Raw genomic sequence first — 70,377 nt, forward strand, 5'->3', positions numbered from 1 at the left:
CATATTTCTTCAGATTATACTCCTCACACCTATCTGCAAGCATCAAAACATCCTCACTGGCGCCAAGCAATGTAGAAGGAATATAATGCTCTTCTCAGCACAGGTACATGGTCTTTAGTTCCCTCCATATCATCTTATAATATTGTCGGCTGCAAGTGGGTATTCAAAATCAAAAGAAAGCCATATGGGTCTATTGACAGATACAAGGCCCGATTAGTTTCTAAAGGTTTCAATCAACAAAAGGGCTTGGACTATTCTGAGACTTTTAGTCCAGTGGCAAAACCAGTTACCATTTGAATACTTCTCACTCTTGCTTGTCAATTTGATTGGTTTCTTAACCAACTTGATGTTAGCAATGCTTTTCTGCATGGTACACTTACAAAATCTGTGTTTATTCAACAACCTCCTAGTTTTGAGGATTCAACCAAGCCAAATCATGTTTGTCATTGTCACAGGTCTCTATATGGTTTGAAACAAGCTCCTCGAGCTTGGTATGAAAAATTGAATGGTGCTCTGTTTTCTTTGGGGTTTATTGGTTCCTAAAATGATCATTCCTTGTTTATCAAAAAGGATTCACATTTGGTATTCATATTGGTCTATGTGGATAACATTTTAGTCACTGGACCCTCTTCTGCAAAATGTCAAAAGGTGATTACACAATTGAGTAGTTTGTTCCCTGTTAAAGATCTTGGCCCTTTGCATTATTTTCTAAGCATTAAGGTTAAGCGATCATCATCTGGGATCTTTATTAATCAGACCAAATACATTCTTGATCTTCTGCAAAAGTCTCACATGGATGGAGCAAAACCATGTTCAACACCTCTCAGTACAGAAAAGCTTGATCATGAGTCTCCACTTTTTAACAATGTTACTGAATACAGGTCCTTGGTAGGTGCCTTACAATATCTCACCTAGACTCGACCTGATTTGAGTTTTGCTGTTAATCTTGTTTGTCAGTACATGCATAGTCCCCGAGTCTCTCATTTTCAAGCTGTTAAAAGAATCATTCGGTACTTAAAAGGTTCTATTGATATGGGTTTATGGTTCTCTAAAAGCCCTGTTCCTTTGGCACTTCAAGCATTCTCTGATGCTGACTGGGCAAGATGCTCTTTAGACAGGCGATCCACTAGTGGTTTCTGTATTTTCCTTGGCAGTTCCATTATTAGTTGGAGTGCTAAAAAGCAACCAACAGTGGCAAGATCATCCACTGAAGCAGAATACAGGTCCCTTGCTAATACTGTCGCAGAGTTGTCCTGGATTTCCAAGCTTTTAGTTGATATTAACTATTCTCCTCCTTGTTCTCCTCAGTTGTGGTGTGATAATATCTTTGCCATTTCTCTGGCGAAGAATCCTATTTTTCATGCCCGCACGAAGCATGTTGAAATAGATTATCATTACATAAGGGAGAAAGTGTTAGCCAAGCAACTTGCTATCCAATTTGTGTGTACACAAGATCAAGTTGCAGACATTTGTACCAAGTCTCTGTCCAAGTCCAGATTTACCCTTCTCAGACACAAACTCTCTCTTCGGGTACCTCAGTTTAGTTTGAGGGGGGCTATTAAGGATGAAAGTATAAATATCTCCTCAATAAATAAAACTTAGAGACTAAGTAATTGTTACAGTTTTGTTAGAACAGTTAGTCATTGTTGGACTTTGTTAGGACAGTTTGTTAGACTTGACTTACATGTATATTTACTCAAATGTAATCTTATTGTGATTGATGAAATGAATAATACATTTTCTAATGGAAGAAACTTGTCAAATTTCGTATTTGATGTGAAACCATGAAATCAAGGGAGGGAGGAAGATCGGAACTCGAAGACTCGAGGAGCAGCCCCTAAAAGGGGAGCCGTAGAAACGGCGGGAGAGAGGCGGACGTTTTGATGCGAAATTGGTTCTAAGCTGTTTGATGGAAAAAATTGATACTTTTTTTATGTTAAAACTATTAAAAGCAAATTGATTACTAGCCGTAGGATATCATCTAACGGCCACGAAATGATTGGTCTGGAGGCCCCGTTGTGAAGGTTCCGCCGAGGACCCGAGCCCATCATTTTTAATTGCTAAATCTGCAGACAAATATATTCCCACTCGGAAGGTCTAGAATAAAATATTTTGAAAATGAAAGAATATTAGTATATTATAAAATTAGACTAGACAGAGCAATTCTCTCTCTCTCTCTCTCTGTCTCTCTCTCTCTCTCTCATACACTGGCCAACACATAAAGCAAGGGCCATACATACAGAACGACCACAAACAACCCTCACTCCTCTCAAAAACATTCTTTTCTATTTTGTTTTCCAGCTTTTGTAACCAGTTTCAAGAAAAGTGAATTTTTCTCTCTTTTTGAGGAAAACAGTTTTCTTCTTCTTCCTATAGGCTACAGCTCTCCTTCTTTGTGCACTCAAGTTTTCAGCCATGGATACTGCACAGTGGCCACAGGTAGACAGATATTTTATTTTTCATTTTTCATCATCAAACCCTTTTAATTCCCTCCTCCTCCTCTTTACTTCTATATGAATATATACAGTCATCTTTTTGTTCATTAATTGAATGGCCTTGTGGATCCTCTTTTCTTTCTGTAAGGATATTGATGCAAGTCCCCACTCAGTTTTTGGATTTAGTTTTTATCAGTTCTTCAACATGGTGTTTCACTTTACCTTTTGTTTAGGTGATAAAGTAAAAAAGAGCCCAATTATCTTTTGTTGTTTTTGTTCCTCTCCTTTTGTTGCTGGCTCATACAATTTTCAAAAAAGTGTAAATTGAAAAGCAGTTCCTTCAGTTGTTTTGTTTTGCTTGTCTTTCTGCCATTTCTCTAATTTCACAGTATTCCTACTGATCAAATATTATTTCTTTTGTTTGTTCTGAAATTTATCTTGTTCTTTTTTCTGTTGGCTTTTTTAGGGAATTGTGGTGAAACCAATAGAGGAGATAGTGACAAACTCATGCCCTAAGCCTGCAGCAGCTAATAATTTGGAGAGGAAAGCAAGGCCTCAGAAGGAACAAGCCCTAAACTGTCCAAGGTGCAACTCCACCAACACGAAATTCTGCTACTACAACAACTACAGCCTCACACAACCAAGGTACTTCTGCAAGACTTGCAGAAGGTACTGGACTGAAGGTGGGTCCCTCAGAAGCATCCCAGTTGGAGGTGGTTCAAGGAAGAACAAGAGATCTTCATCCTCAAACAATTCTCCATCGACAACTTCTAACAATTCTTCTTCTTCCTCAGCATCCAAAAGGCTTCCTGATCTGATTCACCAAAACCCTAAAATCAACCAAGCCCAAGATCTGAACCTCACTTTCCCATCCACTAATCAAGATTTCAGGAATATTATCTCTGGTCACTTGCTTAATCACCATCATCAACAATTTCCAAACAACAACATCAATGATCAAAGCACCGACAAGCAGCAAAACCACATCTCTACTTCTTCCCCAACTTCTACTACTACAACTACAACAACATCCCACCTTTCTGCCTTAGAGCTTCTCACTGGATTGACTTCTAGGGGTTTGAACTCCTTCATGCCTATGCCAGTCCTATCAGACCCGAACAACAACAACTCTGTATATAATAGTCCCTCTGGACTAATTAATCCGATGCAGGATTTCAAGCCAACTCTTAATTTTTCACTGGATGGGCTTGGAAGTGGATATGGGAGTCTTCAAGGTTATCATGTTCAAGAGAGCAGTGGGAGGCTTTTGTTTCCATTTGAAGATTTGAAACAAGCTCCTTCGGGAGGAGGGATTAATGAGCAGAACAAGCAGCATGGAGATTCAACTGGGTATTGGACAGGAATGCTAGGAGGAGGATCATGGTAATTAGTAACAAGAAGAGACTTGCATCCTGGGTTTTTTCTTTCTCTTATTTCTGATTTTAAACTTTTTATTAATCTTTGGCTTTTTTGGTGGGTGACTTAATGTTTGGATTTCTTCATAACTAACAGATAGGATACATGGGTTTTCTTAATATTTCTTCAATTCTCCTTCTCTTTTTTTTTCTTGGAATTGCCTTTACTCTTTTGAAGTTAGATGGTGGTGGGTTTTTGAAGCTTATTTTAGATATGGCTTCAAAATGGCTTCTTACGAGTAAGGAGCTGGGCAATGTTCATAAAAAAAGGGCGTGGAGGATGGAATCTATGGTATCAATCAAGACCAGCCCAGATTTTTTTTAGGGTAGAAAAAGTAGAAAAGAGGCATATGGCATGCACTGTACAATCATCTGCCCTTTTTAATATTTCATGTAATTTATTCTAGTTCTATCACTACAAGAAAATCAAAGGGCGTCGCGGTCCACGGTAATGTGCTACTAATCGGTTCGCTTGGTACAATAAATAATATGTATAATTTGCAACTTAGTTTGTAAGGATCTGAAGTGAATGCAATGTAATTGTTTATCTCCATGCATCTATTTACACACACACACACATATATATATTGTTGTTTTAGGAGGATTTTAGTTTAAGGTTTTATTCTGAAACAGAGATTCTTCCAGCCATTACACAAAGATCTCCATGAAGCATATGAGCAAGAGGGGAGAGCTTGCTAGCTGAAGAGCCAGATAAGAACTCTGATGCCTTCCACATGACTTCGTAATAAACAACTTTTCAAAAAAGCAGCTTCTGGCTTCTCTCCATGTTTTAATTTAGAACCACTAAACCTTCTTACTTAAACCAAAGGCTCACCTACTGACTACATATCCAAACAGTTCTGAAGACTCCGTCTCTATGTCCCATTTCCTGGAATGCTATCATTGCTTCCATTCCATTCCACACCCCCTTTCTTTTTTTTTTTTTTTCTTTTTTTTTTTCTCCAATGAAAGATTGAGAGAAAGAACTGACAAACCCTACTTTCTTTGGTCTTTGTTGGGACCCACAAACATTCCCCTTGGCAAGTGAGAAAGAATAATACACCCCACTAAGTTGATCCATCTAGATCTGGACTCTCAAATTTTTTAACGTTTTAAATTTCTTTGTTTCTTGCTGTAAGCCACTTGTGGTGCATGATAAAAAAATAGTGATGTTATCTACACATTTATTTTTATTTTTTATATATTATTTTAATTTCTAACCGTCAGATTGAATAAATTAAAGAAGATTAATGAATAAAAGTTAATAGAAATGTGAGGGCAGTAAAAGTGGTGTGAATTATAAGACCACCGTTAAAAAAAATAGAATACGCATAACCTTTTTCTTTCTTTTTTTACATAATTTTTTATTTTTGTCTTTTGATTCTTTTTTAATATTTTCATTCAAAGAGTCGAAAAATAAAAGAAGCGAGAGTAAAAAAGAAAAGATTAAATTGAAGCAAATGTTCCTGATCTATAGCACCAGTTTAGTTTTTGCCTCTGAACTTTATTAATACTTTCCTTCCTCAAATTATGTCATTTGTTGCACTATTAGTCTTTTTCATTAAAGTACCATGAACTATCCACAAAATTTCATGTTTATGATTGGATCTTCTGAATGATTGACTACACGATTTTAGTTTCAATTGATCTCTTTAATACCCCATAAAGTATTTTGAAGAGGAACTCCTCCTTAACCTTAAGGAGCCAAGCTCTTCTCTTTTTTAAATAAATTAAATGGTTTTTGTATGAAGCTTAAATTTGATAGAAAAAGAAGAGAGATTTGATGGAAAGAACACTCATGCAACACAGAGTTAAATTGAAGGACGAGAGAAACTAATATGAGAGCTTAGTCACGAAAAATAAACATAAAAGAAAGTTTAGGGACCCTTGCTACCATGCACTCAAAAGAAAAATAATGTATAAACATCAATTTCATGTAATAACTAGCAAATGTTAGATGTACCGTAATAACCTAACATGGAGGTCATTTTCCAAATTTTGACGGTTTATTTATAACTTGGTAATCCAAATTAGTTCTCCGAGGGCTTTTTGGGTAATCCAAACATGTCTACAGTCATTACAGATCACTTTAGTCCAAGTTGACATATGAATATGACAACCCATTTTCCTATAGTTAATCACCACGAAATGAAATAGGATAATATTAGGGATGTCAAATTTTTAAACAAAATTTACAAACTAAATTATGTGTTTTTAATAGGAAGTAAGTACAGTAATCAACACTTAATAACAATAATCAATATTCACGTCATTTGGTTTGCAAAATTTAGTTTAAAAATTTGATCTCCCCTACTTATCCAATGAAATATATTGGCCATCCCAACTATTATTCTAGAATTTCAAAAAAAAAAAGGATAAAAAAGAGGTAGAAAAGAATATGGAAAGTGGATTTGAGTAATCAAATGTCGTTGGTGGATGTGTTGTGGTTTGGATTCTTGTGTGTTGTATTTTTGTGCTTAGGTTTTTTCAATGAACAAGATGTTTCCCAAACTTATCTCTCACATTTCTTGAGTTAAAACCACATAAGCATCCTTTGTTTTTGGCAATGCGTGAAATATCTGCCTGCCCTCTTTACATTCTTGCAGACCTATAATTCCCATAACCTAACTCATAGGATAAAGATGTATGCATTTCAAGGGGTGAGAGAAATGAGCGGTGTTATTATTGTACATGAAAAAAATTACGTACTTCAAATCTGCTCATCGAATGATGTGTTGGGCATGTCATTTTATAAATTTTATTTGATAAAACAACAAGGGTAAAGCGTGAGTATGACACCTTATTATGCAATTAGTCAAAATTGCTTTCACAAAAGCATGTGACCTCTTGTATTTTGGTCTTAATTATCTAATCCCACCACAACGATCACACTTTGTGTGAGAGTTTCCCTTACGAAACATGTCATACCCAAGTTTCTTTGGCATGGCGAATCATTTACTGAAAATATATGACCAAATATTTGGTGGTGGATGTAGCATTCAAGGGAGAATTTCATAGAACAGATCACTATCACTATGGCGTCCCAAATCACTAATGCAAGGTCATGCACAAGACTTTCTCCTTATGACCTTGTATTTGTGGTTCAAACGACTAAGTGCCAGTGAAACCGCTCCATCCACGTCCTTCTCGTAGCATCGCCCAATTCAAGGTGGCAAGACATTACACATAGATTCTTTGTCTAAAAGTGAAGATGCCTAACATCACGAGGTAGAATAGGAAGACGTTTGCGCTTGAGGAGGGCAAAAATTGAGAGATTATAAGAGTTAAATGTTGTAGTCAAACATACGATGGCTACATTTATAATTAAAATATGAGAACCCAAATTCAAATTCTCTTTTAACAACACACAATAGTCCAGAAATGTCATCTCAATAATCCCAATCTTGCCCAACAAGTAAGTCCGTCCCACCCAATAGGCCCTACAGACTTGGAAGAAAAAAAGAACCAAGATGGAGAGAGGTCCAGGGTCCATCTTCAATTATGTTTCTACAGCATTATCGTCAACAGGGACGGGAACCGGCCACGATTAGAAAAAATACACCCAAGGATTTTGAATCCTTGGGAGAATATAAATACGGGGTAACGAAACGTAAACTTTTCTATCCGGAAACAAATAAGAGCACTGAAACTCAGCAATGATAGCACTTACAAAGAGAAAATCAAATGCAGACATTTTGCCAGTCGCCCGTCTGGTTTGAATGCAACAGAGAGCAGCGGACGGGTAAAAAATTTCACTTCATCCAAAAAACAATACACTGTTTCCAGTTTCAACATTTCAACAGGGATTCTACCATTATGTCCGAATGCCAATATGATTAGACCAAGAAAACTCATATGACTAGACCAAGAAAACTATAGTCAAGCTTGATCGTTTAGAGAGATCAGTGATCAGCGTTGATTCCGAATATACGAACCTTGTGCATGTTTGGGAACTTTGCAACTACCAACACAAAAACTGCTAGCGTGTTAAAGATGAGCATTGGATTTTGATAGTCCGTCGTGTGTGAGGCTATCAAGTACCTGCCAAATGAAGATGATGGATGGGTAAGCAAAAGATGTCTTATTGAGTTAGAATTATTCGATACAGTAGCATCACACGTGAGAAAAAAGTTGTACATCCCATGAGCATTCTGGTCTAACATGTCTGAGTGCATTTCTATAATTCATAAGATCAAATTAAGCTAACCAACAAACGTGTGACATCTGTATAACAGCAATGTTGAATTACATGGTTCACTATATTCAGAAGCGCTCACCGATGGGACTTAAATTGAGGGACACTGTATTTAATGGTTAGACACAAGATGACTATTGTAATCAATGATACATTGAAGTGAATGCAGCCCTATATACATTGTCCCTCCCTTTAAGTCCCTTAAGTGAAATGGTGTCTATGTGCAAGGAGTGAGGATTATTGGCAAAATTCTTTAATTTACGAAGATTTGGGCTATTGGTGCTCCACACTCCCCACTGCCATGGAGTGGTACACGCAGCTATATGGTTGTTATTTGCACTTCCCCACAGGGCAGGGCAACCTTAGAAGAGACCATCAAGGGAGCACCGCTGATCTCCCCCTAATGACTAGAATTCATGCTTGCATTTTCAAAATCCAAAAAGCGATCTGCAAGGCTTATAAAGAAGAATTTCAAGTGCTTACAACACAACAGGCACAACAGTTAGAAACTTTCTGTTTCGAGTGAGTTGGTTGCCATTGTCTATTTGCTCCCACCATGTCAGTGCATTGTAGATACCCTGATCATCTGCAAATGGTGTTCCTTTCTTCCAGTGAAAAAAGTGATAAGTAACCTGAAGACAATCAGAAAACATGGTAATAAAGACATCAAATCCACCATACAGATCATAAGATAGATAACGCATACTCGACAACTGGTTAACCTCCAACAAGACATCAACTTTTTACTTTTCTCAAGACGATGCATAACAGATACTTATTACATAAAATCAGCTGCCCCAAATTTGAAGAGAGCTTCAACTCAACTCAATTAAAGGGTAGTGAGAACTCAATGAATTTTTCATTTATCAGTATGAAGTTTACAATTCCAAATTGCAATAACATTACGTGGAAACACACTGCCTATATTCCTCAGATAAAAGTTGTTCATTCCCCTGTACCCAATGCTCAGCAAAATCTGCGCTTCAGCATCCAGATGCATCCCCGTCTACAAACTAATTCAATACAATATCTCTTCGATTCTCCATCCACACTGGTTACCGATTTTGATTCTTTTGAGAGCATATTATTGAACAGAGACTTGTTTATCAATTCTACCCCATCTCTACTACAGAACTGAACACGAGAGTTTCTTCTCCTCCGCCTCCTTGTGAACTAAAAAGATTATACAACCATAAAGACCTATATAATAAAGTATATAACTTCCTAGATTGTTCACAATTTCATCTAATCAGTTAGAAATTCCCGCATCTTGTCTGGTGTTTAGAAATTTCTACAATTCGATTCAAACTTAACATAAAATTCACATTCAAGTACGATTTATTCAATGCTACTGAGTTCTTCACCAATCACAACAACCCTAAACCATTCGTCGATTCAGATTCACAATCACAATCCAAGTAATTAACCTAATCCACCACCATAATTAACTAAATCGAACTGGAAAAAATAAGCAGATTTTAAATCTTCGAACAAATAAACACAGAAGACTGAAGAGAAAGGAAGAGAGCAAATACGAGGAAGTGGGAGAGGTGGACGACGGTCCAGGCCATGCCGGGAGAGCAAGAGAAGAGGCAGAGAACGGTGAGCCACGAGAAAAACACCATAAGAATGTAGGTGGTCCAGACTCCGGGGTACGTGAACCACTCCGTGTTCCGATTCAGATCCGTCGGTCGCACCGCCGTTACGTACATTTTCCGATCCTTTTTTTTTTCAGGATTTTCTGAATTTTTTGGGATGATGAAACGAAATCAATTAACCGGAAGAGACTACGAGATGAAGATTAAGATTGATGACGACGATGATGGGAGTGTTAATAAGGAGCAGCTGCTCATCATCACCGACGTCAAAAACGAAAAGACAATTTGGGGAAGTTGCGTTGCAGGACGGATTGAGATTCGGGGGATTTTTGGGGTTGGCGACTTGGCGTGTTTTTTTTTTTTTTTTTTTTTGGGTTATTATTTATTTAGGAATTTAGAAAAAAATAAATGGAATTTGGGCGAAGCAGTATGATTGATGATGAATATTTTTAACGGTCGGTGATGGAGTTGGTGCGAAAAGATCCATTAACCTTACGTAACAATGTATACTATATTATATAAGGCTGGTTTGGTGGGCTCAATAAGATTAGACTTTAGGAATATGATTGAATTGACCAAGACATATAAGATAGGATTTATAACTCATATACAATGATAGGTTAGATAACCGATTTTATTATGAATTAATAATTTATCATATCTAGGCATGTTCATATCACATTTTGACATAATAAGCAACAGAGTGTACTCAAGTCTATTTTAATTAGTCACAACCTATCATAACTAACCCACCAAATAAGCTCATGAGAGTCTCATTCTCCTAGGCTTTAAGGTCCAAGAAAATTGTGTTCGCCTATAGTTTGATTTTAATCTAACGATTTACGATCATTTATTTTTAAGATGATGATATTCATACAATCATTTTTACTTCTTACACATATCATTTAGTTTCTGACCGCCAAATTGAATAAATTGTATATCAAGACTACCTAATTTTTATTGTTGTATTTTCTTCTTCCTTGGTAGATTCAGATGAAACAGTAGGCAATTTTGGACCATGAAGTTTAAGAAAAGAGTAAATTACATAGTAGCCCCTCAGGTTTGAGGTCTATTACAATCTCATACAACAACTTTAAAACATTTCACTTTCATACCTCCAATACCATTTTATTTCAAAATAACACCTCCGTTAGATTTTCCATCCATTAGTCTGTTAAATGCTAACGTGGCTGCCACATTTGTGCTGATGTGGCTGCCAAATGTGTGCCACGTGGCAAAAAATAATAATTTTTTAATTTTTTTTATAAAAAACCTAAATCTTCTAAATAAATTATAAAACCAAAAAAAAAAAATCAAAATAAAAAACCAAAGCCCACTTCGTCTTCCCTCCTTCCCTCCTCCCCCACCCCCCAAAACCCAACCTGCAACCTACAACCTAGAAGAAGAAGAGGAGGAAAAAAAAATCATCTTCATCTTCCCCGTGGCACCCATCGTGCACCCACCATTTTCCCTCCTCTACACACCCCACCGCACCCATCTTCTTACCCGTCTTCATCTTCTCCGCAACCCAGAAAACAAAAAAACAAAAAAAAAAACGTCAGAGACACCTCCCTGCAACCCATACCCCGCAAACCAAAACCCAGAAACTCTCCCACCCTTCCCCCCTCCCTTGACCCCAACGAACTCGACCCACCACCACCCTAGCCCAACCGGAAAAAAAATTCACTCTCTTCTTCCCACCCTAAATCACCCACCATGAACTCGAGCTCTCCGACCTCGTGCACTGGAAGCTCGCCCACGCAAATGGCTACCCCCCAAGGCTGCATCTTTTGAATCCCCTTTCCTCTCGATCCGGTCACGGCCTCCGACCCACCGCTCCTAATTGATGGGAGCTCGCATGCCCCGCTCCGAATCGACTGTGTTCCCGACTGGCTTGGGTTTAATTGGCATTTCTGAATTTTTTGTAAAGATGTGAAATTGGTGTTGCTTTTGTTTTGTTTGATGGATTTGGATAAACAAAGCAGGGGGTTTGAGGAGGAAGATGGCGGCGGCGGGACACAGGTGAACTGGAGAAGAAGGGTGAGGGTGACGGTTTGTAAGGGATGGGAGGTGTGGGTCTGGGGAGAGAGAAGGGATGGGAGGGTGAAGAGGGAGGAGATGGAGAAGTGGGTCGGGGGTTCCTGGGTTTGTATGGTTTTTTATTTTGATTTTTTTTTTTTTTGGTTTTATAATTTATTTAGAAGATTTAGGTTTTTTATAAAAAAAATAAAAAAATTATTTTTTTTGCCACGTGGCACACATTTGGCAGCCACATCAACACAAATGTGGCAGCCACGTCAGCATTTAACAGACTAATGGATGGAAAATCTAACGGATGTGTTATTTTGAAATAAAATGGTACTGGAGGTATGAAAGTGAAATGTTTTAAAGTTGTTGTATGAGGTTGTAATAGACCTCAAACCTGAGGGGCTACTATGTAATTTACCCTTAAGAAAACGACACTAATATCATAAGTACATTTTTGTTAGTCCACCCAAAAATTTGTTATGTGGAGAGATTTTCAATGTATTTGATACACAATCTGGTACACCTATTATCATAACACAATTAAAGAAAGACTAAAAAAATGGGAGTTTTAAAACAAAACATTCCCGGTACTGTTCATTTTTAACGAAAAACTACATTTTTACCTTTAACTGTCACTATTCACTATAACTTTAAAAATGACTTTCCATTAAAAGAGAATTTTTTTTTTTTACTTTTCATTAGTTTTCTTAAAAAATTTTGTCCTTACTTATATTATGACACGAATGGTACTCAACTATATTTCGGTAACATGGAAAAATCTTTGTTTTGCGCCCCACCTACATCCTACAATGTTTCTAACAAAAATGAATTATGATTATTAAAAAGATGTGTGTTTTCAAAATATTCTTTGTTTTGTTTTTATGTTTTTTTATCAGCAGACACGTTTTGCAGCCGTATTTATTTGAAAATATGTTTGGAGGAATTGCTTTTTATTTTATACAAATGATAGCTTAATAGTTTAAATTGTTAGTTGTTATAGAAAATAAAGATCGAATCCTGCACCAAGGTACATAAACATTATTTTTTTTAGCATTAATAAAATGAACGAAGAAATAAAAGGAAACAATTGGATGTTCATTATGATTTGCGTCAACATTTTCTTTTTTGTTAGAGGATAGCCTTCACATAACAATTCGTAATTTAATACTTGAAAACTGGACTTATATTTATTAGAGGCAGTTGATTTTCTCTCACTCTCTTTCATTATTATTTTTTGTTAGAGGATCTTTTAAACGTATTTTTCTAACGTTGACACTTGCCGAACGGCTCCATAATCCAAGACGCTAGTTGTTCAACATCACTTACCCATGTACAAACTGAAGCATTCTACAATGTCAAAATACAAGAATAACATCATATCATTTGCTTGTGTTGTGGGGGAGAGTAAATTACTAAATTGTGATGCTTGGAAAATATATTGATATAAAGCTCAATTTTCATCAAAGACCAATTAATGCCCTTCCTATTTGAACAGAATATTAATTTGACAACATATAAGGAGGCCAAAGCAAAAACTTTTCAAAGGCTAACAGTTGCATTGCCAGCCCCATCCAATCCCTCCACTAATCTTCTCTTTGCAGACTTCGTTCTAAAACACCAGACCTCGAAGGCCTCGCTCAAGTCCGGGTACTGGACCTGCTCGGCTCCCATCCAGTCTGCCAGAATGTCCGCTTGATCATTTGACGGCAATGCCAGCACCAAGGTCACCATGGCCCCTTCAATGCTCTGGCACAAGTCTTCACTCATCTTGTATGGAAAGCCCGTCTCCTCGCTGCCCTTTGAGTCCAAGAGCGGTTTCATCTTCCTTATATAAGGCAGCCATGTCTTTAGTAACGAGACGCGGATTGGAGTTGGAAGAATCACATTGCCATAGCCAACTGCTTCCAAGACTTTAGCAGTCACTTCTATGAGCTTGATTTTCAAACCCCACATAAAAGAATCTAGTTTCTTATCCTCGATTACTCCTAAAACGTTACTTGAGCTTTCAGCCCAGTTGGATACGAAATCCTTCGTCAAATCCATCTTCCCAAGTATGTTAAACATCCACTCAAGATCAGACAAACTATGCAATATTTTCTCCTCTGCCCTATCAGATACAAGGTCAGGCTCCAAAAGTAGGGCAGACAACTCCTTTTCAAACGTCGAATAAATCTGCAATAGACCCATTCTCAGCACTGATTTTACTTCATCATCAGCTGTGACCAACGGTGCATCGTCATCTTCTCCTAACATGAATTCAACTTGTTCTTGGGCACAAGTCTTAAGCTCGTTACCAAATGGAGGGCATGGTTCGGAAATGGATGTGGCAACGCGAACCGCTGAGACAAAAACGTTTTTGGTGGCAGCTAAATCAACAGGTTGGATCCTGGCTAATATCGGCATAGCTATTGGACCCAAATTTGAAACTGCTTTTAGGATAAGTTCCTCTTCTTTGTCCTCCCAAGGAACAGCCTCTAAGTACTGGATGCAGCAGCGTGCAATCTCTTCGCACTGGAAGGCAACTGCTACCTGAAGAATACCAAGTGCAGATTTAACAGAATCCAACGAGTCCGAAATTGAGTCTGCTGGAAGATAAAGCAGCTTCAACAGGTTGACATGGTGATCGTGGTTAACCTCTGAGCAATGTATATTGATGCAATCACTACAGCTCGGATGAGAAAGCCGGTTGGCAAAGTACTGGCTCCTATTTATCAGAACAGAGGAGTGGGAATAGAACCGTTTCGGTATCCCTTCTCTATTCTTCAAGCATATAACAACGTCACTAGTTTTCCGATCACCAAAACTGCAGGGCTTGGTCTGTAAAGCTTCGTCCATGTGCGCGAACAACGCTCATGCTTTAAGCAATCGAAACAGCAAAAATTCGGAGTCGTTTCCAGCTGCAAATTAAGATTTTCTTAGATACTCGGCTCACATAACCTAAACAAACATCAACATAATGCATATAAACTTGCATATTGTATACAATTGTATGCAATGATCTATGTCACCAACTGACAACAATCTTCTTAATTTTTCAGTATCCAACATAGTTAACAGATAATCATTACTTAATCAAACCCACGGATAAGAAACAAGATTATTGCAGCTAGAAAGCACCTCAATTAACCAAACAACTCAGGATTTACTTAACATAAACGATTCGATTAAATCAAATTAACAAATCCCTGGTTGGATTCCGTAAGCTAGTAATGATAATAGTGAACTAAACACACACTAAGAACTAAACCCAAATATGGCTCCAATAAAATAGAACAATTCTTGATTTCTCACAGGCCACAGGTAAATATTACTAAATAATTAAAACCCATCAAATTTATCCAATCCCCTTTCAATTATTTGGAGCAAAATATTCAAAGTTCCAATCTTTTTTTATTGCCCTCAAATAAAAATTCCACTTTTGCTTTTCAAATTGGTAATTCTGAAAGAATACATAAACAAATAAAACTCACCTTTAATTTTATCAACCGCAGAAATGGATCTGCAGTGTTCCAGTGCAAAATTGAATCTGAATTTTGCTGCAATTCAGAAGGGTTAAAAAGGCGCAGAAGAAGCCCTCCATTGGAGGCTCTGATTTTTTGAGTTGAGCTTTTTCAGTGGTGAGAGCTCCGAGGAAGACGAAAGCTTTGGAGTGAAGGGCAAAAGTTTACAGACTGACCCAATGGCCCTTGTGTATGAACTGTAATTTAGGATGACGTGCTGCAACAACAAGAAGGTATAGGAGGAAATTAATATGAATTTGAAGGGCAATTTTGTGCAAATAAACATGGGGCATTAGTTCACTACCCTATATTGGGGAACAGTTGTTTGGTGGAGACAACGTTATTTGTATCTGATTGGTTCTTTGCATCAACTTGGCAAATTGGCAGTGCCCACTTGCTCTTTTCTTAAAGGATGAATGATTTCATAGCTACTTTACCTTGAAGTAATCTTGTTCGGTTCTTTATAGGTAAGGAATCACTTGTTTCATCTAACGTACGGATCACAAATATTCAAAAGCAACTCATTAAAATCACGAAAAGAAAAGAAAAATTCATATACAAATATCAAATTCCTTTTTCTTGCAATCTTGTAAGATTTTTTATAGATACCAATTGAAGCGTGAAAGGTCTTGGGAGAGATAGGTATACTGCTATAGCTGACTAACAAGCTCTTTGAATAAGATTTTAAAAACAAGGAAGATGTCAAATGAGTGGCAAAAAAACACTTTGATGCATCTACAAGAATGAGGATGACATACAAAATTGCATGAACTAGAGGGGTATTAAATTAATGAATCGTACAATTAAGCTTTAGGAAAGAGTAATTGGTCATAAACTTAGGCAAGAGGCACCGATCTAGACAATCGATTCGGGTTTATGTCAAGGTGCTCAATTACGAAGGCTTCTCTTATGAAGATCTATAGAACGATATAGAGATATATAAAAGGATTTGCATATGGTTTTTATAGATATGGAAAAAGCGCATGATAAGGTCCCAAGTGAAATTCTTTGAATGATTCTAGAGAAAAAAGGTGTACGAGTAACATATATTCAGACAATAAAGAATATGTACGATGGAGTAAGGACTGTAGTGAGAACTCATGAAGAACAAACTTAAAGCTTTCCCATAACCATAGGGTGACACCAAGGCTCAACATTTTAGTCCTTACCTTTTTGTATTAGTAATGGATGAGATAAGAGGACATTTTCAAGATTATATCTCATGGTGTGTGCTTTTCGCATATGATATAGAGTTGATAGGCAAAATGCAAAGTTTAACCTTAGCAGGAAATGTTGGAATCTAAAAGTCTTTCAATCCAATGGAGGTCCAAATGAGATAGGAGTGAGGATCAGAGATCAAAAGGTACCAAAGATTGAACAATTCCAGTATCTTGGATTTATCTTGCAAAAGAAGGAGAATTGGATGGAGATCTCAACCGTAAAATACAAGCTAAAAGGATGAGTGGAACAATGTATCAGGTGTGTTGTGCGATATGCCACTACAGCTCAAGGGAAAATTTTATACGACGGTAATTAGGCCAACAAAACTTTATGGCAAGGAATATTGGGCGGTAAAGCATCAACACATGTAAAAAATAATGTAGCGGAGATGAGAATGCTTTGTTGGATGTGTGGCCACACGAGAAATGATAGGATTAAGAACAATGATATATAAGGTAAAGTAGGAGTGCCCCAATTGAGATAAGATGAAAGAAAATCGGTTAAGGTGGTTTGGACATGTGAATCGAAGATCTGCAAATGCTTTGGTTAGAAAAATGCGATTATGGAATAGAGGGTCAGAGCAAAAGGGGTAAATGAAGACCTAAGAGGACTTGGAAAGACACTTTAAAAAAAGATATGGAGTACTTAGAGCTAACGGAAAACTTGGTGCAAAACTGAATATAGTAACGTTCTAAAATTCAAACAGTCAACCTAGTGGAATAAGACTTTGTTGTTATTGTTGGTACATTTTAGTATCATAGTGTGGCAGGCTTAATCACATCTACTAGAGGGAGGAATATTTACATTCGAAAGTTATTGACTAGCTATTCTTTACTAAAATTTCTCATCCACAATGTCAAAAGAGGTAAAAGGTTCGACTTCCATGTCCTACACATATCAGAAAAGAAAGTTCATAAAAATTTGTGTGATCTTTCGGTTTTTTTGACCTTCTTAACAAACAAAGCATGTTTTTCGTATTAAAAACAGAAATGGATGGAAAGCCTCGGACAAGAATGAAGCGCATGCCAAATTATTAAATAATACTTTAAGAAAAAGATCGAATTTGTGATAACGATCATCAATGCGTAATCACAATAGACTTCATTTTTACTTATTAATTAATTGTATGTAGCTAGAGAGAAAAGAGAAACTCGCACCTAGCCGCCTACTCATGACTTTAGCTTCATTGGTCGGCCGCAACCATCACCTTCCTCTTCCTTTTCCCTTCCCTTTTTCTTTGTGGTTCTTTTGTCCTAACATTTTTCACCGGTCTTCATTCGGCTTTAGCTGCATGGGCGGTGTTGTTGCGACAAATAACAACGTATGGTTTTGTAATCTAGCTATAGTCAAGTTGACTTACGTATATTTTCATTACATATTTGTCGTGTTATGTTGATTTGTGATCGAGCCTGCATGGTTGCTAATGAAATTTTATGAACTCAATTAGTTCATGATCAAGGGCAAATCTATTAAGGGACTTAGGTGGTCCCGGAACCAACCAGAAGCTCGGATAAGTGGCTATGAGAACCTCCGAGAACTACCCAAGTAGCGACGACTGCACTGCAGATTTTGCAAACCAGAAGCATAAGAAGAGTACTATTTTTTTTTTCAAAAAATAAAATGACTTTACCAAAACGACGTCGTTTTGAGCCAAGCCCCATCTATAATAAAAAAAAAATTAAAAAAAAAAATCAACCTTCTTATTAAGCCACATGAGAGCCTTATCTTTTTTAATTCAAATAAAGAAAGAGAGGTTCGAATGATTGTTTCCTCTACCCCATACCTCCAGACTTCACTTCACCCAATCCCATTTCATTCACTTTCGAAATTCCAATTGGCTAATTGGCTAAATGGCTATCCCCACACAGCCAATCCCAGGCCACCACAGTCTCCTCTCCACGACCACCACCTGGTTCACTTCTCTTCACCACCATTTAATCCCCTTCTAAATTTAAGAAAGTTTTATATTTTAGTCTAAATTAATCAAATAAGATATTAAACTTATAATAGATTATAGTTATTGTTAATTTGTCATAACCTTTTGCAATTGTTTGGATCATTTGTTTTGTTGGTTAGTTCATATACATATTTTTTCGCTTCATCAGTATGATTTTTTGTTTTGATTAATTAATATATGCAAAAATTAGAAGTATGGTATGATATTATAAGCAAAAATCATCACCGATTAGTTTGGACAATTCTATTTCATATAGCTCAACTCCAATTTTGGACAGTTCCAAACCTATTCAGGATAGTTCCACTCCATTTCAAATAGTTCCAATCTGATTCCAGATAGTTCTACTCCACAACAAAACTGGTTAGAAATTTATGTAGATAATCTTGATAGAGACCTTGGAAAGAGAATTCCAATGAAGGATTAGTCTCCAAATATTCGAGATGAGGTTCGAAGAGAATATATATTGATGGGGCCTTATAGAACTAACCATTGTGATTTTCCATTCACATTTTCAAAGTATGAAACCTCTTGTGGACAAATTTAGTCTTTGTAGCTTGTAATGTTGTTTGTACAAATATTTTGAATGAAAAGTTAGTAGTTTATCGTTTAATTTTTCGATGTTATTTTCGTCTAATTTCTTGAGAGCTTTTATATTAGGACAACATCGAATGTGCAAGATGTTCCCAAATTTCATGAAAGACCTTTGCAATTGAATGTCAAAATCTATACTTTTACTATGAGGGGGATTCTGGATGCTTGTTAATGGTCATGGCATCGTCATCTAAGCCTCAGCTAATAAGTCTGCTTGCTCTTCTTCTCATCTTCCTCCACCTCTCCCTTCTTTCCATTGTGCATGCAGACCCTCACGGCACTTCTCTCTCCTCAGCATCTCATACAGTTCGATAATTACGTTTTTGCCCTTGTATTATATTCCGAAATTCTGAATACTGCATTTTTTTCCCCTTCTGATATTGCAGAAAGTGATCTTTGTAATTACGATGACGATTCCGATCTGGATGATGTTGCTCCAAACAAGTACAAGCTCGACGACTGCGTTTGAGTAGCAGGGAATGCAAGGACACATGGGACTGCGGCCCTGTGTGCAGAGACATGGGAATATTGAACCCTAATGCCATCAAATGTGTTGTTCCCAACCAAGCTGGTGGAACTGGAAAACTTTGCTGTTGTCTTCCTCCTACTGAACCCAATCAGATACCTACCTTAATCACCTTTTTACATCAAAACCCTGACTTCAACGTTGTTTTGTAATAAAGATAATTAAGGTGAGGATTTTCATTTCTCCTAGATGCTTAATTTATTTGAATTTGCATGAGTATGTATTAACTTGCAAAAGATTATTGTTTGATAAAACTTTGATTAGAGTCTGACGCAATGCGCCAAGTGAAGTAATAATTGATTAAATTTCGCCGTTAAGGATGCAAATTCATTACAGATGTTGATCGACTTGGGCTTTGGCAGTTTTGGGTCCTTCCGCCCAAGTTACAATCATGTCGAGTGATGCAACTTTGTTACTTTTTTGTGACATATACTACCGGCATCCTACCATAAGCTAATCTAAATTGTGGGAAAGGAGACTCAAACTCCATGCATAAGGGAAGCACATCGACTTTGACCAATGTAGTTACGCTCATGTCTACAAAACATTTTGTTACCTTTACGGCATGCTTAGATAATTGGGTGCCCAAATCACTAAAGAGATATTTTTCAAACCTTTATCCCAAAAAAGCACCTAAAAGCTAATCAGTTTGTCCATGGGCCTAATAATCATGCCCAAAAAAAGTCATGGGCCATTTCAAGCCCATTTCCAATTTACTCGGGAGAAGCATACCATAGGCAGATAAAGAGGATTTCGCACGTGCGAAGCCGAAGTCGGAGGAAATGACAAAACTAGACACCCCTTCTGGCTTCTACTTCTGTTCTGCCCCTTCAGATGGAAAAAAGAGACCTTGATTACGTCAATCCGCATCATCAATACCTGACAGGGTCATCATTCCACCCGGCATGGTACAATGACGTGGCAGACACTGGTCCAGTGTGGCCCCCCACAACCTACGCTGGTCCCCCCCCTTCTCGTCCTCTCTTCTCCCCAGAGAGGAGAGACCACACTGACTAATCAGAGGTTGCAAAAATATGAAGAAAAGCATCTGAACCGTCCAGTTACTTGTTCCCCATATCGCCGGCACTCGCCATCTCAAAATAACTGCCGTCTGATTGACGCGTCCATCAACATCGTCCGGCCGCCACGTGTCCGGCAGTAAGCAAAAGAGAATAATATGTTTTCGATGCACCAGAGTGATGATCCTTAGAATAATTTTAAATTGTGATTGGAATACAAATGGTACATCACGTATTTTAATGGAAGTGATGGAAAATTTTACTTTTTAAGTTATTAACTTTTTAACACATATATCACACAATTTATATAATGACACATAGTGTACCACTTAATGTACATGTCACATCGAAAATTCTCTCATGGTCCATATAGGCTTTTTGTGTGGCCGATTGATGGCAACCACTCGGAGTCGTACCACAACTCAAAACGACAATGGTGAAAACGGCTTGCAAAAGACCTTCACTTTAGCAAATTAGGGTTTGAAAAGCATTAGGAGAGGGTAAACCCTAATTTGTTTGGAGTGTGAAGTTAAACTAAACATTAGGGAAAGCTCTATGAAACTATCCAACCCTAATACTAACGTGGAATATGAATTTTGTTAAGCATAATAGTCATGCGCATGCAGAATACTAAGTAGTATGTTCCTATAAACTTTTTAGTATGAGACTAACTCATCAGGACGAAGTTACGAAACTATGAAGGGTTGTACATATAATGTGTGATGAAAGGGCGGTGATCTTGATGTTGGCTAAGCATGTGTACTTGGGAAAAAAAATAGTTCAGAAGATTACGTTCATTTCAGTAAAGTTTGAAACTCTGGCTTTATTTCTACGATCTGTTAAACCCTTGTGATTAATTAGTAGTTTTTTTTTTGGGAGACTTTGGATGCGGTCCCTAGTTATGAATAGTCTTTGACTGAAACCTTGTTGGTTTTCAATTTTTGATCCAAGTCCCTGAAATTAATTGATAATTTATTTCTATGTACGTTACTATATTTTTTAAATTAAAAATTAAAATTTATAGTTGTTTATAGTAATGAGATTTTAAATAAAAAACCATAATTTGTGGGATTAAAAATATTAAAATATAAATATACTATTGTGTGTGTGTGTGTAAACATGGGTACATTCATAAAAAATAACCAAAAAATTATTGTATCAAAACATGGATACATTCTTCAAAATGGGTACATTTAGCAAAAATAAAAATGGGTACAAATAAATAAAAAAATATGGGTACAATACAAATAAAACTTTAAAAAATATGGGCACAAAAAGAAATTAATATATGGGTACAAATTAAAACTGAAAGGAAAATTGGTACAAATTAAAAAAGGGTTGCAAATTAAAAATGGGTACAAACTAAAAATAAAAATATATGATAAAAAATTTAGCCATAAATATAAATATACTAATTGTAATATTTTTAATATTAAATGAATATATTTAGAAATAAAAAATATTTTATTATTGAAATAATTAATGATATTATTAATACAAAGGACCTTGATCAAAAATTGAAAAGTAATAAGGTTTTAATCAATAGAGTAGTAAAAATAAGGATGAAAACCTAATTACTCCTTTTTTTTTTTTGAACAAACGATATTATCTACACTAAGAATGAGAGAGGTGGAATTAGTCTTATAAGGGGCTAGTGCAATATTTGCATTACATTACTTTCATTAGTATGTACTAATCACTACTGTATATTCTTCTACTAATCATCACAATATTTCACAAATAAATAAATAAATCATCAAAATAATTACACTATGGCTCTAACCTATCAAGGACTTGGCTAGAAGAGAATAGTTTTGGAATTGCTCTCCACCTCCAATATAACGTTGAAAATTCCAAGTCTTATAATTATGAAGCTAGTATATATTATACAGCTCAAGCCGTATAATAATAACAATTAACATTCATCATATATTAATATTATCCAGCAATCATAATATATATAGTGTAAGTGTGATGTGTGTGTATATATAACTAATTAATTGTTAGAATTGTGTGTAGTTTGTGAAAGAGGAATCATGTGGCGTTCAACCCAAGTCATGACCAGCCGGAACACAATTCACAATGGTTGTGTAAAAAAATGAGGAGAGAGAGAGAGAGAAAGAGAGAGAGACATTCTCTGGTGGAAAACAGTAGTGTAGTGGAGAAGGGGGTGAAAAAAATGATTGTCGGATGCTGTTTTTGGGTAATCGGGTAAAACCGTAAAAAGGGGGCCTAAATCTGGGGAGAGAAAGGGCCAGCGGGACTTTTGTTTTGTTTGTTTGTATAGAAGGTGGGGGTCCTCGTGGCTCTGGGGGTGGGGGTCGGAGGCTGGACCTGTGGACCTGCCTTTTGCTTGCTGATATGGGGAGGAAGGAGAGACCATCTTCTTGATTAAATCAACATGATCATGATTGGATTATTAGTCGTGCCTCAATGGAGTTTTTAAGCTCTCGAGCTTTTGTTAATCAATGCAAATTAATGCAATTGTTACTCTTTACCTTTGTCATCTACTCTTTCATTCAAAAGCTCTATCATTTCTTTCTTTCCATCTATATTCATAGAGACGAAAGACAAGAATCCAACTCTTATAAAGAAAGTCTTGTAATAGTTTGATTCGAAAATGTAATGTTACTTATATACACATCTTTAGAGGTCTACATGAGTGTATTGGAGGTGGTTTGCCAAATTTTTCGAGTTAGCCATTAGATTTTTGGTGTTCGTCAACTTTTTTATTTCATGCTGAAAAAGCTTATGTTTTTATTTGGTTAACTTAGCAAGTATATTTACTCAATTTCCACAACAAAGAGAATATTGTTTTGTTAACTAAGGAATGGATAATAATAACAAAGTTTTACTCTTGATCTCTCTATTTTAGGATAGTTTTGAGGGACTTTCAATTCCTAAGTTTGAGGGCAAGTTAGTAAATGAATGAACTAATATAGGAGATTAGAAATGCGCTTTATTAGGAACGATACAAAGAAATTATGTAAGAGATTTGCAAATCACACTACTCGGAAATGATTATGTAGTACATTTATAACTTCGTTGTATATTTCTTCCTCACTTAACCTCAATCCTTTGAAACTTAGAAGTTGGTCACCCAAACATAACCTTAATGTACTCGTAGCACTTACAAGCCTTCATTAATACAGTAGTTTTCTTCTGTTGAAGTACCACAAGTATCCAAATTGAACTGGTCAAAATAATAGGGTTTTACCAATGGGTCATGGACTTTATTTTGTTTCCTCACATTTTCAATTTGGTCTATGTGTTTTCAATTTGAGAGCTTATGTAATGGTACACATCATAATAGATTAACATCAAATTAAGAAAAAATGAACTAAAATTAGATTAACGTCAAATTAGATAAACCGACCCAGCAGAGGCAGAGGCACTCTAAGGCCACCAAAGGCCTATGCCTACCTTCACTAGGGTTCCCCCTAAGTTCCTAACTAACCTTTCTAAATACTTTTGTATTATATATATATATATATATATATATTTTTTTTTTTTATAAACTTAATATTATACTTCTTTTAATTTATACAAAACTCTTAATTTCTATTCACCAATTGTTCAAATAAGAGGTTTCTTTTTTTGTTTCAATCCCAACAGCACTCATCCTAAAAATAAATTTAAAATCTTATTTTATAAACAAATCAATAATTCTTAAAATTCAAATATGAAAAAATATTCTTTTACATTGCCAACAAAAGAATAATAAACTTTGACTTTTTCTTTGCTTCTTGAATGTTATATATTTTGTCTGTGTTCTTTTTAGCTTTTTACTAAATTTTTGAAATTTCATATATTTTGTTCACCAAATTCCCAATCCATTCTTCTCATTTTTTGTTCAAAAATTCTCAATCTATTCTATATTGACTTGGGGTGATGCTAAAGATAGCATCTACTTGAGCCTTATTTTAAGACCGCATGATTATATAACAGTTAACGATTGGACTATTTCTTTAAATCACTAGAGAAGGAATCCAGTCATCAACGGTTCCACATTATGTGGTCTCCAAAATATGGTCTAAAAACTTAGTATCCGTAGCATTTCTCATTGACTTGATATTGAAAGGTTAATTCTCTTAATCCTCTTTAATTTTTTTATTAATTACTTTTATATTGACTTGAGAATGGAAGGTTAACTTCAACATAGAAAATACAATTAGAGCCTCAAAACATTTAATTAGCTCACAACTCCAAGCATGTAATATTATACTCTCTTGTAAATTATGTGAGGCCCTTCCTCACCTAAAATCCTATCTCCACCATTGAACTGACCAAAATCTTTAATTTGATGAAACACACCAAGTATGAAATTAGTCAAGTTCAAACAAAACAGAAAGTGATAAAAAAAAATACAAAATAAGAATTGGAAATTTAACTTCCCCCCTCCAAACTCATTTTTTCTAGCCTCTAGCCCATCATATAATATTTATCCGAATAAAACCCAATGATTAGGATCCAACTAAGCAACTTACCAAATAAAGTTTGTGTGTCCATTTATATATATATATATATATATATATATATATATATATATATATATTTTTTTTTTTTTTTTTTTTTTTTTTTGGATCCCTAATATACACCATCTAAGCCAGTATGGAAAGTTCTTGTAATTTTGTTTTAATTGATCACGTGCATTGAATTTGGCAAGGTCTTGTAGCCATAAAATATGGTTCTACATGGAGGAATTAATTTGGATTTTTTTTTTAATTTCGACAATAAATTTCAATTTGAATATACCTAATTTACGGTTTATTTTCAACAATATCTATAGTTTAGTTTTATGAAAACAATATCTATTGTTTAATTTTATACCTCCGGTATAATTACATGAAGATAGTTTACCTACTATGAAAATTAATTTTTTTTTAAAAACCAATATCTATTGTTTAATTTTATGAAAATAATTTACCTACTGTATAATTACATGAAAAAATTTACCTACTATGAAAATTAATTTTTGAAAACAATATTTATTGTTTAATTTTATGAAAATAATTTACCTACTGTATAATTACATGAAAATTAATGTGTCTACTTTTTTAATTTGTAACAAAATTAATTTACCTACTTCTTTTTATGGTATTAGTATACATAAATGTAGAATATATGTCTGTATATATTTGATCTAATTAGGTTTTGGATTGGAGGAGTTCACACAAAATTAAAAATATATTAAACAAATTAAATGTCTAAAAGAAATGTATAAGAGATTTGGTGGCATGATTTTGTAAATAAACACACATTCATGGACATCTTTTATCCAACATGACATCATATTTAAAATTTGGGTTTTATTTAGAAGTTATAATATATGTGGGTTTTTGTTTGAGTTTAAGTTTTGTAAGAGCTTAAATCTAAAGAACCCCCCACCTTCGATCACTAGCTAGCTCTCAGTCTCCAATACTCTCCACCTCACTGAAGGCTGTGTAACCCTCGACGGTCCATGATTCTATAGATGCAGTAACCCAAATGTGAAAACTGACCACACGGTGAGCCATCAAAAACTATATATCCCATTTGTCATCATTTTAACTTTTACTGTTTTACATGCCCACAGTTTTACGTGGCCTTTAGACCTCTGTTTGGCGGTTGTGTGAACAAAAACGATAAACCAAAAAATAGAGATATATTTAGTAATCATAATGCCAACTTTCCCTAGCTACCCAGACATCTAAATGCTGCATTTGATCATTTTTTGGTAACCTAATAATTATGCGTTTCCTCTGTGAAACCCTACATATATGCAAAACCTAACGACATGAAACGATATGTTGCCAAATCTGTGTTTTGAGTTGATTTGAACAGGAAATGAAGTGAGGTTTTAAAGCCAGAGATTTTGCTCTGAGTTTGCCTTTCGTATGGCATTGTATTCCTCTTTTGATGGTAACGTGAGAGGGAGGTTATAAGATTATCATTTATTTATGCTGCACTTTTATTGGACAATATAAAGCTTATGTGGCAGCTCTCTCTCTCTCTCTCTCTCTCTCTGTCAAATGCTGTGTCAGCTTAAAGCTTCCACTAAAGCACCGAGATTCCTTGTATGATTGACTTTTCCAAGAGAAAATCCATGATGAAATTTGGACGAGGACAAAATCCCATCTTCCTTTTCCTTGGACTAAATGACACCAAGAACCCTAATCGGGGTTGAATGGTTGGAGCAGACGAGCCAAGAACCCTAAATTTCTCTAAATCTAGCATCTTATACCACTTGAATTCTTGTTTGATTGTATAATGAATATTATCTCGTAAGGTAACAGTACACTGCATATGTTCATGAATTCTACATGTTAAATTTGTTTGTGTGCGTACATTTTGTGTCGGCATTAAAACCAAAAAAAAGAAAATAAAGAGATAAACTTTGTGATTGATTTCATTCACAGCTGTTACTTTAACAAAAGTTATCCCAATTTATCTTAAAGAAGTCTCAGCCTTTGTAAGATGAGAATCTATAGCAATGAGTACATGTTATTACCTAAAATGATTAACTTATTTATTTAGAACATACTTTAGTCAGTGCTACTTAACAATAATTAACATAGGTCAAAATCACAATTCAAATTTACTACCTAGCATGCATGTTATTCTCTGCAGAAAAGGGATCATCTCATCGTTGACAAAGAAAGACGTAAAGCAGGTCGATTGCTATTTAGCTTAGCATATTCAAAAGAATAACAACCTTTTGCAGCTACAGAGCAAACTGTTCTACCTAATAAAACCCACACCAATTTTCCTCAGTAAAATTAGTTGGGAAAATGGTTATATATGTGTGTGTGCGCGCGCGCAGGGACAATCAGTTCAAAATAATACAAATACTCTAGTTGCAAGATAGCTTAAGACCGGAAAACATTTGTATCCATTAATGGAGACTATTCTGAATTATTGTTTGCAGTCAATTTGCAAGCCAAAACTTGAGAAAATATTAGAAACCACATGTGCCACTCATATATTTGTAAGGAACATAGGCTATGAATAAAGATGACATAATTATATATATGGACTTGTATCACCGCGAGGAGGTCTAACATTCACACTGAATCCTAGTCGATCGAAGATACTCAAAGCTGCAAGATAGAGCTAGCATTGAAAAATAATTTATATTAATTAATAGAGGCTATTGTTGAATTATTGTTGCAACTAGCTTCCAAGTCAAAACTTGAGAAATTTAGAAATGCCAATCTCATATGCCAGTGCCACTGTTATATGTAGGGATCAACATAACATTATGACTATAACGAGAAGGAGCCAGATATCACGATTGGAAGTATTATATATGATATATGACAGTTAGCATTACAAATGGAGTCCATCGAATTCTCTTATGTGCCTCATTGCTGCAACAAGGCGGCTCATTCCGTGGCCTCGTTCTTATGCAGGATGGGGCGTACTCATACATCCGGTTTGTTTTTCGTTTTTCCTTGAATTCTTATTTGATATTCTTGTTGAAGACATAAACTTATCTATTCGTCTTTGATGCAATGAAAATCTATCGTTGACAACAAAAAAAACATAACATTATGATTATGAATAATGATTTCTGTCCAGTACCCCATAAATAGGCCATCCCTGCCCTTTATTTCACAGGACAAAGCATGTCTTCCCAAGAAAATAAAGCTTAAAAATGTTAACACAATAATTAAAACTTTATGTAATATCTGAATTTTTCATATATTCAATCATCATCTAAATGAAGAACTTTTAACATTTAATATACACACTGTCACCAACTCAAACAGTTTAATTCTTAATTGAGCAGGCTTTGTTTGTTCTTTATAAACCAAACAGGAAAGGAAAAGAGAAAGAGACAACCAGCAATCCAAATCCTATTGCTGGATTTCAATTCCTCCCTTTTTAGCCAAAAAAAAAAAAAAACCAAAGAAAAAAGGAGGAAAAAAAAAAGAAGTGTAATTAGCCAAACTTTCTGATGCAGTTGACTTAATTCACAACGGCTATGATGAAGCGTGTGTTGTCTTGAGGAGACAAAATCATGGTATTTTGCTTAATAAAGATGAAGGGTGGTGATGCTGAGAAAAATTGAGCAACTTTGCGTCTTTGCAATCACTTGTGGTGGGTTCTATATCTCCCTCGACAAACCCACCCACTAACACAAAATTTGAGCTGCTAGCTAATATGGTTTAAGGCAGAGACCTTATAATTAATGGTGTTAACTAACATATAAGGGTAATGTTAGGGAGATCAAATTTTTAAAACTAAATTTGGAAACCAAATGATGTGATTGTTGATGATTGGAATATTAATTAAGTATCGATTAATCTAGTTGTTTCTTATTGGTGACATATCATTTGGTTTGCAATTTAGTTTAAAAAATTTGATCTTCCTAACATTTTCCAACATATAAACACCAAAATGAATATGTTTAAGAACAATCACATTGTGGTTGACTCTCAATCATGAAATGCCTTGTCAGTTTGAGTAAAATTGGGAGGGAAATTAATTACCAAAAACAATAACAATAGAGACCTAATTGTCATCCCAACTTATAGTTACCAACTGATGTGACGTATCATATAACGACTTTTTACTTTTGAGAATAAATGAAGTCAAGAGCATGAGAAAATATGCTCTAATACCAATTGTAGATGATTATGTATTTATTTCTATCATCACATGATTAATTAAGTAATGACGAAGAAATAGACACATAGTTGTATATAATCAACGATACCCAATAGTCTCTCCAAAGTAAACCCAAACATAAACAAATAAAACGCTATCACATTAGTTAAGATCTCAAGCTAATCACATTAAAGTTGAGATAAAAGTTGGCGTCTCTAATACTAATGTGAACAAAAAGGGACCAAAAAAGATAAGGAAAGTTGTTCGATAGGTGATTTGGTAGTTTATTGAAGTAGGATATACAGCTGATGGAGGAGGGAGATTGGAGGAGAGATGAATAGGGTAATGGAGAGAGTATAATGTCATGTAAACATGAAATAGGAGTGTGAAAGATCCAAATTGGCATGGGGAAGAAGAGTAAAGAAGGGATTTGCCTATTTGGTGGTGGTGGTGTGAATAGCAGGATTGTGAAAGGTCAAGATTCTCAGACTCGGAGTAGACTGTGGATGTATTTGCATGGGGACCCATATACATTTATATGTCTCATGCACTAATGCACCAACATTTGATCTCTCTTTTTATAATTTTATTTATCATGAAGAATAATGGATGTTCCCCTAAGCTTTTAGGGTGACCTTGGATACCCTACAAGCACAGAGAGAGAGAGAGAGAGAGAGAGAGAGAGAGAGAGAGGTTTTCAAATTTTCAATATTAATATAGCTTTGGTTGTTGATCAGCTAGCTTAGCTGTATCAGTTAAGGACTGAGAAGTCACTGAGCTAGGTCTAGGGTTTCTATGGAGCATATATGTAAAAAACAAATTGTGCAGTTTGATATTTAGAAATAGGGGATGGCTCACCAATCTGGGGCTATGTTATGTATCAGATTGTAAAAGGCTATGAACTATTCATAAATGGGTATGATATCCACACGCCTCTTTTTACTTTTCTCACACCTTTTTAATTTTCGGCCGTCGGATCGGACGGATTAAAGAAGATTAAATGACAGAAATTAACAAGGGATGTGGGAGAAGTAAAAATGGGTGTGTGGATAGCACAACCCATTCATAAATATTTGCATGAAACTCTTTTCTTTTACCCCAGAAAAATGCATAGCAATTGAGATTTTATTCAAGTGGTGTAAAGACGAGATGGGGTAAAAGTGCACTCTAGGTTAGTAAGTAAATTCAGTGACAGAGCCAGAATTTTATGTGTGAAAGAGTCTCTCACATACATAGGTAATTTGAACTCATAATATGAGAGATTAGAGTAATTTGTATAAAAATTAAAAGACCCTAAATTTAATAGATAGAACTAAAAAACATTGCACAAACCCAGAAATCCGAATATGAGGTAAGGGGTAAGCAAGAGTTAAAAAAAAAAAAAGTAAAAGCCAAAGAAAATTTGATAATAAGGAGGGAAGTGAAGACTGCACCACAATAAGAGAGATGTAGAAGAAAAATGTGGCATGGCCTAAATTGGAAAAAAATTTGAAACTTGGATTTTAAGTGTATTAGATTGATACGCAGCATCATCTATTATAATAAAAAGAATAAAAAAAGGTAGGATAGATCAAGAATCATTTTGGTCCCTTAGTGGCTCCGCCATGTGTAAATTAAGGGGCCATGGAATTACGAGCTAGCTATTAATGAAGGGGAGGGTTTGAAATTTCAGTTATACTTCTAACTATTTTTCTTTTTCCATACAACTCCTCTTTATGTTTAGTTGTTGAATTTTATAATTCAATAGAAACAACAAACAAAATTAAACATGAGTATGTATGGAGAGAAAAATAATGTGTGACTATCCTTAATTTTGTTTACTAGCTGCTTTTTGTACCGAACCACACTCTGTACTTACACTTACATGGCCCTTTTATGTTGAACTGTGAAATGATGTGACTATGTCTACTTGATGAATTGGGATTGCTCTATATATAATACATGAGCTTTTATGTTTACTCATATTTAATGTCAAACACAATAAAAAAATGCTATGATTCCATTGCTCTTCTACATAGTATGTCGTAGACTGTACAATCTTTTCTATTATTACGCTATACTTCATTTCTGTGATAAATACAAGTTGTACACTAGAGTGGGCCCATTAAACTTACTTATTTGAGCTTATGTCATGTCAACAACGAATTAGTGAAAAACAATATGTTAACGTTAGTCGTGTGTGGTTGAGTGACACGATTAATACAAACACAATTCAACTGACATATCATTAAGCCCACCTTAGTGAAAAATACACAAGTTAGAAATAAAATCCTTCGTCTTGTCGATATTTGATACTTTGAACGGGATTGACCAATTCATTGATATTCGATATACTTGAATTTTATGCAATTCTCGAATAATATTTCATTAAAATTGAAGAAAATTGCCATTTAATTATTGCTATTCTCTTCTAGGTGACTATAGCGTAGACCTGTCGTCGAAAAAATGAGAGAGAGAGAGAGAGAGAGAGAGAGAGAGAGAGAGAGAGAGAGAGAGAGAGAGAGAGAGAGGGAGGCATTGGCAGGGAATGAAATCAGAAAATGATCCCCACAAGCCCCACAGACCCTAAATTTCTAAACATTTCCCGAGGGTAGGACCCCTACTAGGGCCCACCGACATCTCACTATTCTAGAAGGAATATTCTCTCTTGCCCAAGTAATCGTCGGCTCCGCCGGTGACCACTTTCCATTAGGGCTACTGACCATAAGCCCCCAGCCACCCCCACTCTTCCCAACCAAGCAACAATATCATTCCCTACATTATTTGCTTATTTATGAGTTTTTCGAAAAGAAAAAAAACTTATGTATGAGTTTGAATCTATACTAAATTAATTTGGTTATGTAGTAGTAATGGATTGAATTGATGGAGATAATATTCTATCAGACAATGTTTAACTCGAGTCATGATCCTATAACCATTTTGCATTAGAAGAATGACTTACATAAAATAAATTATTATTAATTTAGAAGTGTTTTTAAAATAGATGATAATGTTTTTTATGAAATTGTTTTTGAAACCACTCTTTTGTAAAATACAAATTAAACCTGAAAAAAAAAACACTTTAAAGTGTTTCCTGTAAAATTCACCAATTATATGTTTCTTAAAGAAACTACTTCAAATGCTTTTAACCTTTTACAGATTATACAACATCAAGGCATGGTTATACCGATACAATTTATTGGTATTTCTGTATTGGCCTCGATGTTCTATGACCTATGAAATGTGAAAAAGTGAGATAGAGGGGGATGGAAAAAGAAGGGTGATAGAAATAAAGTAGAACCGTCCATGGTTATTAAAATCAAAGTTACTAACTTGCGCAGGACGCGATGTTGATAATATACTACTGGTGGAGGCGCAAGTTAGCATGGATCTTTGGGTGGCGCAAGCTAGCTAGCATGTGGATTTTCGCTTTTTTATTTATTAATTTTTGTTTTCTTTGGAGACAATGATATTTCAGGTGTCACATCCCCGCTGGGGACGGACCACTTTCCGGGCCTGCTCCATCACCGTAGCACGATATTGTCCGTTTTAGGTCCCGACCACACCATCACGATTTTGTTTCTAGGAACTCACGAGCAACTTCTCAGTGTGTCACCCATCATAGGAGTGCTCTGGCCACCTTCTCGCTTAACTTCGAAGTTCCAACGGAACCCGAAGCCAGTGAGCTCCCAAAAGGCCTCGTGTGGGAGTATACATTTAAGGATCACTCCCCTAAGCGATATGGGATGTTACAATCCACCCCCTTAGGGGCCTGACGTCCTCGTCAGCACACCACGACCAGGGTTAGGCCCTGATACCAATTTGTCACATCCCGACCCGGGGCAGACCACTTCTCGGACCCACTCCACCACCGTAGCACAATATTGTCTGCTTTAGGTCCCGACTACGCCCTCACGGTTTTGTTTTTGGGAACTCACGAGCAACTTCCCAGTGTGTCACCCATCATGGGAGTGCTTTGGCCACCTTCTCACTTAACTTCGGAGTTCTGACGGAACCCGAAGCTAGTGAGCTCCAAAAAGGGCTCGTGCTAGGTAGGGATGAGAATATACATTTAAGGATCACTCCCCTGGACGATGTGGGATGTTACATCAGATATTTGAGTATTCACTAGTGAGTACTCTTTTTCTGATTTATTATTGGGTTAGGTTACAGAATGGATTAGTCATACTATGTATCAAACTCAAACATATATTATATTAGATAGTCATCATCTATGTCGCACTTGAAATTTGTACCGACAAATGATGAAAAATATTACTAAATTGTAATCCTAATTAGTTATCTTGGTATTTTAAGTGTAGTAGGATGCATAAATTTAATTATTTATAGAAGTAATAATGGGAAAGGAGATTTTGCATAATAATATTATTGGCATTAGAATGTTAGAAGTAGTAGGGTGTGTTGCTTTGAGGAGTTGATCGATAGGGATTAAGGACTGTTGCTTTTGTGTGCCTTGTGTGGCTTTTTCATGTTCACCTTGTTTGGGAGTTATTACATGTGTCTCAAATTAGGACTTTTCTAGTTCCAATTTATTTATTTTTTGATAATTTTGTTTTGGAACAAATTAGAAAATAAGAACCAGGCATCTACTGCATTGTCGATTTCGATTGTCGATCTCTGCTCACACCAATCGATTTTGTTGATTCCATTATGTGAGACATGTTCGAGCAAGCGGTTGAACCCAAAACTGGGTGAAAAATTGGAATTGGTAATGTCAGACCCTCGAGCTGCCTCATCATAGTAGAAGAGCTTGAATTTGCAGGCTTCTCCAATCACGATCCCATTAGAACTTGTATCCAAGATGGAAACCAAACAGGTCCTAACTTACCCATCTACTAATTCAAATGATTCCCAACACCACGCTCCTAATTTTCAAAGTAGAGGAAATTCCACCTTTGTTCAATAGCTCTAGGTCATCATCGCCCTTGTCAATTCGTACATTTCCATGTCGTTCGTTGATTTTCTTGTTCAATATAAGCTTTGTGATCTTCAAACATATAGCTTTGGTAAAGTTAATGCAAAAAGAAATATAATAAAATCAAGAGCTTTATGATTGTCACAAATCATCAGAAATTAATCATTTTAATTAACACAATTACTCGTTTGATTAATTAAATTCATAATATCATTTATCAATTAATACATTTTCTATATTAAATCCCTTTGTCCAATATAAACCCAACACCTGTCAAACAAAAATAAATACTCCATAAATTTCATGATTAAATTCCCAAAAATTTTCCTAATAACTGTGCAATAAAAACCTAGATTTTCCCTTTAATTTTCTACTATCTCGCGAAACTTCAACATCTCATGGGATTTAGAAAGTTTCTTCCGAGATATTCAACTATAATAACCGGCTGTAGCCGGTAAATCAACTGAAAGTGATTTAGGCGGACCAATGAGGACCAGTCACCGGCTGGTCCAAGTCTCCAACAAGACAAAGATATTACCACAGGAAAATTCAATACCAAGATCTCAGTGTTCCCCTTTAACTTCGGAGTACTGTATCAGATTTCATTTTCGTCTTTTTCTTTTTCTTTTTCATTGTTTTTTATTAAATTATTTTATGTGACCGTCACCCTGCTACGTAAATTGATTAAAAACGTAATTGTTCTTTTGTACAAATTTCTAATTAATCTTGTCCGTAATCTTCATTTGATGACTCGAAGATGTGTATGAGAAGATAAAAATTGTATGTGATTATCATTTTGTTAAATTTATAAATCCAATTATGTTAAAACACGTGTATTGATTTATTTAATATTATATTGTATTAAACAAAATTATATCAATTTTATCGTTTATCTGTTTTAGAACACCAAAATTAATAATACCGTGTGATGACAGAAGCTAAACTCATAAAGAAAATAATCCATAATATTTATGGAGACTAGAGAGGGCTGAAAAAAGAGAGAAAAAGGAAAGCAAACCTTAACAATCAGCCCCATCACATTCTCCTCATCTATATAAATATAAAACCTTTCCTTTTAATCTTAAACTCTCACTCTCTAAGCCGACCACTTCCACTTTCCAAAAAATTCTGGCAACACAACACAAACACTCTTTGTTTCATAGAGACAACAACTTTGTTGTGCCCTTTGGCTTGTTTTCTTGAAGCAACACCAGAAAGCAACAAGCTTTGGTTTTTCTGCTTCATTAATTTGTTGAAGTATCAACAAAAATTACAGAAAAAAAGAGTTGGGTTTCTGCGGTTTTGAGCAACTGAGACTGAGTGACCAAGTTGAGCTGCCTGGTTGACTCGGACATGGACTTGGGGTTCTGAAGATTTGGGATTTTTGAGGTTGGTGTGATTTGGGTAGTGAAATGGGTGAAAGTTCAGTGGTGAGAGAGAGGCTGAGGAGTCTCTGTGTTGGCAATGGGTGGTCTTATGGGGTTTTCTGGCGCTTTGATCACATAAATTCCATGTAAGTTTCCATTTTTTCTGCTTCTTTTCTTTCCTTTTGGGGAAGAAAATAACACACTTCCATTTTTCTTTCATGTTTTTGTTTGTTTCTTTTGGTTCCTGGTTTTGTTTTTTATCATTTGGTTTTTCCAACTTCATATTCTTATATTTATTTCAAAGATTTGGTTGTTTATTGTGTGCATGCTAGCTATTTTACACTTACCTTTATGAGATCAAAGCTTGTATTGAAGTTCACATTTATTATTTGGGATTTTTAATAAATTTTAATTGGATTCAAATCTGACATTAGTTCTGGGTTTGAAATGCTTTAGGTTGTTGACAATGGGAGATGCCTACTATGAAGACCATGTGGGAGCAGTGATTGAAAATATGCTTTCCCAGGTCCACATACTTGGTGAAGGGTAAGCCTAATATTTCAGTAACTCCGTTTCTGTTCACACATTTTCCGAATTCGAATCCGAAAAACATTGTACAAAACATCCCACAAGATTACTTTTGCTGTTTTCAAACAAGCATTGCAAATTTATCACATGGCTGATCTTGTTGTTGTCTGTAATAGTGTTATTGGGCAAACCGCTTTCACCGGAAAGCATCAATGGATGCATTCAGATGTTCATGGTGGAGGATGGAATCCATGTACTTCTCTTGAAAGTCGAGATATGTTTCAGGTTGGTAGGCCATCAAGGTTCTTGTTGAATTGCTCAAATTAACTTAAAAATTATGTGAAATGGGAGGTTACTTGTTTTTACTAATGTCGAAATTTTCTGACATTCCGCAGGATTGTTCTGAGTTCGGTTGCCAATTTTCCTCCGGTATAAAGGTATGATTATTTCCTTGCGATCCTCTATGATTTCGTGAAAGGAACCGTTAGTTGTTGAGATTTTTGATAAATCTTACGAACTCTGTACCTTTTCACCGCCATTTTAGCTATATTTGTTATAAACTTTTCTTCATCCATCCATAGTCATATTTATTGACACTGAAATTTAACTTGCAGACTATTGCAACAATCTCTGTTGAACCACAAGGAGTAATTCAGTTAGGATCCACCGAAAAGGTAATTCAACGGGAGCATCAAAATGATTTCCACATTCTTATGTTCAAATGAGACCATGTTCTCCAAAATCTGGTTCACTTGATTTGTTGTTTATATAGTATGGAATGGTTGAACAGTTTTTTGACTATTCTGCTATTACTTTTTTTCAGATTATGGAGAGGCTGGAAGTTGTGGATGAAACAAAGAGGTTGTTCCAGGAGGTGGAAAATCTTGACGGGCTTATTCCCTTGGAAAATGCTCCTTCATCGATGAACAATGAAACTAATGATCTAAATGAGTTGTTTGCTTCATTGATTTCACCTGAGAATTCCAACAATGGAGATGTTGCCTTGAATCCCGGTGATAAATGTAATGCCCACCGAGGAAATATTATTTCTGCAGTGGGTTTTCAATCTACATCATCTGATGATATTGGCGCAACTGATACAACCCCCTGGTTTAGTACTTGGTGTACTGAATCTTCAATTTTGACTTCATTCGAACCGCAGTTGGCATCTGAAATTATTCACGAGTCTTGCAGAGAGACAGTGCGGAATATTCAGATGGACTCGGCATTCACTTCATTAGCTGACTTCGAGAAACCTATTCAAGGAAGTTGTGGATATCAGATGAACAACCAACAATCTCTGCATGGATTTCCGGTGGAGTTTAACCCAGCTGATTTGAGTACAGATCTCTCTAAACTATACCAGTTGGATGATCTTTCCCAGTGGTTTGCTACTTCACCGGAACAGAACTTCAATGCAATGGCAACCGCACTGAACGGTGACTTCTCACAAGTAAAAGAAAGTACTTCAGTGTTGTCTAGTCTGGTTAAAGGTGATAACTTTGTTGATGTTCCAATTCAACATCCAGCTAACTCCATTCAAAGTTCCATTACAAATCCATTTAGCGCTGATGGACACGAGAAATCTGTGATCATTCAGAGTGTTGAAAACGGTTCATTTGATGGTTTGGGAGCGGATTTTGCATGTGGTCAAGTCGGGAAGTGTTGGGAAGATACTATAATGCCAGATGTCAATGGTGGCTACTTGGCTACTGGTACTGCTTTGACAAAATGCTTCTCAGAGTCGGAAATAACAGGTTCTATGCCTGGTCCTCGTACAGGGTTGTTCTCAAAGTTAGGACTCGAAGAGATTTTAAATGGTAAAAGTACTACTTCTAGCTCCTTAAAGTGCACTTTAGAGGACCAGTCATCCACCACAAGAAAAAGGAAATCAGAATGTTTATCTGTGAATAGCAATCAGGTTCAATTGCCAAGGCTTGCTGGCTTGGATAGGAGCACGCCTTTGGCGAATTCTTTCTACAACCTGGACAATACAGACAGACTTGCTCCAAAGAAAGACTTTATCCCAAAATCACAGGTAGGCTTATGGATTGATGATAGCTATAGCGTCAACGCTAAAAATGGGGTTCAAGATAAACAACAGAAAGCTGAGGAACACACAAAGAACACCAGGAAAAGGGCAAGGCCTGGGGAGAGTACTCGACCTAGACCTAAGGATCGCCAGCAGATTCAAGACCGTATCAAAGAGTTGAGAGGGATCATCCCTACCGGTGGCAAGGTAATTGCATTTTTGTTTTTGTTTTCAGTGGAAACTAAGGAGACGTCAGATTAGACAATGTGTTTCTAGTAAGGTTTTTGACATTCATATATTTGGTTCATGTAACAGTGTAGCATCGATTCTTTGTTGGACCGGACAATCAAATACATGGTCTTCTTGCAAAACGTGATGAAATACGCAGATAAGCTTAAACAGACTCATGAGCCAAAGGTCAGTTAGTTTGGTTATTTCTGTTATATATGCAGGACAAGCCCAAAATGTTTTATATTTATGAACTAATGTGACAATATTTTGCATGGATTTACAGCTGATTGGCAAGGAGAATGGAGTGGTTCTAAAAGACAATGGCACCAAATGTGGTGGTAATACATGGGCATTAGCAGTTGAGGGTCAAACAGTGGTTTGCCCTATAATAGTCGAGGACCTTGATCAGCCAGGCCAAATGCTTATCGAGGTAAGCGACAGGCATACGAAAAAGAAAGAGTTCCCTCCAAGTCTTATGTCAACCTTAATTATTTGAACCCTCCTGACTTCAATATCTACTTTCTGTTGCAGATGCTTTGTGAGGAACAAGGTTTCTTTCTTGAGATAGCAGACATAATCCGCGGCTTTGGGTTAAATATCTTGAAGGGGGTGATTGAAAGTCGTGAAGATAAGATATGGGCAAGATTTATCGTTGAGGTAAACCTAAATTGAAAGATTTACATTAAGGATCGTAGATAATTTCTCCCGTAAAAAAAATGAAAAAGTATTGGGGAAATTCATTATATTTACTTTCTTTTGAAGATTTTAATCCGAAACTTTGTAACAGGCAACTAGGCATGTAACAAGGCTAGATGTGTTCTGGTCCCTTGTCCGGCTTCTACAACAAACAACTACGGGTGTGGTTGATCCAACTAATCGGCTAAGTAATGTAGTAGATAGTGGGGTTCCTCCTCTATTGGATAGTTGTCAGCAACAAAGCTTGCCGCCTCCGGTCAGTTTGATGTGAGACACATTGGCTTATTGGCTGCCGGATGAGGAGTTTCAGAAATACCTTGAGCATTGACCTGTGAGGACCTGCTGTGATAGGTGTTTCTGGCAACTGAAGAAAGCACACACAATGAGAGAAACGGAGACTGGTGATCGAGCCTGGGAAGTAGGTGTGAAGTGTGTATATTGTTAGTAAAGACTAGGAATGTTCCTGCAAAAAATTGCAGTTCTGCTGTTTTTACTGCTTTAATTAGTTCCCATGGTAAGATTTATCCCCTCTTTGGATTTGGGATTTTCTTTTACATGTTTATATCTTCAACCTGATGAGAATTTAAACCAGTTAGTGATAGGCTAACCACTGAATTGTTTTTGGCCTCTGTTGGGGCTTTTTTTTTTTTTTTATGGTGAAAGTAGTCATGGAATGTTATCGTCTCTCTCTCTCTCTCTCCATCCATCAAAAGGACTTGCCTACGTCTCCGGAACACCAATATGGCATCCCTGATGAACAACATGACGCCACGTGTATAACTTTACTAATGACGCATAATTAGTGTATAACTTTACTAATGACGCATAATTAGTTTGAGACATCATCATCTTAACATTTATGTTGCCTACATCTCCGGAACACCACTATGGCATCCCAAGAACAACATGACGCCACATGTTTAACTTTACTCATGATGTATAATTAGTTTGAGACACTGTCACCTTAGCATTTTTATTTCATGTAAGTCGTCCAAATGGAGGAATAAACCTAAGGCATACAAAATAAAGAGTGATGGACCACCAGAGAACAGACACAAAACCACAGGAAAAACATAAGCACCTACAAACTCAAGACACAAAACAAAACACATGACTAAACTAGCTAGGAACGCAAATTCAGAAGAAGAAAAATATGGAAAACTTGGATCAGAGACATACATCGGAAAAGGCCAAGAACTTCAAGAGTTTCATCATGTTTCGTTTTCTTTCTACAACGACAACAAAATTACATGATAGTCTTTAGATTCGTTATATGCGCTGCATATTGAAGGGAAAATTTCTCTTCTCAGGCAATTGACATCATGTGAGCCTTGGCGTAAAATATTACGATTCACAGTCTGACAATATTACATACTAATACTAATATATATAGCAAGAAAGCATGCATGACCCTTAAAATTTAGTAATATCTAATACAAATAGAGAATCTATATTTGAAAGAAGACCTAATATAAATGCTATACACCAAAGTGGTCATTGATCATCATGCACTAAATTCTTGAAGGCTAAAATATGTGGAATTAGGTACTTCTGTCTGATACAGTTGAAGTCAGGCTAAGATTTACGTTGGTTCTAACAACGGATTATTGTTCGAAACTGTTATATAGTAATTATTGGTAATTGTCTGCTAGTCATGGTATCATACATGAGTACATTGTATGGAAAGCTGATAGATCAAATAATAATGGAAGAGAAAAATATACCATGAAAAAACCCTGCAGAATTGTTGGTGAGAGTATTATCTCACGTCGTAGTTGTTTGATGACCCGATCATAGTGTGTAGTTCTATTCGCCTAATCCTTTCATTACCATTGATGTCATCGTCATGGAAGGAAAATGAAAATTTCTTACCAGGTATGTTGTTTGGCAGTTTTATCTAGTTAATAAAGTCTTTTGACAATTAACAGTTCATGTTTCTTCCCTCTCCCAAGGCACTAGGGATCTACATATATTGCCAGACATATATGTCATACATACTATTATTGGCATTCCAAAATAATTATCATGCGCTCCATAATGAAAAAAAAAAATTTAAGGGAGCAAAGAGCAAAATATAAATATTTGAATTGTTAATAACAAGTTCTTGTATTAAACAGAAGGAAAAAAAGGAGGAACTGTTGTTGAGAGTATTGTCTCACGTCGGATGAGTACAGCCATGCGTAGCAATATGTATAACGTCTTTGATCATTTTTTTTTTCGGTCTGAAACATTTTTGGTCTCTCCATCAATTATTAATTGGTGTTGAGTTTGATGCTCTATATATCATGTTGTTATTACTATCAAAGCAGGTTATGGACGTGTAAGTATCAGTGTATCACCAGTGGGGAAGCCACATAGACGCCAGGAGGTGCAGGCGCATCTCTGGTCATTGAAAATTTCCTTTAAGAGCGAGGAATCCGTCCTTCTGAACCTACACAGAAGGTGTTCGACGAATGCTTGAATGAAGGTGGTTGTCGCTACTGTGCTGCACTGGGCGCCAATTTTTTTCAGTATGATTATTTTACAATTGGAAATCAAGGTTTTAAAAGACGCTAGGCACTAGTCGGGCAACATGTTGAGGTTTAGTGCCTAAGCGGGCGCCTAGGCGGATTAGACGGATTTAAGTAAATCTATTATATTTCATATAAATAATGTTTGTTTATACTTAAAATATATATAATTTCATCATAGACTACAAAATAGAATGACATATATATTATAACATAATGAAAACATGAGGAACAATCATATAATGTGTGTTCATTTAACAAGTTTCTTATAATTTATTGAAAAAAATAAAATGCAAAATGAAAGTTATCTGTTTTCTGTCTAAATAAGTCGTAACCTAAGCAGGTTTGGACACGCTAGGCGGGTGCCTCAGTAGGTCTAGGCGCATTTTCTTAATTTTCTAACGCCTAGGCATTAATCGGGGTTGTAGCCAGCAGCCTAGCAGCTAGGTGGTGCTAGGCAGAGATTTTTAGAACTGTGTTCCAAACAAAGTAGAAGAAAGAGGAATAATAAGAGAGTTTATGTCTCTCCCCTTCCCAACCCACGCGATCTCTCATATTTCACCTAATTTGTATTTTTTTTTATTATTGTCCAATCAATTTGCACCACCTAGCTTGCTAGTTAATATGTCTTGAATATATTAGGATTTGTTTTGTTTTTTTATTTGTTGTGGTCCAATCAATTTGCCCACTAGGTTAATATTTTTTAAGTCATGTGTTTGACACCGTTATTTTTTTTAAAATTCGCTACAAATTCATATGAGCTTCAAAAAAATCCTTTAAGTACTATGAACTCGTAATCACTTTCATCTCATACCCGCCTAGGCATTAGGTCACAACTCATCACCTGACTAGCACATAGCCTTTTAGAACTTTGCTCATTATACAGTTACATTATAGAAAGATACTACAAGAAACAATGCTTAAATCATCCTTCAAATGATACGGTTAACTCAAATCCTCATTCGGATATTCCGGGTAGTCCAAATCCTTCTTCGAATATTCCGGTTAGTCCAAATCCTCCTTCAAATATTCCAAGTAGCTCACATTAAACCCTCATTTGAATAATACGGTCAGTCAAATCCTCTTTCGGATATTTCGAGTAGTCCAAATCCTCATTCGAATATTCCGATTAGTCCAAATCCTCCTTCAAATATTTTGAGTAGATCACTTAAAGTTAAAGTCACTGAATTTGATGAAATATTGGCCACTCTTCTTGCAGACCCTAGATATAGACCTTGAATAGTTTTCTACATTTTTTTTCGGACCTTTTACCTTTCTAAATTTTGTCCTTTTACCCGACAATTCCTGACTTCGCCACTGTGTATCACTACATAAAAATATAAGCTAAAAGGAGCCAAAATTTGAGATTGTTTTTTACATAAGGGGTTGAAAACTTGCGTTTGACATGTCTACATCATCTTTCGGTAAAGTATGATGCATAATTAACACACGTAATTATATTAAAATACATAATAATCAATCTGATCTTGTTGTGGGAGCAAATGTACGCATATATGCTTTTTTGATAGTTGAATTAGCCTTTCAAATCAGTGCATGCAGCTGTGGAAAGGAGGCTGAGATAAGTGCTCTTTCCATTCAAACTGAGATGAGCAACAAATTAACAATCAAAATGCATGCAGCCCCCAAGTTTTTAATCCTCTCTAAAATCCAACACCCCACAACTTTCCTTGGTCACATTAGTGACCTAATTTTTCCTTCCATTTCAAATTAAACAAATTCATATACAAACATTTTTAGTACCATATTGGACTCTCCACTATGATGATGGGATTACAAGTTTGTGAAACAGCTGGAGTAGTTTAAGCAACTGTGGCAAATAGGGTAATGGAGGTTTGAGAGGAAAGAGTTGCGTTTTAGGTTATGGTGGAAGGGGAAAGAAACAAAGGCCAAGACTATATTGTTTTTTTCCTCAAAAGGACTTAAAACAATTTTTCTTTACTGCTACAGAGGACTATAGAGGGAAAGCAGGAAACACGGCTCCTTATGATTACTTTATCGTTGTTTAAAATTTCGTATTGTGGAGCCAAAAATAATCTAAAAAATTATTGAGGTGAAACGTGAACTTTTGTGTTAGAATGACAAAATTACCCTCGAGGCACATCGGATTCCCACACGCATGCAACGGATAATAACGGCTCAATCAATAAAGAGTTAAAGGTGATCAATATGATATTTATTCAAATCCCTCTCATCATCCCTTATCAATCCCTTATTGATTTTATTCAAAAGGTAAATGTTAAAACTTCCTATTTAATTTAGAAATAATTGTCATGTTAATTGCAAGATATTTTTTTACATAATATCTTGTAATTATTCTCCAAATACCATCATATATAGCCGACCGTTCTCCATCCTAAGGGCTGGCCACTCCCCTATATATAGCTCTATCATCCCACTAAAAAGCGAGGCCATCTGCTACCCACAAACTTTTAAACACATTCTTTTCAGAATTCTAACTTTGGCATTGGAGATTCTTCGGCTAAAGGCCCCCCCAATTCATCATGGACGCGTGAGGCTTTTGGCCTTAATCGAAGGTGTTATTATTTTGCAGGTGCATTTTCGTCAAAGGAATAGGTGGCGGAAATTTGTATCAAAAAATTTGTGCTTTCATTGAGAGTTGATTCACACACTAGAAGAAGACTTTCACATTCAAAGTTTCTCATTTCTCGTTCGTTCGTAAATTTTTCATACATTCGTATTCCTAGAATTTTTTAATTCTTTGAATAGACATAGGAGAAAATACAATGGTGGGAAATTCGGAAGCCACAACGAACAAAACTTTCTACATTCAAAGATTTGGATGAAATGATGGAGGACGCGTTGTAGCCCCACCACAACGATCCATGAGACTCACTACGACAAGAGGAGTAACCTTGCCACCTTGGAACACCGCCACCATGGCAGCCACAACAGTTGATGTGGCAGTGGAGTGAAGGACAACTTCATGGCAGCTGGGCCACGAAACAACGACAACTACAGCCCACGGAGTAGCAGCCCAGCAAGCAGCAAGCCCAAGACCCGTAGGCCCATGAGGCAGCACGAGCCCAAGTAGCGCCGAGAAGAGGAAAGACCCAGCGCCCGTGTGCCCTGACGGCTTGGCTCGTGCCCGCGATCCAGCCCATGCCTATGATCCGACCCGCACCCGCGGCCTAGCCTATTCCCGTGGCACACCTAGCTGTCCAAACTGATTTGAACATCCTGGTTCGACCATTCTAGCTTTAGATTTCTAGACCGAAAATTGAATCGGGGGTATTTTCACCCCATTTTTTTTGGAGATTTGACATATCTTAACTTAAATCTCGCACCTAGAGTTTATTGTACTTCCACTACTCAAGGAGACGCATACCATCCAAGCTCTTCCATCCTAAATAACGAACAACATTTGTCTCTACAAGTCATAGAGCTAACAAGTATCCTCATGCAGCAAACGAACCTTGGTGAATTAGCTTTTGCAGCGCACCGAGATGCAACGTGCCCCAGACGGGGTATCCCGAAGTAGGACAAGGGTAGACGACAAACCTTTCCAATAGCGTCCCGGAAAACAGCCATTCGACCATCCACAAACCAAGCAGTGTACACTCATGTCTGGACCCCGAGATAACGTATACTTTCATCTTAGCGCGCGAATGAGCGTGCACTCCCGGTTAAGCCCAATAGACAAGCATACATTCACAGTTAGGGCCACACTCCGATAATTAACATGGACAACCTTCAAGGTGAAGTGTTCAATCATGGCTAGGTTCACAAAGAGCATCTTCCACCTTACATCAGAGTATGCATCATACAGGACGGAGAGAAGTAGTCACTCAATTCGGCTCAAGTTCAATCGGCAGCTTGCGAGTGATCCGCTCGCTTGCCAGGAACATTCCACATGCATGACAACTATGGCATAGACAAGCCGAGCACAGGGAAAAGCAGCCTAGACCAACAGGTTACCACCTGCAGTAGCTGAAAAATCAGCTGTCCTAGAGAGGCAAATTCAGGAAGAAGTTAAGAGGCTCATGACTGCACGATTGCGTGATTTCCAACGCAACAAAGCTACTAACAAAGCATTCCGACGAGACATGACCAACATAAACAAGTCATATTTCATTGACAAGATTGAGCAGACAGAACCATCCCACTACACTAGAGGATACAATGATTACTTACGTTTTGACAAATGTAGAAACTCAGCCTAATCGCTCACCAAGGGCAGGCAGGTACCAGAATGACACATTGGCCCAACCACCAAGAACTAGGGGCATGCCTTGTTTTCATCACAACTCCACGCTCAAAGTTATGCTACCTACTCCACGACCCCTGGCTGTCTTGATTTGTCACTATACTTTATAGTCGTGCTGATCTTGCACCATGACTCTTAGTCGTACCACCTTGTAGCTCATATCTGTGCCAATCAAGCCCGCAATACTTTAAACTTTAAAGTTCAAAGCATCCAACGACGGAGCAGAATATAAGGCCTTACTAGAAGCATCTGTTAGTGAAAGACTTAGTGATGTAGAAGCTTGCAATCCATTCAGATTCTCAGCTGACCACCGACCAAGCCTCAGAAGAACACATTATGAAACATCTAAGGATGTCGAAAATACTTGGAGAAGGTCCAAGAACAGCTTACTGTGTGATTCCCACTTACACTCTTACGCTGGTTCCACAAGCAGTTCAAAATCTCAAGTAGATCACCGAACAAGACCTCACAGGCTGAGGATTATTTCAGTTGTCCAGTTTTCCTTAATTGGGCTCACGACAACGACTTCCATGCTTTCTAGTGCGAGAGGTTAAACCAATTCCCCGACACCTATATGGGTCAGCTTTCTAATGCGATAGGGTAAACTAATTGTTGTCTAGTGTGAGAATCAGCTCTTTAGTGCGAGAGGGTAAACCAATTCTTCGACACCCATATGAGTCTGCTCTCTAGTGTGAGAGGGTAAACTAATTGCTCTCAAGTATGAGAGGGTAAACGAATTCCCCGACACCCATCTGGGTAAGTTCTCAAGTGCGAGAGAGTAAACTAATTGCTCTCCAGTGCTAGATAGTAAACCAATTCCCCGACACCCATATAGGTAAGCTCTCCAGTGGGAAAGGGTAAACTATTTCTTAGGCACCAATTTGAGTAAGCTCTCCAGCGCGAAAGAATAAACCAATTCTCGACACCCATCTAGGTAAGCTCTCCAGTGCGAGAGAGAAAACCAATTCCCTACACCTATCTGGGCCACACATCTCAAAGGGTCGAATACTCGAATACCAACTAAGCAGTAAATAGTTAGAAGGCAGCAGCTAACGACAAACTCAACAACTCGATGCCTCAAGAAGCCAAAACTCGAGGCCATAATGACTCCATGGGATCGTTAGCCTTTTTCGAAGTAATGTGCTCAACCGATGGTTTTATGGCTAAAAGTTTTGTAGGACACTTCAAGTAAGAAAAAATTCAAGAAAAACAAAGATGGAGTAAAACGAAAACAGTTTATTAAATTTCTAGTAAATTGATGAACTTAGACGAAGGTCGCCGAAATCCGACATAAGCTAAACAGAGCAGACTACTCATTTAGCAGCTTGGATGACCTTGGGCTCTCAAGCAGCCATCCTGCCTTCAGCAGCCACTTCGTACTTAACAGTTTGCTCACCCGACACTTCATCTTCAACAACTCCAATCTTGGCAGCACCATTTTCGATTACTCCATCCACGGTAGCTGAGAAATCAAACTCAAGCAGTTTCTTCCTTCTTGACAAGCAACACAAACTTGGCATCCCAAACCGTGGCCTCTGCCATGCCACTTCCTCGGCCCATGTCGAGCCAGCCATTAGCTCCAGCTAAGTAGAGCGGCCCAAGTCGTGGCCCTTGCCACACCACTTCCTCGACCTATGTCGAGCCAACTCCTGGCCCCTACCAGCCGACGTGTCGGACCACCCCAACAGCTACCCCGCAATAGCACCACCCAAGAAGAAGACAAAAAAAAAACAATTCTTACCTTGGTGCGGCGTAGAGAAGACAAAGAAACCAACAGAAGATGGTTCTTTGCAAGGGCAAGCAATGAAGAATGCTAAAGGAAAGGGAACAAATATCATCTAGCTTTTTTTTTTTTTTTTATAGGGATAAATAATTGCCCTTCGAAGTTGATTTAATCCCCTACTTAAGGTAGGATTAAATAGGCTTTGGAGGTGATTTATTTCCCTTTCTTAGAAGAATCTAATTCCAAGTCCAAGTGGGAATCTACATCAAAGTTGGAGATCTCTACACCTGCTGCTCTTTTTTTTGCGAGCAGCACAGCAGGTGTGGGAGCATTTGTAGAGCCAAAAATAATCCAAAAAATTATGGAGGTAACATGTGGACTTTTGGGTAAGAAGGACAACATTACCCTCGAGGCACACTGGGATTCCCATGCGCATGCAACATACAATAACGACTCAATCATGGAAGAGTCAAAGGTGATCAATATGGTATTTATTCAAATCCCTCTCGTCACTCCTCATCAATCCCTTATTGATTTTATTCAAAATGTAACTTCCAAAACTTCCTATTTAATTTAGGAATAATTTCCATGTTAATTGCAAGATATTTTTTCACATAATATCTTGTAATTATTCTCCAAATACCACCATATATGGTCGGCCGTTCTCCATCCTAAGGGCCGGCCATTCCCCTATAAACAGCCCTATTATCCCACCAAAAAGCAGGGTCATCTGCCTACCTACAAACTCTTAAACACATTCTTGTCAGAATTCTAACTTTGGCATTAGAGATTCTTCGGCCAAAGCCCCCCCGGCCCATTCATCATGGGCTCGTGAGCCTTTTGGCCTTAATCGAATGTGTTATTATTTTGCAGGTGCATTTTCGTTAAAGGAAGAAATGGCTGAAATTTGCATCCACAGGTATTGGTGGAAATATTGATGTGCAAATTGGTGGAAATATTGACGGTTATATCAAATATCGATATTGGTTGCTTTCGATGGAAATCATGGAATTTTAGAATGAAACTTTATGGATTGTCAAACATTGGTTTGTATAAATATAAGAGTTTTTCCAATTAACAAATGTGTAAGAAATATTGACGATATATGCTAGTTTTAGCCTAAACTTAGTTTCTCCAATATGAGGTGTAGTTTGTGTTGAAGTTAAGAACTCAGAGAGGGAAATGCATTTAAGAGAGAGAAAGAGAGTTGTAGAGAGAGAGTAAAAAATGTAATTGTGATTCTCATTAATTCAACTGAATAATACACATGGTATTTATACATAAATATCCTATCCCAATATATGTGCCAGCTCAGCATAAAGTATATAACTAATCACAAACATTCCAGTCATAACAACCAAGTGAAAGAAACTAATCTGGTGGAGGTTGGGATGCATTGCTGATGTGTGAGATTATACTCTTAACACACCCCCTCAAGCTGAAGGAGGGTGATCGAACTGAAAGCTTGGAAGTAAGGGCAGTAAACCGATCAGCAGCTAGAGGCTTGGTAAAAATGTCTGCGATTTGGAGAAGGGAAGCAACATGTTGAACACCAATATGCCCAAGTAAAACCTTCTCCCGAATATAGTGATAGTCAATTTCAACATGCTTAGTTCGAGCATGAAAAACAGGATTGAATGTAAGAGCAATGGCACTTTTGTTATCACAATAAATGACAGGGGTCCGTAACAAAGGGAAGGATATGTCATGGATAATCTTGCACACCCATGTAATTTCAGCAGCAGTAGAAGCAAGAGACCTGTACTCAGCCTCTGTTGATGACCGAGCCACTGTGGCTTGTTTCTTAGCACTCCAGGAAATGAGGTTAGAGCCAAGGAACACACAATACCCACTAGTGGACCGTCGATCCACAGGACAACCTGCCCAATCTGCATCAGACCAAGCAGTGCGACATTGAGAACCCTTGGTAAACTAAAGTCCTAAATCCACAGTGCCCTTAAGGTATCGCAGAATGCGTTTGACAGCCTGCAAATGTATGGTTCGGGGAGAGTGCATATACTGACAAGCCTGATTGACAGCAAAAGCTAAATCAGGCCGGGTTCAAGTAAGATATTGCAAGGCACCAACAGTGGACCGATAAGAAGTGGGATCAGATAGAAGAGTGCCGGAATGGTCCAGTTTGGAAGGGGACACAGGTGTGGCACAAGGTTTAGCGCCAAACATATCAGTCTTTTTGAGTAAGTCTAAAGCATACTTAGCCTGATGCAGTAACAAGCCCTTGTCAGATTTGTGTACTTCAATACCTAAAAAGTAATGAATATCGCCCAGGTCCTTGACAGGAAACATGGTTTGAAGTTGGGAGATGATTGATTGACACGCAGTGACTGAACTGCCAGTGATGATTATATCATCAACATAAACCAATATAAAGGTAATAGAAGTGTCTCGTTTAATAAAGAGACTGGTATCAGAGTGTGAGGAACGAAATCTCAGAGAGAGAATAGCCGTGTAGAAAGCCTCATACCAAGCTCTAGGGGCCTGTTTAAAACCATAGAGTGATTTCCGAAGTTTGCACACATGATGAGGTTTGGAAGGATCCACAAACCCTGGAGGCTGGAGCATATAAACATCTTCCTTTAAGTGACCATGAAGGAAAGCATTACTGACATCCAATTGATGGATAAACCAATCATAGGTAACTGCAAGAGAAAGGAGAATCCTGATGGTAGTAGGTTTGGCAACAGGACTAAAGGTTTCGGAGAAATCCAAACCTTCCTGTTGATGAAAACCCATGGCCACAAGCCGTGCTTTGTACCTTTCAATGGTACCATCAGGTTTGTGTTTGACTTTGAAGACCCACTTGCAGCCAACAATGTTGTAGTTGGAATGATTAGGAACTAATTCCCAAGTGCCAGTAGACTGTAATGCTTGAAATTCAGATTGCATAGCTTCCATCCAGTGAGAATACTTAGAAGCTTGGAGAAAGGTTGATGGAGTATGAGGTAATGTTATAAGAGAATCAACAGTGGATGGAAGTTGGTGTAGAGTGGCAGTGAACACCTTGGGTTTATGAATACCTGCCTTTGCCCGTGTAATCATAGAGTGAGTGTTGACAGGAATAGGAGGGGGTAAGGGTGGAGGCTCTGCAGAACTGGAAGATGCTGGAGGAGTATGTATGGACTCCGGATCAGATATGGATGGAGCAGAAGCAGTGCTGCCTGCTGGAGCAGTTGCAGGTGAAGACTGTTGCTCAAGATGAGACACTGGCAAAGGCAGATTGAGGGATATAGGAGTGTGGGGAGGAGAAGTCACACATGGACTGTGAAGTGAGGCCCGAGAAGACAGAGATTTGTAAGAAAATACTGATTCATCAAACACCACATGTCTTGAAATGTATAACCGATTCGAGATAGGATCCCAACACCTACATCCACTGTGATTGAGGCTATAACCCAAAAACACACATTGCTTACTTTTGAAATCCAACTTGTCTCTGGAATATGGTTGCAACCATGGATAACAAGCACAACTAAACGCCTTCAGTGTATGATACTTGGGAGAAGCATGAAATAGGAGTTCCCAAGGACTGATCACAGAAGACTGAGGAGGTAACCGATTAATGAGGTAGACAGCAGTCTGAAAAGCTTCAACCCAAAACTGTGCAGGTAAATCACTTTGAGATAACAATGTCCTGCCCATTTTAACAACATGACGATGTTTTCTCTCGGCACACCCATTTTGCTCAGGGGTGTGGGGACAACTCAACTGATGGGTGATACCTTGCTCATTGAAAAAACTTTGGAGTGACTTATTCAGGAACTCACCCCCTGAATCAGACCTGATACTTTGAACTTTGAAACCAAGGAGAGTCTGAAGTTTTAAAATAAAAGTCTTGAGAGTGGAGAAGACATCAAACTTGAAAAGTAAAGGATAGAGCCAACTATATTTGGTAAAATCATCCACTATTATTAGATAGAACCTGTAGCCAGTACATGAGGATGTGGGAGAGGGACCCCATACATCTGTGTGTAGCAATTGAAGTGGCCGAGAGGAATTACAAGGTAAAGTGGAAAATGAGAGCCTAGAAGACTTCCCTAGTTGAAAAGCAGTACATACTGACAGATTATTAACAGAACCAATTACAGGGAGATGATTCTTATGCACAACAGAATGTAAAGTCCCACCAGAAGGATGGCCAAGCCGACGATGCCAAGTATGTATATCAGCTTTAGCAATCATCAGAGCAGTTGGTGAGATTGCAATTCCAAAGACACCATTTGAAGCATGCCAGTAGAAAGGGTACAAACCTCCTTCACTAGGGCCCTGGAAAAGCATCTTCCCAGTGCTTAGATCCTTGACATAGAATCCGAACGGATCAAAGGTCAGAGAACACCAGTTATCATAAACAAACTTGTAAACAGATAACAAGTTACGGGAAGCCTGAGGAACTAACAGAACATCATTTAAACGAAAAGTAGCATGTTTGGTGCGAATAAGGGCAGAACCAGTATGAGAAATACACATACCTTTGCCGTCACCAACAAACAGCTGATCATTGCCAGAGTAGGGAATGGCAGAGTTGAGTGAAGAGGGATCAGGGGTGACATGATGAGATGCGCCATTATCAGTGAGCCAATAGCTAGGAGATGCAGAAGAATTCATGGCAGACATTGCAGTAGGAGATGGAGATTGAGCAAACTGAGAGAGACGATTACACATAGGAGCCCAATGACCATATTGAAGGCATAACTGACACTGAACTGAGCGACCAGAGGAAGAAGATGGACCAGAAGGCTGACGAGAAGGACTAGCACCAAGAATGCCACCGGAGTTATTGGGATGCCAGTTGTGAGGTTTGTTTCCCCCAAAATTGCGATTATGAGTATACCGATTACGATTATGAAAACGACCACGAGAGTTGCCTCTGTTGAAATTACCAACAGGAGGAGAAGATTGAGCAGTATAGGCATGAAATGGTGCAGTCGAGGAGGAAGAAGCTCTGGTTTTGCGTTTTTGGAGTGAGATTTCTTTGCTCAATAGAAGACCATGCAACTCATCAGCAGTTACAGATTCATTTCGAGTCTCAATAGAGTCAACAAAGGACTCATACTCATCAGGAAGACCAGATAAAATGTATGCAACAAGATCAGACTCAGACAATGGTTCACCAGCAGCAGCAAGTTTATCAGAGATGTCTTTGATCGAATTAAGAAAGTCGGTCATTGAAGAGTCACCTTTCTGAATCGTTTGAATCTTCGAACGAAGACTGTGAACATGGTGCGGGAAGCGCCTGAGAAACGCCGCTCAAGAGATTGCCACAGAGAGCGAGAGTCTTCCATGCCAATCGTCAAGGGAAGAAGATTTTCAGAGAGAGTAGAGTTGATCCAGATCATCAAGATCTGATCGCGCTCACACCAGTTCTCAAAAGATGCATTAGGAACACAAGTACCAGAGGGATCGCGAACAAATGGAGGAGGACACAGATCCTCGCCATTGACGAGTCCAAGAAGCTTGAAGCGCTTCAGCACAAGAATGAATAGACTGCGCCAAGTGATGTAGTTCTGACGATTGAGTTTCGTCGGAACCATTCCAGCTACATTTGCAATGGAAATCGTGCCAATCGTCAAGATCGAAGGATTGGAGACGACACTCGGAGGAAGATTTGCTGAAAAATTAGGGTTTGCAGGAGGTGGAGAGGGAGAATCCGAGGAAGTTGCTGCTGCCGACATATCAAGAAAATGAATTGAGAGGTGCTGAATTGAGAGGGAAAACGAAGAGATCAGAAAAGTAGCGATCTGTTTGGAAGATCAGAAAATGCAAAAACAGCAAGAAAATTGCTAGAAGAGGGAAGCGCCGGATCGGAGTCGGTTAGACGATGGTGATGATACCATGTTGAAGTTAAGAACTCAGAGAGGGAAATGCATTTAAGAGAGAGAAAGAGAGTTGTAGAGAGAGAGTAAAAAATGTAATTGTGATTCTCATTAATTCAACTGAATAATACACATGGTATTTATACATAAATATCCTATCCCAATATATGTGCCAGCTCAGCATAAAATATATAACTAATCACAAACATTCCAGTCATAACAACCAAGTGAAAGAAACTAATCTGGTGGAGGTTGGGATGCATTGCTGCTGTGTGAGATTATACTCTTAACAGTTTGGACTTCACCCCCATTTTCATCTTTCTCTTATTTTTTGGATATTTCCAAGGAAGTATCGACTGTATCGAAGAAAGTTTAAACATTACTTACAATTATGTCAGTTAATGCGTTATTTTTTCTTAGCTGCAAATCACAAGCTGAAACATATTATAAATAACTTGTAGCTTGACAATAATTTATCTGCAAAGAAGAAAAACTCGTTAAACTATTAGAAGCCGGGTGTTTCCGGGAAAGAAACTCTTAACACTCGAGATTCTTACCGTAGTACTAGAGCGAGAGAGAGAGAGAGAGAGTACAAGATTGTTGAAATAGTTCTTCCATGATGGTATATGATATGGTAATATAAGAAATATGTCTTGAGTGCTGGTTCCTAATTATGTTATCCGTGGCATAATATATAAGTAGAATATGTTGATTTGATGACATGATAGTGCGCTGATGTTACCACTTTTGATGAATTTAGGACACAAATATGTCACCAGTCATCAAGGTTTGGTCTTAGGTCCATGACTCTCTCTCTGGCATTAAGGAAAAATTGGAAGGTTTAATTATCAGTGTATCATAGAATTTCCTTCAAATGAAGATCTGCACAAATTAGTTATATTTAGTAGAATCACTCGTATGCATTTTTGTGCTCCGGTTAGAAGATATAACTATGAGACGGAGGCGGCAAAAGGAGTAGAAGAAGATTTAGGAAGACTTGGAAAGAGACTTTAAGAAAATATATGGAGTACTTAGAACTAATGGAAGACTTGTGCAAAACAGAGCACATTGGCGTCTTAAGATTCATACAGCTGATCTCACTTAGTAAGATAATACTTGATTGTTATAGTTGTTGTATTTGTATGCATATCATAGCGTTGGGATTTTCCTAAAAAAAAAAAAAGGAAGAGAACTATCTGTATGCAGTTTGATTACTAATTATAATCGGTAAAAGATTTGTCCCACTTCCCATATGTTGATAGTCACCTGATTACATTTGGTAAATTTCCACAAATATCCCATATCACATTTAGTAGGTTAAAGAGTCTAGGCAGTGCAAGTAACACAAATTAATTGTATTATAAAAAACTTTGAATTCCAGGATTGAACACTGTATATGTTTGAAGTGAAAACGACCAATTGATACAGGTGTAAGAAACAACGAGATTATAAGCTCGAAATCTATGCATGACTTATGCGTAGTTGCCATTTTATAGATACAAATCGATAACATATCAATATGTTTTATTGGTGATAATGATATCGGCACATTATTGAACACATAATGATAATTGAAAAACGAACGTTCATTCCATAGTCAAAAGCTTGAATAGAATTTTTACCTATTTTGAGTGAATAGAGAAAGGAATTAATGGAAGTTGTAGATCAACGAGTGTCCTTGAGTCTTCAACCTGACCTACCCAACATTCAACAAAAAAACAAGTGCATTGGCCTTTAGCTGCTATTGGAAATTTCTTGTTTATTCTTTCTTCTTTACATCATTACTTGCTAGCTCAGTTGTTTATTTCGTTCCACTATGAGAAACCAAATTCCCACTTAGTATATATACTTCAGTAATCCCACTGCTTTCTTCACCAACAATCTTCTCCACATAACCCTGAGGACCACATTGTCGTATAGTTCTGCTTGTCTAATTCTCAATTTCCTCGCTATTTCCGTTTTTGAAAAAATAGCTAAGGAGAAGGAAGCGAGTGACACAATGGAGTGGAGGATAACAATGGCCGACGGATCATCTGAAGCTTTGGCTCCCACCGAGGCACGGGGGTGCCCCGGCATAGCATGTCTTGCCCTAAAGGGTCTGGTTGTAGGGTTTGTAATGAAAGTATGGAACTTTCTGAAGAAAGCTTGGGACTTGGGACACAGTGATCCCAGAAAAGTGATCCACTGCCTCAAAGTTGGGATGGCACTCACTGTTGTCTCACTCTTTTACTACTTGAGACCTCTCTATGAAGGTGTGGGAGGAAATGCCATGTGGGCAGTTATGACAGTTGTGGTTGTCTTCGAAAATACTATTGGTAAGTTACAAATTTTTTCTAATGTGTGTCTTTACACGCTAAAAGTTTAGCGCCATATTAGCTTCTTAGTGAAGCTCACAAGCCGAAAAACACCCATTGTTAAATTGTTAATGTGCATGCAGGTGCAACATTATATAAAAGTATAAACAGAATATGTGGAACTTTTCTTGCCGGATTTCTTGCCATCGGCATCCATTGGATTGCAAATCGATCCGGGAAAGAATTCGAGCCTTTCATCACTGGAATATCTGTTTTCTTATTAGGTATGTAGTAGTCTTATTAATCTCATTTTATTTTGTGAGTAGCTATAAATAGTAGACTTATAAGTTCTAATGTGTTACTGTTATAATGTTATTGTTATTCTTTTTTTCTTCAGCTTCTGCATCAACCTTTTCGAGATTCATACCTTCAGTGAAAGCTCGATTTGATTACGGTGCTATGATCTTCATCCTCACATTCAGCTTAGTTTCGGTGTCGGGTTACCGGGTGGATCAGTTATTCCACATGGCCAGCCAAAGAATGTCGACCATCGTCATTGGGACTTCCTTGTGCGCTGTCATAACCATGATCATTTGCCCCATTTGGGCTGGGGAGGAACTCTACATGCTCATCACTCGGAACATGGACAAGCTTGCCAATTCCTTAGATGGTACAAAATTTAATCCAATCCCATCAAGTTTAGGACAATTTAATCCCATCTTGTGTTTGCTGTCCCAGGACAATTTTGCTGACATTATAAAATTGTCCCACTATACTTTCAGGTTGTGTGGCAGATTATTTCAATGATAGTGGAGGCTTTGCTGGTAGTGACAAAGAATCTGACAAGAAATTGCTTGGCTACAAATGCGTTTTGGGGTCAAAGGGAGCAGAAGAATCCATGGTATGCAACATAAACATATATAATTTGATGGGTTATTTGGTGTAACTTCCATTTTTTATTCAATAAAATTCTCTTGTATCGTCGAAAAAAAATCTAACAATGGCATTTTCAATCTATAGGCCAATTTTGCTAGATGGGAGCCGGCACACGGCCGATTCAACTTTCGGCATCCATGGAAGCAATACCTCAAAATTGGGGCATCAATGCGTGACTGTGCTTATTGCATCGAGGCCCTCAATGGTTGTGTCAGTTCGGAAAATAAGGTAATTCCAAGATCAGTAATCTACTAAAAGCAACTTTATTAAAAACATGTGTTGAAAGTTTAATAAAAATCCTAAGTGCTTCTTGAAAAATATTTGGAACTTCGAAGTTGGAACTACAAGAAGCATCTACTAAGTGCTTCTCGAGAAAGGCACTTCCAAGTGCCTTTATAACCAATAATTTTCTTTTTTGTTTCTTTCAATCCAACATTGTCAAAAGTGTTTTTAGTTATTTAAAAAAATGCTTTTATTATTTCATCACCAGCGCTAGAATGACACAAACTGAACCTCTCTGATATGAATAAACAGGTCTCTGAGTTGGCAAAGAAGCATATCAGCAACATTGCCATGAAAGTAAGCTCAGATTCTTCAACAGTGATAAAAGAGCTAGCAAAGACTATGAAAACAATGAAGAAATCAACTGCAATAGATCTCCTAGTTGGAGAAATGAACAATGCAGTTCTGGAGCTCCAAGAGGACTTGAAATCTCTTCCTAACTTATTCATTAATCGACAGCCACAACTGCCGCAGGAATCCGATGATTGTCCCGAAAACAACAACACAAAAGCAGAAGCAGAAGCAGTTGCTCTCATGGACATAATTCCACTTGTGACTTTAGCTTCTCTGCTGATTGAAATTGTTGCAAGGATTGAAGGCATGGTAGGTGCAGTCGAGGAACTGGCTGAGCTGGCTGAGTTCAAGGCAGCCGGCGATCGGAAGGCGAATCAGAATCAGACTACTAACAAAGTTGTACCTGATCAACATGCCCTCCGAAGGGTCTGAGTTAGATTGTACATTGATTATTGTTCTTGGCAGATTGTGTTGTTGCAAGAAAGGTGGCAAGAAACATATACTACCGAGGTGGTGCTGTAAATTATACCAATCCAACAACTTGGAACATAATTGAAAGTCTGTCAATTGATCAAACCTTAAATGGCATTTTATGTGTTTATGTGACTAGTTCTTACTTAAGGATAACTTAGGTTTGATTTTCATACGAATTGCAGTCCAAAATATTTTCGCAATGAGAATTGTTTTTTCAATTCCATTCCAAAAAAAGAAAAAAAAAAATTAGTGTCAACATCCATTCCAAATTTCGAAAAAATTGAATTGAATTTTTTAATAATATGTTTCAAATTTCTTTAAATAATAACTTGAAATCTTGAATATGTCCAGCATTGAAAGGTCGGAATTAAAAATTCATACTGAAAACATGAAGAAACTACATTGGTTAATAAATTCGCTTATAAGAGAAGAATAAGTAGAGTATCGCTTTGAAATAATTATTTCTAAAGCCAGTTATTGTGGGTAGTTTAAGTTTGAAAACTCGATGTGTATTTTATAACTTTAGAGCTTTCAGAATTTTAATTTTGGAAAATTTTAGAATTTTGAATATCAAAATTCATTTGAGTGTCCCAAATTGAAAACTCTTGAATTGAAATAGGTCAAAATTTGAATTTCCAATTTAACCCGTGCCAAAATGAGTCGACTGACTATAATACAGTATGTGGAATAATGGTAGGTAGACCAACTTTTAGACCACATTTTCAAATTATATGATATGTTATCAATTAAAATAAGTACGTTAATCACAATTTGAATAATAATCAAATAATCAATAACTACGTTATTGCAGTATGGGGGCAAATCCCTTGACCGCCTTAATTGGGCTTAGTGCATACATTTGGGCCTCTCTTATAACCCAAAGCAAAAAGAAACGAACGTTCCAGTCTTTGACGGTCCCTTCTTTCTCACTTCATAACTCTCCAAAACCCCTTCGAAACTCGAAAACCTTCAGCCATGGCGGAATCCATCATTACCTCAGAAAAACCCTCCACCTCGTCCCCTCTAGAACCTCCTTCCCGTATCGTCTGCCACGTGTATGTTCTTCTCCAAGCTCATCTCTCTTTCATCAACAAAGCGTGATAATTTATTTTATTTTTTTCTGGAAAATTTTCCGATTTTGATTTATTCAATTTTTTGTTTTTGTTTAATTGCAGCTGCCAGAAGCAATTTTCTCAGTACACATGCCCTCGATGCAACTCACGCTACTGTTCCCTGCACTGCTACAAGGTATGTATGCTAATTTATACAGATTTAATTTAATTTAAAATATTTATTTTGTAATTTTGGTGTTTGATTGTTTTGAAATTTGATTTGATTGAGCAGTCGCATAATCTCCGGTGCACCGAATCGTTTATGAAGGAGAATGTGGTGGGGGAGCTGGGGCAATTGGGGCCCGATGACGAAACTAAACAGAAAATGCTGGACATACTGAAACGATTTCACTCTGAAGAAGAAGAAACTGATGACATGGATGATGATGATAATGCTGGTATGTTTTTATTTTGTTATTATAAGTTGGTGTTCTCATGTTTTTCGATGAAGTTTATGGCTTTCGAGTTTAATGACGTTTTTGGTGAGTTTTCGGTACTTGAGATTTTGTATGTGCATTGTAAGATATAAGAGAAGTTTGTTATTGAGGGATTGCTAGAGCTTTGAACTAGGAATTAGGACTGGAATCTAGTTAGTTTTCGATAAATGTTTGGTGGTTCGGGTGGGTTTAAGGGTGGAGTGAACAATTGGATTGCTGACTTAATCCGTCGATGTTATGCTGATTACCGATTGTTTAGCAGTCGATGGCACATGCAAGTTTACTAAACTAGTAGATGTTTTATAGTTGAGTATAAATGAAGTAAGTAGGTCTCGTGTGATGCTAAATCGGGCCTGATTGATGATAGCAATAAGCGTAAGGCTGCCTTTAAATGAAATTGATAACTAGTATCGTAGTTGGTCGAAGGATAGGTTTTCCGTGTTTTATTGGCTTCCTAAGAGATATTCATTGTTTAATTACGGTCCTTAAATGTTTTTTTTCTTCACAAATTTGGATATCTGACCGAAATCTAAACTTATTTTTCAGCAGGTTCTGCACTGTCTGAGGAGACTATTCAAAAAGTGCTGTCTGGTATGTTACTGTCTATCTTTTATTGATGTATTTAGCTTCTAGCTCTCAAGTTCTTTCGTATCTTTCATTCATTTGATTTTACATTTTCAAAGAAACAGATATTTGCACTCCTTGGTTTATATTTGGAAGTTAAATTTAGCTCACGTCTACTGGATTATGCGTTCTCTGCTTTCCTCTATATGTCCTAAAGCTGACATGAGTCATTTTGCACTCCGTAGTTTTATACTTGCAAGTAGTAAATTTTAACTTATGTCTTTCTGGATTATGTGTTTCCTGCATTCCTCCATATTTCCTAAAGCTGACATAAGTCGGTTGCCTTTAACCTTTGTAGGTGGTGAAGTTAGTCTGGATGATCTATCTACAGAAGAGAAGAAACTATTCCAAAGAGCTGTCGTTTCTGGGGAACTGAGCAAGATGATTAAGCCTTGGGATCCGTGGTGGTTGAAGCCTTCTGCCAGAACGATATCATTTAGCAAGGAAGGATCCCAACTTATCCAACCTCTTGTCAAAGACGATGAATCAATGTCACCTGAGGATAATTCAGAGAGCAATCAAGCGAGTGAGATTCCACCCGGGCCTGACACCGCACTGCCCCCAGTCAGCAAGCTGAGTTCCACAAAGCCATCACCGTCCTTAGCTGTTCATCTGGTTGACATCATATACAGCTACTGTTTCACACTCCGTCTTTACAATGGAGATTGGAAATCGGATGCCATAGGATCATCCATGGCGGTGCTTTCTGTCTCCAATGTACTGGGCCAGGGTGGGCAACCGGAGACTGTCCTGGAAGTGCTGTCTTATTGCTTGGAGAAGACCTGCTCCCCAGACTTCAAACATACAGGCGGCTTGCAATTTGGACTCGGTCTCATAGATGATGTAACAAGCCTATTAATGCTAGGAACACCCGCTTTGTTGTGCTTGCTCTGTGATCTGCAGAGGATGGTTCAGGCTGGGGAGAGGGATCTGAAGTCAGAGAAACCACGAAAGTTGTCACGGAGAACAGAAATTAGGAACAAGCTTAAGTTGGCCGAACGGAAAATTTATTTCATCATGTGTTGGGTGCACGAGCAAACCGGGGAAGTTTGGACTCCCTTAGCAGCCATTGTAACGGCCGAAAAGAGTTCAGCTTTGAGTTATCAATCGGCTTCGAGGCCCGGGAAAGCGGAGAAGAAAGCCGAACCAAAGAGCAAGGTTTTGATTCAGGAGATTAGATGAAAAATAATAACATTGTAAGTTGTTGTAATCAAATTGTTTCTCCTTTTGAGTGTGTCTGTTATTGTAACACATGATCTCAGCCGAGAAGCAAAAACGACGACGTTAAACCTTATTCCCCGCCGGCGTTAAACCTTTTAATTACCGGACAATGGCAATTCTGTTATTTCACAAAAAGTCACGGGACATTTTTGGCATTCCATCCAAAACCTATATCTGTTGACCACCTGGTTGCGCTCCCGCGGATGCTCTCATAAACCTCCTCAGTAATTTCCCAGAGAAGAGAACCGACAATCCCAGAACGTCGTCGTATCGTTCTCGGCTCTCTCTCTCTTCCCGATTCGAACCAGGGAAAGCCCTAATCTGCGTGCAGAGATGGTCGATGTGAACGACAAGTTAGCGTATTTCCAAGCGATCACAGGCCTCGAAGACTCCGATTTGTGCGTGGAGATCCTCACCGCCCATGGCTGGGACCTCGAGCTCGCGATCTCCTCCTTCACCACCACCTCGAACCATACACCTTCGCCGGAAGATCCATCTGCCGCCGGAACCTCCACAGTCTCCGATGCCGGCGGTGGGGACGGTCTTCGCTCCATTCCTCAACCGTCGTACCAATCTGGACAGTCGTCAAACGCCGTCGCGGCACCCGGTTTGGCTTGGAGGATCATAACTCTACCGATTTCTGTTATTTCTGGTAGTCTAGGTTTGATTTCTGGCGCGGTTGGGCTCGGGTTGTGGGCGGCGGGTGGAGTGCTATCGTACTCGCTCGGAATGATTGGGGTCGGGGCTGGTCGGGACGGTGAGGCCTCGGCCCGATTAGTGTCGGTGTCGGAGGTGGGGAATGAAGCAGCGCAGTTTGTAGCGAGGTTCGAGCAGGATTTTGGGACGAGGAGGCCGAATTTCGTCAGCGAAGGGTTTATGGACGCCCTGCAGAGGTCGAGGAACTCGTTCAAGCTGCTGTTCGTATACTTGCACTCGCCGGACCATCTTGATACGCCGTCTTTTTGTGAGAGGACTTTGTGCTCCGAGATGTTGGTGGATTATATCAATGAGAATTTCGTGTCGTGGGGAGGGAGCATTCGGGCTAGTGAAGGCTTCAAGATGAGTAATAGTTTGAAGGCCTCGAGATATCCCTTCTGTGCCGTCGTTATGGCTGCCACGAACCAGAGGATCGTGCTGCTTCAGCAGGTATATGATTCTTTGCTTGCTTTATTTCCATATAAGAATTATCGGTAGGATACAGAATTGATTGCTCTATAGATTGAATTGATTTTGATCAGTAGGTTTAAATATTATATCATTTGTTGTTGGTAATGGATTGGAAGATCTTAGGGCGGAGGTTAGAATTATCAGTGTCAATCTTTGTTCGATATTGGGGATGAAGATGGAGGTTTGGAAGGTAATGTCTGACATTGTATCTTCGTAGGGAGACATACTGAAACTAGAGGTTTCTCGGCATAAAATTCCAATCTGAGTGGTTATTACCTATCATCACGATTTATCGAATACACGTTTGGCTCATTATATGCGACTCTTTTCTGTTTCTTTTCTTGTAAATGAGTTGACCAGTCAGTAGTAGTGATTCATGGTGTTTAACTGGGAAGCTTACAGAGCGGTGTTTTTTAGCGGACTAAGGATTGTTCATTTTCTTTCCCCATTCGGTTGCTCATGGTTCTACAAACATCCCTTTTCATGCAATGTTAGCAGCAGAAACATTGCTCAGCATGTTCATTTTGGTGTGAGTGATGTTAGCATTAAAAATGATTATATGGTGGGTTGATCGGTGTTAATGGTCACCGGCAGAAACATGGTAGACATTTACATGCTGGTGTGGTTTAGTTTTCTGATGTTTTTTAGTGGACTAAGGATTGTTCATTTGCTTTCCCCATTCGGTTGCTCATAGTGCTACAAACATCCCTTTTCATGCAATGTTAGCAGCAGAAACATTGCTCAGCATGTTCATTTTGGTGCGAGTGATGTTAGCATTAAAAATGATTATATGGTGGGTTGATTGGTGTTAATGGTCACCGGCAGAAACATGGTAGACATTTACATACTGGTGTGGTTTAGTTTTCTGATTCTTCGTCTGTTCTTCTGTTTTCCATCCCTAGAGTTTCTACCGCAGGGACTGAAACTTAATATTTTGGGAATTTTCCTTTGTTGCTTTTTTCCCATAAACATTGAAAGCATGTTTATTTTGGTGCAAAAGTAGGCACTCCTTTTTTAGATTAGAATGTAGGATGGATTCTATTGGAGGGATAAAAGGCTCAACCGAAAAGTTGAAAGGATAACTATTAGAAAATTTCTGCTATTGTGTTTCTGAAGATGCTATTAATTTGAAGTTGTTGATTGACCAATATGATCTGTGCATAAGATTTTTTGTGTTTCACTCACGTTTTTATCTTGAAAATTGCTGCTCAGTTCTAAATCAATGATATTGGAGCTTTAGCTTTTATTTTGACTGGTCATGTTCCTTGGGGAATATGGTGAATCATGTACAGAAATTTTGTCGCACTTTATCTTGGACGGTAACTAAGTATTATGGTTGCTATTACAGATTAGGTGGACGGTGAATTTGTTATTGAGCTATAAGCTATTCTATAGCTTGGTATGAACATTTTGTTTTATACCCTACTTTGGACGTGGTTTCCTCTTTAAGTGATGCATCTTGAACTTGAAGTTTTTCTTTCTAGAGTATTAGATAATAGTTGGATTTTGATGTTCTTATTCTTGACCATATTTCCCTATTTTCCTTTTCAACTGTATGGTAACTAAATATGGATGATATCTATTTTTGTTGTTCATTTTATCCATAACGACAATCATTTTCATGTTTGGTAGGTTGAAGGGCCGAAGTCTCCTGAAGAAATGCTCTCAATACTAAATAGAGTGGTTGAAGAAAGTGCTTCTGTTCTTGGTGTAGCAAGGCATGAGGCAGAAGAAAGGAGAATGAACATTCGTTTAAGGGAGGAGCAAGATGCTGCTTATAGAGCAGCACTTGAAGCTGATCAGGTATGTTAATAGTTTAACCTAATTTCATGCTCCCTTTACCCTATCACGTGACAGACAAAGGCTTTAGGTTTTTGGAAACTCTTAGGTTGTTCTTTTCTCATTCCCTTATTGTTATGTTCGTTTGCTTCAGGCGAGGGAAAACCAGAGGAGGGAAGAGCAAGAACGTTTAGAAAGAGAAGCTGCTGAAGCTGAGCAGAAGCGCCAGGAAGAAGAAGAGGCTCTTGAAAGAGCAGCACAGGAAGCTGCGGAGAAAGAAGCTGCATTAGCTAGGATGCGGCAGGAAAAAGCCTTGTCACTTGGTGCCGAACCTGAAAAAGGACCTGACGTTACACAGGTAATCCTTCTTGCATTTTTGCTTAAATTCTCTCTTGTTATTTTCTTGTACATTTTGAATGTATAGATGTTTCTGATAACTTCTATGATGTGAACATACGTTCAGTTGAGTATGTTTAGATATCATTCATGGACATTCTAGTCGTATGCACCTTTTATACTGGGTCGCAAATCCCATTAGTCCTTGTTTTGTCCGAGATACTAGTTATTTAACCTAATGTATGCATGGTTATGTTTTCATTTGGTAAACCAGGTTGTGGTCCGGTTCCCAACTGGACAACGCAAGGAAAGGAGATTCCACAGCACTGCATTAATCCAAAATCTCTATGATTTTGTTGATTCTTTGGGTTGTCAAGACGCTGAGAACTACAGTTTGGTGTCGAACTTCCCTCGAGTCGTATACGGACCAGAGAAGTTGTCTTTATCCTTGAAAGAAGCAGGATTGCATCCGCAGGCCAGTCTTTTTCTGGAGCTGAATTCTTGAGAACTTTAATGCACGCATCGTGGTTTGTTATCAAAATTCAGTAGAGATGATTCCTGCAAACTGCAACTAGGGTTTAATTTATTTTTGCATCTCTATACATAGCAACTATGTCGATTTTATTAGAACGATATGACTAGTTAAGATAGATGACGATGATGATATGTGGATGTGCAGTTTGTTTCCGTTGCAAATTCTTTCAAACACGCGACCCCCAAAATGGAAGCGGATTGAAATAACGATACTGACTATATAGATTTGAAAATCTAAATAAGCTCTTCCATTCGTTTCTCTGTTTGATGTGATTAATGATTACTTTGTGATGTTGCCTCGTCCCGTCCATTTCATTTCTTGATAGAGCTGTTGAATTTCGAACTTCAGAGATGAGTGCCGGGCAAGAACCAAGTTAGCAATGCATCATTACGACTATGAACAACATATGTCGGCAGATCTTTGTCAACTTTGTTGTCCTAACGGTTCATTGTTCGTAATTTAAATTTCATAATCAACACAACTGTGTTGATCTAACGGTTCGTTGAGCACAACCATGCCACATGCAACCATCGTCAACGTCGACCAGACTTACTTGAACCGGAGACCTTCGACTGACGTGATTACTGTACTCGTAATCATCATAACTTTACCCCTATCTTACGTGGTTAAGGACGTCGTGGTTGTGTACCAAACTCCATGAAAATTGTGGGTACATTTCAACACCCTACTTAAAATTGTGCTAAGTGGATAAATAATTGAAATGTAATGCGCACATTAGGTGTAAAGATTTCATATGTCGATACATGGTAAAAATAAAAAATAAAAAAACTAAAATTATGCTTCTACATAACCGAAAGTTGCCATATAGTTGGAAAGGTAGTGGCTGTGGAGAACATAGTTGGAAATGTCGTGATATACAAACCAAGTCCAAGTCATACGTAACTTGTTTCTTTGTTAAAAATCTTAAATCCTTATGGTTGATTCTAACTTCTTTGTATGGTCGATACATTCATCGCGTTCCAAGACGTTGAAAGAGCAAAAATGTAGTACTACACATACACCACATCAAGAACTTAAGTTCAAATTACATTCCATCTTTTGAAATATTATACCAAAAATTAAGAATCATCTTAAAATAAAAAAAACCTTCTTGTCTTTTGATCCTTTCTCCATTAGAAATTAATTTTACTTCCTTTATTTCTTCGCATTCCCAAAACTACAAGATTTGTGACAACACCAAATTTTGATTCTATTAAATTCGTAATATTCAAAAATCGAATTAATTTCCTCACTACAAAAGTTAGTAACACCTCTTCATGTCATCCCTTTCCCCAAATCAAAGTCCTAATTCCTAAATTAAATTAAAGTTAAATTAATTAAAATTAAAAATTAAAATTAAAAAATTAAATTTCCAAGTAGAAGTCGAGAAGAACAGCGTGTACCATCTAATCATAGAGAGAGAGAAGGACTCCACCGGAACACCTCTTCCGATCCAAAAATCAAAATCTCTAGAAATCCCAATCCAACACCATCACAATGCCCCACTCAACCCTACATTTACCCCTCTCCTCCCAATCGCAATCCCTAGGGTTCCATCTCCAATCGCTCTTGCTCTCTCCGCAGCTCGATTTCTGCACTCTAGGGTTTTCTTAGGGTTCTGAGAGTCCCCAATTTCGCCTTTCCAGCTCGAAAGAATGCAGATAGCACCATGGCTGAGTTTCGGATAGGTTTGACAATGTGGAGCTCCGTCGCGAACCGGAATTCAGGTACGGAATTCGGGGACATGTGGTTTATCGGCTGCCGCTTTCGTCTTCGTTCGGCGTTCGACTCGTACTCCGTCGCTTGCGAGGCGTTTTCTGAACACTATTGTAATCTGATTCCGGTTGGGATTGTTAAGCGCAAGAAGCTTTGATAGGTTTGTGAAGAATCGTTTCCGTCTTAAAAAAAGTTTGCTTCTTTCGGGAGATTTTTTTGTGTGTTTTTAGGGTTATGGATTCCTGTAGTGGTTTTGTTGGTGGGAATTCTGGTTGCGACGATGGTGGCGTTGTGGAGAAAGATCCGACTGGGCAATACTTGCGGGTACGGTTCCGGATTTTGTTTGCTCTTTAATTTGGTATTTGAATTGTCTTTTAATGTAAATTTTATTGGTGTTTGTTGAATGTGTTTTCGGTCATCGTTGCTTGCTTGTTGTTGGTTTTGGTGATATAATTCTTATGTAGATTTGTGTTTGTTCATCCAGTATGACGAATTGCTGGGGAGGGGAGCATTCAAGACTGCGTATGCTTCTCTAACCATACCTTGAATTCGTTTCTTTGTAGTTGGTTTCTAGGGTTCTAACGATTTGCTATTGCAAAATTATTTGTTTACTTATTTGGATGGTGTACAAAATGTAGATACAGGGCATTCAATGAGGAAGAAGGAATAGAAGTAGCCTGGTGCCAAGTGAATATCAAGGAGGTGTTGCAGTCTCCGGAACAGCTGGAGAGATTGTATTCCGAGGTTCATCTGCTGAAGTTGTTAAAACATCAAAACATTGTGAAGTTCCATAACTCTTGGGTGGATGATAAGAACAAGACCATCAACATAATAACAGAGCTGTTCACTTCTGGGAGTTTGAGGCAGTCAGTTTTGCTGCTTTTTTTTCATGTTTCATGTTTTTACTTGGCGTACCTTCTTCAAATACTAACCGTTTTTGTTCTGGGATCTAGGTACCGAAAGAAGCATAAGAATGTCGATATGAAGGCCATTAAGAACTGGGCAAGGCAGATTCTTCGAGGCTTGCACTATCTGCATTCTCACAATCCTCCAATTATTCATAGAGATTTGAAATGTGACAACATTTTTGTCAATGGAAATACAGGAGAAATTAAAATCGGAGATCTCGGATTGGCGATAGTCATGCAGCAGCCTACTGCTCATAGTGTTATTGGCACCCCTGAATTCATGGCTCCAGAGCTTTATGACGAGGAATACAATGAATTAGTCGACATCTATTCTTTTGGCATGTGCATGTTAGAAATGGTTACTTGTGAATACCCTTATAGTGAATGTAAAAATCCGGCACAAATTTATAAGAAGGTTACCTCTGTAAGTTTCTGATCGACTGATTTATGAATTTCCCTCCAGTTTTTGTTTTTTCTACTAAATGGTTGCCTACCGTTTCTCCTGACTTCCTTTGTTGTAGGGTGTAAAGCCCGCTTCACTCAGTAAAGTGGACAATCCTCAAGTCAAGCAGTTCATAGAGAAGTGTCTAGTTCCAGCATCTATGAGATTGAGTGCGGTGGAACTCTTGAAAGATCCATTCCTTGCGACTGACAATTTGAAGGAGCCGAATTGTGTTGTTTTACAATCAGAAAAGATGGTGAACTTGCCACAGCCTGAAGCTCGTCCTATGGACATAGATACTAACTACCAGAAGTCCTCTGTTGGATCTTGTGCAAGAAGTACCAATGAAAATTCTAACCCTTCGGTTCAGGAGTTACAGAGTTTAACTGAGAATAATGAGTTCAGGTTAAGAGCGACCAAAAATGCTGATAACACCGTCTCATTAACTTTGCGCATTGCTGATACATGTGGTAAGTACATTTGCCGTGCAAAAAGTTTTACTTCCCCACCCCCTTATTTTCCTGAACTACACCTGAATATTCTTTGTTTATACAGGTCGTGTGAGGAATATCCATTTTGAGTTCTATCTGGATTCTGATACCGCAATTTCAATTGCTGGGGAGATGGTTGAGCAACTTGATCTTTTGCATGAAGATGTGTCTGTCATAGCTGAGTTAATTGATAACTTGATCATGAAGCTAGTACCCGGCTGGAAACCTTCATCAGAAGGTTCATCATGTGGAACGAATAGTTCATGTGGGGATCACCCTGCACCGCAAAATGTTGTCTCACATTTTGCACATGCGGAGGACCGAGATAACCAAGCATCAATGATTTTAGATACTTCGGCTACCTCAGCTGAGTATGGTGTCCCTACCGCCTCAGGTGCCAGTAATGTCAAAGTTATGAAGTCAGCTAAATACAGTTCTGATGAATGCTGTAAAGCTTCAGATGGTTATGGTTCCAGTCCAGATATTGTTCAGGGTGCGGTCAGGGAGAAGAGTAACAAAGCTGATTCTGGTGATTCAGTTGTGATGAATGAGGCACACCCCGACATATCAAGCATTTGGTCCTTATCTGAGCTGTCTCTAGCAAACAAAGATCGATACAACGAGCTAAAGGGGGAGCTTGATGCTATTGACAGGCAGTACCATCGATGCCTTCTCGAGCTCTTGACGTTGAGGGAAGAAGAAATTCAGGGTGCAAAGAAGAGGTGGATAGCGAAAAAGAAAATATCTTTTAATTGATGTACTATTTAGTGTTCTCTTTCGTCTCTTTTTTTCCCTCTAACATTCGTTTTATACTTGTAATTGTTTTTTTCGGTTAAGAAAAGCGGCGAAGCGAATCATGCCCGTGTTTTTATGTGTGGATTTGGTACGTACATTTGGTTTTACGATCACTAATGATATTTACTTTGTTCCATTGCTTAACAAAAACATATAATGTAAAAAAGTGAGAGGGCCTGTGCTATTACGTCATAAGTTCTACATTAATCTACAATGGGTAGAGATAATGTCTGCACATATACTTTGGACACTTGGGCGAATCTAGAAAGCAGCGACCCCAGTTGACTGACTTTCAGCTAGTTTTTTCTTTCCTCCCCCCACCCTCTGGTTCATTTCTGCTTCAGCTGAGCCCCCACAAACGAGGACGTGATCCGGGGAGGCTCGGGGTCTCTCTCGAACGGGAGGAACATCATCGCTTCGTGAACAGCTACCAACCTGCCACCGGATTTGAGTGAAACTATTCCGAATCTGGCTTAATGGTACAGAGGTACGTAAATTTAGAATTGAAGTGAATAGAAGTTTTGTTAGTTATACTTGTAGATCATGGCACTGGCTTTAGTTGGAGGGGCTGCTGTTGGAGCACTGTTTGGAGCCCTCTATGATGTGGTTAAGGTAGCCATGGGAAAGACTGTTATGCAGTATAGACCCTTACTTGGAGATCTCAAATTCACGCTAGATTCTCTAAGACCACTGATGAGTAGATTTTATATTATATATTCAACATTGTTCTTAATATATTTTGGTTATTATTTTGGTAGAATTTTGATACTTTGAATTGTATTTTCAATATAGGACTTTCGACTTCCTCTAGGGCAAAACGTGATCAACCAGATGAATTTTGGAGTAATTCCAGTTGGAGGACGTTCGTGAGTCACTTGGCTTGATCGTATCAAACTTTGGAAGTTTTCTACCAAGCGGTGATTTTCTGGCGATAAAATAAAGGAGCAGTGCACGGTGCTGGAAAAGTGACGTTTTGGGCTTGAATTGCGTTTTTGGAGCCCAAGATGACCTTTGATAGGTTCGTGGCCTTCTGGAGATATGTTCAGAACGTCCCGATCTTCAAAACAAGCTATCATGGGCCGGATTTAGAGGATGTTTGAGGCTAAAACTAAAGATGAAGATGCCACATCATGACTAAAGTTGGTTAGCATTGGTTATTTGTTTGTAATAAGGAGGTTACACATATTGGTTATTAGTTTGTTATAAGGAGGTTACATATGTAATTAGATCAGTTACTTGTCAAAAGGCTATATATATGTAATTGCATCATTCTTTTTCAATTAATGAGAAATACAATTTTCTTCATCCTTAAGAAAACTCATTCTTCTCTCTTATCTCAAGAACTCTGGATTTCTACATGGTATCCTTCGCCTTTTGC

General features: G+C 37.8%; 8 protein-coding genes across 9 annotated transcripts; 6 read left to right on the forward strand and 2 right to left on the reverse strand.

Moving 5' to 3' along the window:
* The first annotated feature begins 2,176 nt into the window (after positions 1-2,176).
* On the forward strand, positions 2,177-4,401 carry LOC126627432 (dof zinc finger protein DOF4.6-like). Its single transcript, XM_050296964.1, has 2 exons — positions 2,177-2,439; positions 2,902-4,401. The coding sequence occupies exons 1-2, from the start codon at positions 2,416-2,418 to the stop codon at positions 3,820-3,822; spliced, it is 945 nt and encodes a 314-aa protein (XP_050152921.1). The 5' UTR covers positions 2,177-2,415; the 3' UTR covers positions 3,823-4,401.
* Positions 4,402-7,587: 3,186 nt separating this feature from the next.
* On the reverse strand, positions 7,588-10,029 carry LOC126627041 (uncharacterized). Its single transcript, XM_050296461.1, has 3 exons — positions 9,581-10,029; positions 8,529-8,677; positions 7,588-7,891 (listed from the first exon to the last, which is right to left on the reverse strand). The coding sequence occupies exons 1-3, from the start codon at positions 9,755-9,757 to the stop codon at positions 7,753-7,755; spliced, it is 465 nt and encodes a 154-aa protein (XP_050152418.1). The 5' UTR covers positions 9,758-10,029; the 3' UTR covers positions 7,588-7,752.
* A 3,051-nt stretch (positions 10,030-13,080) lies between these two features.
* On the reverse strand, positions 13,081-15,567 carry LOC126627386 (BTB/POZ domain-containing protein At3g05675-like). Its single transcript, XM_050296860.1, has 2 exons — positions 15,142-15,567; positions 13,081-14,568 (listed from the first exon to the last, which is right to left on the reverse strand). Exon 2 carries the CDS (start codon positions 14,504-14,506, stop codon positions 13,211-13,213), a length of 1,296 nt encoding a protein of 431 aa, XP_050152817.1. The 5' UTR covers positions 14,507-14,568; positions 15,142-15,567; the 3' UTR covers positions 13,081-13,210.
* Positions 15,568-35,029: 19,462 nt separating this feature from the next.
* On the forward strand, positions 35,030-39,453 carry LOC126627066 (uncharacterized). Its single transcript, XM_050296490.1, has 10 exons — positions 35,030-35,505; positions 35,816-35,905; positions 36,064-36,172; positions 36,283-36,324; positions 36,502-36,561; positions 36,711-38,126; positions 38,235-38,336; positions 38,434-38,580; positions 38,682-38,807; positions 38,938-39,453. Exons 1-10 carry the CDS (start codon positions 35,405-35,407, stop codon positions 39,115-39,117), a joined length of 2,373 nt encoding a protein of 790 aa, XP_050152447.1. The 5' UTR covers positions 35,030-35,404; the 3' UTR covers positions 39,118-39,453.
* Positions 39,454-55,047: 15,594 nt separating this feature from the next.
* On the forward strand, positions 55,048-57,538 carry LOC126627074 (aluminum-activated malate transporter 10-like). The gene is made up of 6 exons (XM_050296496.1): positions 55,048-55,471; positions 55,594-55,734; positions 55,848-56,120; positions 56,233-56,351; positions 56,471-56,614; positions 56,921-57,538. Exons 1-6 carry the CDS (start codon positions 55,156-55,158, stop codon positions 57,392-57,394), a joined length of 1,467 nt encoding a protein of 488 aa, XP_050152453.1. The 5' UTR covers positions 55,048-55,155; the 3' UTR covers positions 57,395-57,538.
* A 793-nt stretch (positions 57,539-58,331) lies between these two features.
* On the forward strand, positions 58,332-60,903 carry LOC126627072 (uncharacterized). 2 transcript variants are annotated; one of them, XM_050296494.1, is made up of 5 exons: positions 58,332-58,491; positions 58,612-58,684; positions 58,781-58,946; positions 59,532-59,576; positions 59,908-60,903. In XM_050296494.1, the coding sequence occupies exons 1-5, from the start codon at positions 58,412-58,414 to the stop codon at positions 60,789-60,791; spliced, it is 1,248 nt and encodes a 415-aa protein (XP_050152451.1). In that variant the 5' UTR covers positions 58,332-58,411; the 3' UTR covers positions 60,792-60,903. The 2 variants fall into 2 exon arrangements, with proteins under 2 accessions (XP_050152451.1, XP_050152452.1); XM_050296495.1 differs by having other exon boundaries at positions 59,535-59,576.
* Positions 60,904-61,031: 128 nt separating this feature from the next.
* On the forward strand, positions 61,032-64,899 carry LOC126627070 (plant UBX domain-containing protein 10-like). Its single transcript, XM_050296493.1, has 4 exons — positions 61,032-61,976; positions 63,630-63,800; positions 63,931-64,134; positions 64,387-64,899. The coding sequence occupies exons 1-4, from the start codon at positions 61,164-61,166 to the stop codon at positions 64,615-64,617; spliced, it is 1,419 nt and encodes a 472-aa protein (XP_050152450.1). The 5' UTR covers positions 61,032-61,163; the 3' UTR covers positions 64,618-64,899.
* Positions 64,900-66,045: 1,146 nt separating this feature from the next.
* On the forward strand, positions 66,046-69,135 carry LOC126627068 (serine/threonine-protein kinase WNK8-like). Its single transcript, XM_050296491.1, has 6 exons — positions 66,046-66,687; positions 66,848-66,885; positions 67,002-67,229; positions 67,317-67,695; positions 67,793-68,183; positions 68,269-69,135. The coding sequence occupies exons 1-6, from the start codon at positions 66,598-66,600 to the stop codon at positions 68,958-68,960; spliced, it is 1,818 nt and encodes a 605-aa protein (XP_050152448.1). The 5' UTR covers positions 66,046-66,597; the 3' UTR covers positions 68,961-69,135.
* The last annotated feature ends 1,242 nt before the right edge of the window (positions 69,136-70,377 follow it).

This window comes from Malus sylvestris, chromosome 6, assembly GCF_916048215.2.
Source record: "Malus sylvestris chromosome 6, drMalSylv7.2, whole genome shotgun sequence".
Lineage (NCBI taxonomy): Eukaryota > Viridiplantae > Streptophyta > Magnoliopsida > Rosales > Rosaceae > Malus > Malus sylvestris.

Bases quoted from the DNA above. Each gene is read 5' to 3' on its own strand.
- LOC126627432 (XM_050296964.1), top strand. From the start codon at position 2,416: ATGGATACTGCACAGTGGCCACAG. The intron at 2,440-2,901 runs GTAGACAGATAT...TGGCTTTTTTAG, and splicing joins ATACTGCACAGTGGCCACAG to GGAATTGTGGTGAAACCAAT.
- LOC126627041 (XM_050296461.1), bottom strand. From the start codon at position 9,757: ATGTACGTAACGGCGGTGCGACCGACGGATCTGAATCGGAACACGGAG. The intron at 8,678-9,580 runs GTATTTGCTCTC...GATTGTCTTCAG, and splicing joins TCCACCTCTCCCACTTCCTC to GTTACTTATCACTTTTTTCA. The intron at 7,892-8,528 runs GTAAGCACTTGA...TTCATTTGGCAG, and splicing joins ACTGTTGTGCCTGTTGTGTT to GTACTTGATAGCCTCACACA.
- LOC126627386 (XM_050296860.1), bottom strand. From the start codon at position 14,506: ATGGACGAAGCTTTACAGACCAAGCCCTGCAGTTTTGGTGATCGGAAA.
- LOC126627066 (XM_050296490.1), top strand. From the start codon at position 35,405: ATGGGTGAAAGTTCAGTGGTGAGAGAGAGGCTGAGGAGTCTCTGTGTT. The intron at 36,562-36,710 runs GTAATTCAACGG...ACTTTTTTTCAG, and splicing joins AGTTAGGATCCACCGAAAAG to ATTATGGAGAGGCTGGAAGT. The intron at 38,337-38,433 runs GTCAGTTAGTTT...ATGGATTTACAG, and splicing joins AACAGACTCATGAGCCAAAG to CTGATTGGCAAGGAGAATGG.
- LOC126627074 (XM_050296496.1), top strand. From the start codon at position 55,156: ATGGAGTGGAGGATAACAATGGCCGACGGATCATCTGAAGCTTTGGCT. The intron at 55,472-55,593 runs GTAAGTTACAAA...ATGTGCATGCAG, and splicing joins TGTCTTCGAAAATACTATTG to GTGCAACATTATATAAAAGT. The intron at 56,121-56,232 runs GTACAAAATTTA...CTATACTTTCAG, and splicing joins GCTTGCCAATTCCTTAGATG to GTTGTGTGGCAGATTATTTC.
- LOC126627072 (XM_050296494.1), top strand. From the start codon at position 58,412: ATGGCGGAATCCATCATTACCTCAGAAAAACCCTCCACCTCGTCCCCT. The intron at 58,685-58,780 runs GTATGTATGCTA...TTGATTGAGCAG, and splicing joins GTTCCCTGCACTGCTACAAG to TCGCATAATCTCCGGTGCAC. The intron at 58,947-59,531 runs GTATGTTTTTAT...CTTATTTTTCAG, and splicing joins GGATGATGATGATAATGCTG to CAGGTTCTGCACTGTCTGAG.
- LOC126627070 (XM_050296493.1), top strand. From the start codon at position 61,164: ATGGTCGATGTGAACGACAAGTTAGCGTATTTCCAAGCGATCACAGGC. The intron at 63,801-63,930 runs GTATGTTAATAG...CGTTTGCTTCAG, and splicing joins CAGCACTTGAAGCTGATCAG to GCGAGGGAAAACCAGAGGAG. The intron at 64,135-64,386 runs GTAATCCTTCTT...TTGGTAAACCAG, and splicing joins AAGGACCTGACGTTACACAG to GTTGTGGTCCGGTTCCCAAC.
- LOC126627068 (XM_050296491.1), top strand. From the start codon at position 66,598: ATGGATTCCTGTAGTGGTTTTGTTGGTGGGAATTCTGGTTGCGACGAT. The intron at 67,696-67,792 runs GTAAGTTTCTGA...CCTTTGTTGTAG, and splicing joins TTTATAAGAAGGTTACCTCT to GGTGTAAAGCCCGCTTCACT. The intron at 68,184-68,268 runs GTAAGTACATTT...TTGTTTATACAG, and splicing joins GCGCATTGCTGATACATGTG to GTCGTGTGAGGAATATCCAT.